This window comes from Poecile atricapillus, chromosome 28 (genome assembly GCF_030490865.1).
Source record: "Poecile atricapillus isolate bPoeAtr1 chromosome 28, bPoeAtr1.hap1, whole genome shotgun sequence".
NCBI classification, from domain to species: domain Eukaryota; kingdom Metazoa; phylum Chordata; class Aves; order Passeriformes; family Paridae; genus Poecile; species Poecile atricapillus.
In genome coordinates this window covers 2,539,264-2,605,263 of record NC_081276.1, presented here as the reverse complement: position 1 = coordinate 2,605,263, position 66,000 = coordinate 2,539,264, and the positions used below count along the sequence as shown (strand labels likewise).

The window sequence follows — 66,000 nt, the reverse complement described above, 5'->3', positions numbered from 1 at the left end:
CTCCGTGTGCTGGAGGCACAGCGGGACCTCGGGCGTGGCGGCTCAGACTCGCTCGTGCCGGGGTGGATCGGTGTATTTTGATCCTTTTTCTTGCCAGTGTTATTTTAATCCGCTTTTCTCTCACATCAAACTCCTCTTTCTGCAGAACACAGAGAGCCATCGGGTTTGTGCCCTTTGTGATCGGTAGCAAAGGGCTGCCATAGCGCGTTTTTTCCTTTAGAACCGGAGGTTTTATCCCTGTGATAACTTTAGCTTCGCCACTCTCATCATTTGGGCTTCTCAACTGGCTGGGATGAGTGCAGGGAAAACGCTTCCCACATTTGTCAGACCAAGAGAGGGCTGGGTGTTCTTGGGAAGGTTCCCACTCCTGTCACCCAGGAGTTACCTGCTGGCTCAGGTGGGTTTGGAAAGCAGCTGGCTCCAAACCAAAATCACCTTCTGCCTCCATCTGAGGTGGGCTGTGGCTTTATCTGACCTCGGGTCCAGGTGTTGTTTGGCAGCACTTCCAGGGGAGATGATCACCAGGAGCAGCCTGGCTTTCCTGGGAGCTGCACGGTCAGAGGGAGCCCTTTCCCTCCAAAGCCTGTGTTTCCCACATAGAAAATAACACGTAGGGAATGTTTTTTTTCAAATGAAGGAAGGATTAAGGCACAGCAAGAGCTGATTTGCCAAAGGGCAGCCGGGGAAGCGGTGATGGATCAGAGATGGAAGTGGAATCCTCGGCTCAGCCCGCGCCTGCCTCACCACCCTTTTCCTTCCCTGCTCCCTGGCTGCCCAGGTCTTCTGGGATAACCAGGACTTGGATTTCCATCCTCTTAAAAGAGGCAATTTAAGGAGCTTTCCAGGGGAGCAGAGCTGCAGGTCACCTCCTCGCCGCTGAAGATGTTTTTCTCCCCCTTTCTCCATCCTCGTGCTCCTTCAGAGCCTCATTGCTCTCCTCCTTTCCCAGCGCTCAGAGCCATTTTCCCAGCTTCAAAAGGTTTCCTAATTACCCTAATGAGGTCAGGAGAGACCAAACGCTTCTGTGACTTAAAGTAGGGGTGGGAAGGGCTTGGGAGGGGGGAAATATCCCGACTGGTGCCTGAACGAGGTGTCACGGGAAGGCGGCGTCTCCCCCTCCACGCGTTCCCCCACCTTCCCATCTCCAGCAGAAAAAAAAAAATATAAAGAAAAAAAGGGAAATGTGGACAGAAGGTCTCAAATGTATCAAACAGCTTTTAAAAAGAAATTCCTTTTGCCTGTCAAAAGAACAAACAGATACACCAAAAACTGTCAGAATTAGTGTTGGAGTAATTGCAGCAGCTCTCCAAGGTTAATGCTCCATTAACGAGCAGCTCTCACGCAGCTAAAAGCCAGGACGAGACAGGTTGTCAAAGGCTTCCAGGAGATTAAAGCGCTGCGTTCCCAGCCAAACTCTCCCGTGGATGTTGTTTGGAAGGGAGGGAAGGGGGGTGTTTGTGGGTGGAAGCATCACCAGCCCTGGCGTTGGCGGAGAAGCGCGACCCGGAGCCCAGGGATGGTTTCCAGGCCTTGCTGAGGTCGCTGCCCCTGGGGCCTCACTGGGTTTTAAACACTCCAGGAATTTTTCAGCACCTTTAGGCTGAGGTTTAAATGTGTCCTGAGGGCAGCCCCGGGTCTGTTCTGGTTGCCAAGAGGAGAGGGGCCAGGGGGGGTGGGATGCTGGGGGCTCTGACACCTCAGGAATTAATCCTGCCTGGGTTTCAGCCAAACCAGGGATTCCTTGTGATCCCAGAATAATTTGGAATGGGATTGTGGCCTGATTTCATCTTCAGGCCAGTGTAACACTCATTTAAATAGAACTGACCTTGACTGTTCTTTTATAGAAGAAAAGAAAACCATTCCAAACTTCCAGTGAGGAAGCATCAGCTGGGGGTGAGTGATCCAGCAGTGACAGAGCTGGGGCAGCAGCTTTGGGATCACCTTCCTGGGGGGATCTGGGTGTTCAGCACCTTCCAGCAGCAGTGGCTGCTCCTGTGGATGTGGCTCTGAGCTCAGGCTTTTGGAAAGCAGAGCTTTACAAAACAGGAGCGTTGTGTCCTGGCAAAAGGTGGGATTTTGGGATTGTGGGAGGGCTGGGAGTTGGACATTATGATCCCTGTGGATCCCTTCCAACTCAGGATCTTCCTGTGATTCTGAGGTGCCTTTTTAGTAGGAAGAGGCAATTACATTCCACAGCCTTGGAACTGTGGTGCTGAGCCACCCTGAGCTGTTTCCATCCCAACTCCCTGTGGGTGAGCAATCCTCGCTCAGAAGGTGCCGGTGGCCTCCTGCTGCTCCTGTGACCCCGTGTCCAGCTGTGGCTGGTCACACCTTCACCCTGGGGTGTGTTGGAGATCCCTGCCAGGACCAGGACTTTGCTCCATGGGGATGTGGGAGCCATTCCCACGCCCCAGTGCAGCCGCCTGGGCTGAGAAGGCTGGTGAGGGAATGGAAAAGGAGAGGAAAATGATCCAAATGGTGAGGCTGAGCCTTGTTAAAGGGCTGGTGGAGAGCAGGGGGGTCCCACAGTGCCAGACCCAGCTGGGGTGACACTTTGGAGATGTGGCTCCAGCAGCAGGGACACAAGGTCCCCTCGGAGCCCTGGAAGCAGCTGCACCCCCATAATGTGGGACTGGGGATCCTCGCTGGGATCTGCAGGGTAATGGGCCCGTTTTGGGCAGCAAATGGCTGAGATTTGACTCAAGGGAGGTGTGAGAGGCCTTTGGAAGGAGCAGCCACAGGCAGGGGAGATGAACAATGCCATAATTCGGGAATTAAACCTTTCCTGTGCTTCTCTTTTCCCACCCCAAAATAATTTTTAACCACCAGACCTGGGGTGCAGCAGGACCAGACGGGGTGAGTCGTCTGTACAAGAGCAAAACAAGCTCCTGCCCAGCCCCTGCCTCTTCATTAAGTCGATTTGCATTCCTAATCTCCATTTGCCGTTATTATTTTCCCCCTTGTGCCGAGTGCGGGAGATTTGCATAAAGTTCCTTTTTTCTTGTTTTTATTCACGCTCAAGGTCAGAGACTCGGTGAGACACTGACGAAAACAATCCCCTCCTCACCCTCCTTTAATTCTTTGCAGAAACATGTCCTGGGGATTTTAACATAACAATTGCTGGGGAGGGAAGGGGGGACCCCGCACGGAGCCCTTGGTGGGGGGAACCTGAACGGAGCCCTTGGAGGGAGGAGACCCCAGCAGAGCCTTTTCTGTGCTGCCCAAAGGAGAGAGATGCAAATCCAAGACGAGAAGGGAAGGGGGAGAGGGTTCTGGGAGCAGCACCAGTTGTGCCTCATCCTGCTGGAATGGGAGAGCTGCTCCAGCTCCCTCGGAGCCTCTGTCAAACCCTCTCTGAGCTGGGAGCACCAACAGCACACCCAGGTCCTGTGTCCTGGCCAGGGCACCTGCTCCTTTCCTCCCCCTCCGAGTGCCCACAGGGAATGAGGCAGTTCTCCAGTTCATCCCATTTCTCATCTGGAATCCTTGGAGTTGGGGGATGCCCCATTTGGGGGTGCTTGGGGCACCCTGGGCCCTTGCAGTAGTGGGAGTGGGAGCTCTGGGATTGATTTCTGAGCTTGGGAAGGGATGGGCTCTCAGAGGGAGCCCCAAATCCTCTCGTTCCAGCTGTGATCCTGCACCGTGTGAATCCCACCCTCTGTTCCTCACGGTTCCCACTGGGAACAGGGCTGGGTGATGGGGCTCAGGCATCGCTCCCCACTCCAGGCATTGGGACAAAGACAGCAGCCCCTTTCAAGGACTTCAGTTTCCCTGTGGCTGGTTAAAGGAAAAGGGAAAAACTCTCAGCCAGCTGCTGAGGGGCTTGTGTGGAGCAGCCCTTTCCCCTCCATGGAGCAGTCAGGTTTCTGATTTCCAGATTTTTCCTGATTTTCCCAGATCTGGTGCTGCATTCAGAGCCTGGGATGGGGCACACCTGGGATATCTGAGCTCTGTGTGTGCCCAGTGGGTTCTGAACCCCTTAAAAGGGGGAAAATCCCTTTTTAACCCTGGGCTGTTTGCAGGGTTCTGCTGGGTTTGGGAAGGAGGGAGTGAGGAATCGGTTCCTTCTCACATGCTCAAGCTGTGATGGTTTTAACGCGTCCAAATCATGTGAATCCCGGGTTTTGGGCATGTCTGAGGTATCCTGGGGGGCTGGGGAGTGACTGAATGGTGGCAGATGGTGGCTTGTGGGGGTGGTGGCCCTGCTGCTCCCGAGTGACCTGGATGGGAATGGGGAGGGATTGACTTTAGGAGCAGTGGAATGTCGGACGGTCGGGCTGCTGATGGGGCTGGCAAGAGAGGAGAGATGGGTTTTGTCTGGTGCTGTGAGCACAGAAATATGTCTTATTTCCCAGAACTGGGAGGTGCTTTTTTCCCGAGGATGCTCCAGGGCTCTCAGCTCCCGTGATGTGAGTGTTTTCATGCCCCTTTAATGCTTCACTAAACAGTTTGAGCTGCCGCCTCTTAATGCCCCAGCAAAGCACGGAACTCTCCGGAGCGGAAAGAGCAGCGAGGAAGGAGGGTGATGGAAAAGAGAAGAAAAGAGGCTGTGAGGAGACACAAAACCAGGGAGAAGTCACCTTTTCCCTTTCACATTCCTGCTCCTTGCTGGTGTGAAGGCAGCTGGATGCTGAGGGTCCCCCCAGCTGCTGCTGCCCCTCCAGGGAAGAGCTGGGCTCTGCTCGCCCTCTCCCTGCCCTTCCTGGGCTCTGTCCCGCACCAGTGGGCACATTTGGGGGCATGGAGGTGGTCCCTGGGTCACTGGAGGGGACACAGAGGGGCAGATATTTGGGGCCTGTCAGGATTCTCCTGACCTCTGGCTCCCCTGGTGCCCAAATCCATCGGATTTGTGCCCTGCATCCCACGCTGGTGATCCCAGCCTGCTGTCTTCACCGGGTGTGCGCTTCCCAAAGCTTGGGAGAGGCCAAGGACAGGAGGAAAACCAAAAAAATTTCGAGTTTTAACCCACCCAGGAGAAGTTTGGCCTCCTCCCGCCCCGCTCCGAGGGGAGCCGCCGGCTCTCCTGCTCTTTAATTCAAGTCATTGCATTCCCTGCACTCTGCGTCCCCTCCCCGGCACCGCTTGCCCCGCAGTTTGATCCGTGAGTACCAAAGGTACCGCCTCGGGCTGCGACATCGGCATCCTCGGTCGCCATAGGAACGGGAGCTGGGGGTGCCCCTCGCCCGCTCCCCCGGGGCCCAGCTCCGGGGGCTGAGCTCCGGAGAGCCTCTGAAGCCGGGCTGCCCGAGGCCGGGGGGAGCGGGCTCCGCCAGCCCGGGAGGGAGCGGCAGCCGAGCCCCGCAGCACAAAGACAGAGGTTATTGGTGTCAAAGAACTCGAGGCTCCAGCCGCTCTCAGCAGAGGGGAGTGAAAACCGGGAGGAGGGAAGGGGAGAGCTGGGAGACGGAGCCAATTATTGCCAGGGGGGTGGGAGGAAGAGGAGGAAGGTGATGGAGATGTCAGCGGTGGGGAGGGCGGGGGGGAGGATGAGGCTCAGGGCTCGGTTCATCACTGATCATGCAATCATTGAATATCCTGGGTGGGGGGAAGGGATCCACAAGGATGGTGGAGCCCAGATCCTGGGGATGTGTTGTAGGACCTGTTGCGATAGGACAGGGATGATGGTTTTAAACTAAAATAGGGTGGATTTAGATGAGGTCTAAGGAAGAAATCTGTCCCTGTGAGGGTGGGGAGGCCCTGGCACAGGCTGCCCCGTCCCTGGAAACGCCCAAGGCCAGGTTGGATGGGGCTTGGAGCAACCTGGGATAGTGGGAGATGTCCCTGCCCACGCCCCAAGGGGATGGGACTGGGTGATCTTCAAGGCCCTTCCATTCCAAACCATCCTGGGATTTCACCACTCATAGAATCATTCAGGTTGGAGAAGACCCTTAAGATCTGTGTCCCTGCCCACACAGCTGCTACCCCCGGTGTTTGGGAATTCAAGCAGCCCTGGGGGTTTGACCCTTGGCTGTGGGTGAGCCGGGAGCAAAGGCAGCTCTGCCCTGAGGGGACCCAGCCCCGGGCCCGCTGCCGGCGGTCCCCACTCCCCACCCCCGGTGAGTGACGCGCGGAGCCGCCCGACTCCCCCGAACCACCTCCACTTCCTAATTGCTGACAGTTATTTACTGTAAAGACAGGAGCACACGCACCACCGCCTCTGACAACTCGTGTCAAAGCCCCGCCAGAAACTATCGCTTTACAGCTTTATTTATTGCCCTTTTTTTTCTATTTTTTTTTTCCCCCAAACAGATCTATTCCCTCTCCCCTCCGGGCGCTGCGCTCCTGCCGGCGGCCGCGCTGCGCCGTGGGGCTCCATCCCAGGAGCCCCCCTTCCCTCTCCATGCCTGGCTGGGCACTGACGGACGGGTGCAAACGGAGGCTGGCGGAGCCCCCCGCACGCTGCCGTGTTTATTTGCTGTCTCTCAGCCCCTCCGTGTTCAAACATAATTGGTTCTGCTCGGCGCAGTAAACACCGATGTGTCGCATCAGCGAGCCGGAAGGGCACCTACACGCAATTAAAATAATTGGGCGCGTACCTGGTGCTGATCCCCGCCCCTCCCCGGCGCTGTTCTCCCTTCATCTCCTCCTCTCCATCCTTTGTTCAGTCCTGGCAGCCCATCCCACCCCTCTGCCAGTGTGGGGTGAGGGGGTGCCCCGTGCCCTGGGAGGTGTCCCATGGAGAGAAGAATCCGGCCCTGCTGGCCTTGGCCTTGGCACAAGTGCAGGATGAGTTCTCCGATGAGGGAGATGATATTCCAGCCCAGACCCATGAAATATAATGAAGGCCCGAGGGACTGTACCAGCTCCTCAGTTAAAAATGATGCTGTTATATTTAGACAAGGTAACTGGAGGCCCCTCCGGACAGCGCTGAGTACAATTTTTTGTTTAATGATTCCATAATCTGATATAATATCGGGCCTGTAAGACATAATGAAGACCTGGGGGAGTTTACATCTTCGCAGCTTTAAAGGGTCCCTGCTCGGGGACGTGGCCAGGTGGAGGTTTGAACTTTGATGCAGTCAAACGTGTTTTTCTCTGGGTTTGTTTGACATGATTGAGGGAATCCAGCATCCACGGGGAGAGGGAATGGAGCAAGTGCAGCTGAGCTCACACCAACCCCACAGCCGGTGCTTCTGCCAAGGGGGGGGTGATTTGGAGGGAATTTGGGGGTCCAGCAGGGTTGTGCTGGGATCTGCACAGAGGTGGGTCACTTGGTGGGGGCTTTGGGAGATCATGGTGGTCTTTGGGAGGCTGTGGTGGTCTTTGAGAGGTTGTGGTGGTCTTTGGGAGTTTGTGGTGGTCTTTGGGAGTTTGTGGTGGTCTTTGGGAGTCTGTGGTGGTCTTTAGGAGTCTGTGGTGGTCTTTAGGGGCAGTGATGCCTCCAGAGTGGAGCAGCCACGCCCTGCTCTGGGCAGGGCAGAGTGAGGGTGATCCCACCCCAACTCAACCTCTACTTTTTCCACCCCCTGAGTTGGAGCTTTTGGTGCTTTTGGCCCAGCCTGGGGATTCCTGCTCCTGCAGCAGCTCACGGTGGGTCCTCCTGGGAGCAGCACCGGCAGTGCCAGGCTGGGCACAGCAATGCTCCCTCTGGCTTCTCCCGCCTCTCCCGGGGCACAGCCCAGCTCAGCCCTGCTCCCTGTGCCGTGATCCAGACCTGAGAGTGGCATCGGAGCTGCTGGCACCAAAAATGGGAGAACGGGGCTGGCAGAGCCTGTGCCACGCTGTGCTGAGCAGCTGATGGCAGGCTGAGGGTCAGGATTAGGGTGAGGGTCAGGATTAGGGTGAGGGTCAGGATTAGGGTGAGGGTCCTTTGCTGGTGGCCACACAATGGAGCGACTTTTTCCCCAAAACACACAGTGACACCAAACATCCCAAATAAATCTGGCCATGACCACTTGGGAGCAGATCCTCTACAGATCCTCACCTGGAGGAGCCGCTGGTGATGCCTCCCTCGTGTCTGCTGAGTCCCGCCAGTGCCGGGCTGGATGCTCCGGGACGGTTCCTGGTGTTCTCTTGTCTGGGTATCCGTGCCGGGAGATAACCTAATCCCATTTAGCCTTGGAGAGAGCCGGCAGATCCCTCCCCTGGGAGCCAGCCCGCGGCGGGGGGTGGTCTGTAATGAATTCCCATCATTCCAGCACAAAGGGAGCTTACAGGAGTGCTCGCCGCAGAAAATATGAGGGTCGCTGCCCTATCATCCCTCCGAGACATCCGTCGTAGTTCAGTGATTCCCGGCTGCTGACAGGCAGCGGCCCTGGGAGGCAGAGCCGGGCCTCGCCTTCCCGGCTTTTTCCTGCCTGGAAAATGCCTTTTTCTAACCAAAGGAAGGGATTTAACGCCCTGCCCGGGGCTGTGCTCGCCCGTCACCCAGCCGAGCAGGTGTGTGGTCCTGTGGGACCACGGTGCCCATTCTCCTTCACCCCGGTTTGTTTTGGATCTGTATTCCAGCGGCTCCTCGGGATCCCGGTGGGAAAACCGTGCCCCAAGTCCTGTGGGAGCTGAGAGGTGCCTCAGCCTCTGGCTGGGAGCTGGGGGACGATGCTGTGGTGGTCACCGGGGGATTGTGCCTGCAGAGCCCAGGGTCAGGTTTGGGGGTGCTTGAGGAGCCACCCGGGGGTCCCTGTGACAGGGAGGCTCCAGGGAACCATTCCCCCTGCCAGGGCCTGTTCCAGCTCCCTGCTCTCCCTTCCTTCTCACCTTTATTTATTTAATTTACTTTTTTCTTTCTCCCCCATCACGGAAAACCACACGGTGGAACCTGCCCCCTCCGAGCCGGGTTTTCCTGCGGCTCCGTGGCTCGGCCGGGATGTCTCACCTCGGGAGCTGCCAATCCGTCTCTGTCAAGCTGTCAGCCCGGAGCGCGGGCTGGAGCCGCTGCAATTCAAAGTGGATTAACTCCTCGGGCTGCCCTCCCTCCCCCCGCCCCTCCCCATTCCACTTGGGTGGGTTTTGGCCGAACAGAAAACGCTTTTCCCCTGCGCTTTCCATATTCAAAAGCTCCCGGAGCGCAGCCGGATGGCGGCGGGGGCGGCGGGGCCGGGGGCTTCGGGAGAGGGACACGGTGGCCACGGGAGAGGAACACGGTGGCCACGGGAGAAGGACACGGTGGCCACGGGAGAGGGACACGGTGGCCACGGGAGAAGGACACGGTGGCCACGGGAGAGGGACACGGTGGCCACGGGAGAGGGACACGGTGGCCGTGGCCCTGTGCTCTGCCCCTTTAGCGCCGTTAATGGGGTTCTGGGAATGCTCTGTGCAGGGATGGGGATTCTCCAGAGTGGTGAGGGGCTGCAGAGCCCCCCCAAAACTCGCTGCTGTTCGGCTGCTTGTCCCCACAGGGCTGTGGGGCTGTGGGGTACAGGGCTGTGGGGTACAGGACTGGGGGGATGCCGGACGGGAAGGGCTGGAGGCTGCGGGGTTATGGGCTTGGGGGTTACAGGATTAGGCGGATACAAGACTGGGGGGGCTATGGAGTTGTGACCTGTGGGATTCCCGGGAGATCAATTCCCCCAAACCGAGCAGGGGCCGGGGCTGTGTCGCATTAGCGGCGACCCGAACGCTCGGTGACAGCCCCGGGGGGCCGCGAGGGGCACCGGCACTAGAGGGGGGTATTGCCTAAGCAATGCGGTGCTGCCGCTCCGCCGCCGCCGCCGCCGCCTCTGCTTTGGGGCGAAACCGCAGGATTTTGGCCCTTGGCGGTTTCCTGGTGCCATCCTCCACCTCTCCTCTTCGCCAGCGGGCTGTGGGTTCATTCATGGCTGGAAATTGTTTTGAGGACGCTGCTGCGAGCCAGCGCTCCGGTGCCACCGCCCCCGATGGCCGAGGGACAGCGGTCACCAAATGCCACCGAGCCCAGGGGAGCCGCGCTCTCTCGTGGCAGCAGCAGGGCTCCGGCGTGGGAAGGATTTATCCGTAGCTGGATTTTGGGGCTGGATGTTTTAACGAGCGTCGGACGAGGCGGAAGAACGCGCTCGGTGCTGCTGGGGGAAGGTGTGAGCGGCCCCGGGCGAGGCGTGTCCGTGCCCGGGCTGCGGGAGGGGTTCGGGTGTGCCCGGGCTCCGGGTCCCCACCCTGAGCCGCCGGCTGTGGCTCCCTCCCACCCCACTGGAGGGGAGACACTGCCCGGGGTCCCGGGGGGCCACACAGGAGCTTCGGGTGCGGCCACGTTTGGGGTACGATTGTGGGTTTTGCAGTTTTGCACGCCTGTGGCAGCTTGCTCGATGTTCCTGAACGAACTGGGAGCTCAGGGAACCTGGGAGGCTCCAGGGAGCAAATCCTGGGAGCTGGAGCTGTGCCATGGTCTGGCCACATTGGTGGGTGTCCCCAGCACTGTCCCCCAGCCCTGCCAGCCTGGGGATCCTGAGGGATGGGCCCCCTCCCCGACCTTTGGGGGGGATTGGAGCCCCAGGATGGGGTCAGAGCCCATGGATGGGGTCAGAGCCCATGGATGGAGTCAGAGCCCACGGATGGAGCCAGAGCCCATGGATGGAGTCAGAGCCCATGGATGGGGTCAGAGTCCAAGGGGGTCAGAGCCCATGGATGGGGTCAGAGCCCATGGATGGGGTCAGAGCCCATGGATGGGGTCAGAGCCCAAGGATGAGATCAGAGCCCAAGGATGGGGTCAGAGCCCAAGGATGGGGTCAGAGTCCATGGATGGGGTCAGAGCCCATGGATGGATGGGAGCTGGTGCCACACAATGCCAAGGATCCCTTGGCTGGGGGTATCAGCACCATCCTCTTGCCTCCATGCCAGGCCTCTGGATCCTGCTGCCAGCTGGGATTTCCCATCACACCAATCCCTGCCAGTTTGGGAAGCTCCAAGGGACCCACCCGGGCCCCTTTTCTTCCTGTTGCAGCTCCATTCCCAGCAGCCTGGCTCTGCTCTGCGCCGGCGCTTCCCAGCCCTTTCCCTGTGACTCCTCACCTTTTTAGTGGGAAGGGTTTTTCTGTCAGTAGCAAATATTTTCCATAATTTCCTGGCCGATCCAATTAATGCAGAGGAAGGCGGGTGTGAATTATCCCTCCCTGCATCCAGCCTTGCCCCCTGCATGGAGCTGGGGGCTGGAAATTGCAGGATTTGCAGTAATTAAGGCAAATAGTTGGTTTTGTTTGGTTAGAAAAACAACCCAGTGCTGTTTGGAGAAGCCAGAAAAATCCTGGAAAAGGTTTTCCTTCCCGTTACCAGGAGTGGTGAAGGAGAAGTCGTTCCATGCAAAGCAGGGCTGGGCCCCCCCTCGCCTGGGGCAGGGACGTGTTGGGACCGATCCTGGCTGGGAAGGAACGCAGCGGAGCCGGTGTGGGGCTGCTCCTGCCTGATCCCAACAGATCTCCCCATTTCCCAGGGAATTTCATCTGGGATCCCCCACAGCTCCAGTAGAACTGAGCTGGGATGAACTGGATTGGACTGGGATGTGCTGGGATATACTGGGCCAGGCTGGGATGCACAGGGATGCACTGAGCTGGGATGTACTGGGTTGAACTGGGATGCCCTGGGATGTACTGGGCTGAGCTGGGATACACTGGGTCAAGCTGGGATGCACTGGGCCGAGCTGGGTTATACTGGGTTGAACTGGGATGTACTGGGTTGAACTGGGATGTACTGGGTTGAACTGGGATGCCCTGGGTTGAACTGGGATGTACTGAGTTGAACTGGGATGCCCTGGGCTGAGCTGGGATGAACTGGGAATCTCCAGCCAGTGAGTGCCCATTGATGACCTGGCACCACAAGCCATGGCCGAGCCCTGTGCCAGCACGGTGCCCTTTGGATCATCCCCATTCCCCAACCCACAAACACCAATGGGATTGCTCTGTGCCGTGGCAGCTCTGGATCCCTGTCCCTGGAGCTGCTCCTGGGGTGCCTCTGGAGCTGCCTCTGGATCCCTGCTCCTGGAGCTGCTCCTGGAGCTGTCCCTGGAGCTGATCCTGGAACTGCCCCTGGAGCTGCTCCTGGAGCTGATCCTGGAGCTGCCCATGGAGCTGTTCCTGGAGCTGCCCCTGGAGCTGCCTCTGGAGCTGATCCTGGAGCTGCCTCTGGATCCCTGCCCCTGGAGCTGCCCCTGGAGCTGCCCCTGGAGCTGCCTCTGGAGCTGATCCTGGAGCTGCCCCTGGAGCTGCCTCTGGATCCCTGCCCCTGGAGCTGTCCCTGGAGCTGCCCCTGGAGCTGTCCCTGGAGCTGCCCCTGGAGCTGCCTCTGGATCCCTGCCCCTGGAGCTGTCCCTGGAGCTGTCCCTGGAGCTGTCCCTGGAGCTGCCCCTGGAGCTGCCCCTGGAGCTGATCCTGGAGCTGCCCCTGGAGCTGCCCCTGGAGCTGATCCTGGAGCTGCCCCTGGAGCTGCCCCTGGAGCTGCTCCTGGAGCTGCCCCTGGAGCTGCCTCTGGAGCTGCCCCTGGAGCTGCCCCTGGAGCTGCCCCTGGAGCTGCTCCTGGAGCTGCCTCTGGAATGTGGCTCTGCCAGCGCTCCCAGCGCTGTCCCCGAGCCGGGAGGAAGCGTGGCCAGGCATCCCGGAGAGCCCGGAAAGGCTTTTAGTGGCTTGGCTGGAGAAATGGAAACAAATGAAGTTGACAGACAAGTGTCCGGGTTTATGGCAGCGTCCGCTGACAGGAGGGAGATTGGCTGTCGGGGGCTTGATGGAGACGGCTCCTGATGGGAGCGGGATGAGGAGATGGATAACCTTGATGGAGCTGCCACGCAGGAGGATGCTCCGGCGGCATTATTCCAAAATAATTTGGTTTTTATTTGTTTTCCTTCGGGGCGGAGGGAGGGATGCAGAGCCCCACAGTCCGTGGAGTTTTTCCTAAACAGATTTGCTAAATAAATAATGAGGAGGATCCATATTTTATTTATATCCCACCTCTCTGTGTGGCGCTTGGAGGTGTTTTACACTGGGCCGCTCCCTCCTTTTTAGCACGGACAAACTCCGAAGAGCTGGTGAGACGGATTTACAGGGATATTTGGATGCTGAGCAGAAGGACGGGCAGCGGGATGTGCTGGAACTGCTCCTCCTGATGGACTTAATGGGCACCTTGGTGCTTTGTGAATCCAACTGGAAGCGTCTTGGCATCTGAAGGCACCTGAGGAATTCAGCTCTGGCTCCGAGGGGCTCAGGGGGGACCTAAACACCCACGAGGACACTCCAGGATGCCCAGAGGGACATCCCATGGTCCCTGGGGAGCAGGGTCTGGAATCCATCCTGTGTTCACTCATCCTTCTGAAACACTTTTTGAAACTTGGGGGGAATTAGGGAGAGGTCTGAGAGCAGAGCACGTCCTGTCCAGCGAGGACCAGCCCTTCTGGACAGCCCAAGAGGAGCATCCTTGCTCAGGGATGTGATTCCAGGGCTGTGGGGTGTCCTGGCTTGGGGACGTGGCTCTGGCACCATGGGGTGTCCTTGTTCAGGGACGTGGCTGGGTGGCACACCTGTGACCAAAAATTCCACTGGACTTTCCCTGTTCTCCCCAAGCTCTGTCCTCCCCAGAGCTGGACATGGCCCCACAGCAGCTCTGTGTTATTCCCATCGCTGTTTTCCAAGATTTCGACAGAGCAGAGTGATCCCTTAACACGAATTATTGTTTAATTTATCCTTACATCAGAGGTGAAAACAATGTCCCTGCAGAAGGGGGGACTCTCCCTGTCACCATCTGTCTGTCTGTCTTTCCTTGGCGTCTGTGAGTCGCAGGACATGTCCCTGTCCCCATCCCTCTCCCTGTCCCCATCCCCATCCCTGGCTGCCCCTTCCTAACATTTCCCCCCTATCGCCCCCCTGGCACCCCAAAACCCCCCATCAACCCTTCCCTTCCTCAAGGTAACGGACCCCCAAACCTCCCTCCTGCTTCCGAAGCCCCCCACCCCACCCATGTGACCCCCCCTTCCAAAATCCCAATCCTTTACCAGTGAACCCCTCCCCTTTCCAAACCCCCCCCGCTTTGCCCGTGCGACCCCCCCCCTTCCACAGCCCCCCCCGCCGGTCTCACCCCGCTTTCCAAAGCCCCCCCAGCGCCCCCCCCTCTCTTTCCACAGCCCCTCAGCCCACCCTGTGCGACCCCCGCCCTTTCCAAAGCCCCCGGTCGCTGTGACCCCCCCCGTTCCCATGCAGATCCGGCGGTACCGATTCGTTCCCCCCCCCCCCCCGCCGGTGGGACCCCCCCTCATTCCCCCCCCCCCATCAGGGGCGTGGCCGCGGGGGCGCGCGGGAGCCCCGCCCTGGGAGCGCGCCGGGCGCGCGCGCGGCCGCCGGTGGCAACAATGTGTGGGGGGCGGGGCGGGGCGGGGCGGGGGCGGGGCGGGCGGAGGGGGCGGGGCCGGCGCGGGGGCGGTCCCGGGCGGGGGGCGCGGGGGGCGCGGGCGGCGGGCGCAGCATGGCGCGGCGGCACTGAGCGAGCGGCGGCCTCCCGGCCCGGCCTTTGTCTCTCCCGGTGTCCCCGGGGCGGAGCAGCCCGCGGCGGGGCCCGGGGCTGAGCCCGCAGGTGCGGCGGCAGCACCGGGGGCTCGGCACCGGGCGGCGGCGGCGGCGCCGCGGGGCTCGGAGGAACTTGGCCGAAGTTGGGCGCGGGAGGTGGTGGTGGTGGTGGTGTGTGTGTGTGGGGGGGAAGGTTCCCGGTACCGGGGCGATCCCGGGGCGCCGCGGGAAGCGGGTCGGTCCCCGCCGCCCGAGCGCGGGATGCGGCTGCCCCGGCGCCGCCGCACCGCGGCCGCCCCCGAGTCCCCCCGCTGACGGCGCCCGGGGCCGCGGGCGATGGTGAGGGCTGGGCGCCCGCCCGCCGCCGCCGCCGCCCGCCGCCCGCCCGCCGTCCCCGGCCGGCCCCAGGGCCCCGCCGCCCCGTGAAGCGGCCGGAGCCGCGCCCGCCGCCCGCCCGGACGATGGTGCGCTGCGGGGCGGCCGCGCTGCTCGCCGCGCTCCTCGGCGTCTGCGTCTGGACCGACGAGACCGGGAAAGTTATCTCGGACCGGTTCGCCGTCTACTGGAATCGGAGCAATCCCAGGTGAGGCGGGGGGCGGCGGGGGCGGCCTCGGCGCCCGAGTAGCGGTCGGTGTTTCCCCCCCGCACACACACCCGCTCAGCGCCCGCTGACAGCGGCCGCCGCCGCCCGGCTCGGCTCGGGTCCCCCTCGAACCCCCGGTGGGCTCCGGTGAACGGGCTGGGCGGCCCCGGGAGGGGGGTGGTTGGTCCCCGGGGCTCCCTCCCCCGAAAGTTCCCGCGGGGCCCCGGGCGGATCGTCCCCGGGGGCTGCGGCAGCGCCGGGAGCATCGCGGGGCGCGGGGCGCGTTCCCGGGGGCGGCGGCGGCTGCGGCTCGGCCCCCCCGGCCCCTCCGCGCCCAACTTCGGGGAAGTTCGAGTTCCTCCCCCCTCCACGCTGTCCCCCCCGGTCCCTCTCCCGGGATGAGGAATCTGTGGAAAAACCCCCGAAATCCGCCCAAAGCGGCGGCTGCGGCTGCGGGGGGAGTCGGAAGGAACGATTTGGGGACGAAATGGTAAAACGGGCCGGAGGGGGGCACGGGGGGTGCGGAGTTGGAGATGGCCGGCCCTGCTGCTCCCGGATCATTCCCATCCTGGAAGCGCAATCCCCACAGTTGGCTTCGTTTTCTGACTCCAGTTGGAATTTCGATTTTTCCGTGTGTGTTTTTTCCCCACCAAGTGTTTTTTCTTTGGGGGCAAGAGTTTCGTTTCTGTCGTATTTCTTTGTTCATGATTTTGAGGAACCAAAAACTGTTGGTGAGTTGGAAGCAGGAGGAATTCTGCTCTGGGAATGCTCAGGTGGTTGGGACTCTCGGGACCCCCCACCCTCCCTGTTGGGGACACCCTTTGGGGTCTGAACAGGCCCGTTTGTAGGGATTCCTGCAAAAAACAAAAACCAGCCATCAAACCCCCATTTCCCCCAAAATTCCTCAAAGTTCTCCCAAGCCTGGCAGTGTCTGTGGGTGGTGAGGAGTGAGCTCGGTGGGCGCAGCCCCTGTGGCCCCCGGCTTTGGGCTGTCCCCGTTTTCTGGGTCAAACGGGGGGTTCTTTGTCCCCCTCGGTCCCTGCGTGACGAGCAGCCTCGTGGGGCACACCGTGGCCTGGTCCTCGTCCCCAGGGCTGCCAGCGATGTGAGGAGGCTCCTCCAGCTCCTGGTGGCTCATCCCCTGCTGCCATCCATGAGGGGACCCTCGGTGCCGCCTTCTCTCCCTCGATGACACCAGCGCAGTTGGGTAAAGTTCCTGGCGGTGTTTTGGGACGTGCGCGGGGCCGAGGAGCCTCAGCAACGCCTGGTGTCCATCCGACCTCCACACGTCCCTTTGGGGGGGACCCACCCGAGCCCCTCTCGCCGCCCCAAAATTGGGGCGAACCCGTCCCTTTGTGCCTTGGTGGCGGTGCCTTGGCGGTGGTGCCTGCGCCGCGGGCCGCCCGTGGTGCATATGGATTTTATTATCTCCCTCACATTTTTGTGGGGGATTGTAAGAGCCAGGGAATTATATTTTTTTTCCTTAATTTTTTTCTTTTTTTTTTTTTTTTATTATATTTTTTCTTCTTCTTTTTTTTTTTTTTTGCCCATTGCGAAGTTTTTGGTTTCGGCTCCTGGTGCTCCCCCCTCGAGCTCCCACACTTTGGGCTCTTTTCTTTTGTTCTCCAAAATGCCAAACATGTGTCAGGGGCCCCCCCATCCCAGTCCAACTCCGACATCCCAGAGATGAGGGTGCTTGGGGCGGTGGCTGGGATTTGGCACCCAAGGCTTCCGCTGGCTGGGATTTGGCGCCCAAAGATTCTGACGATTTGGGATTTGGCGCCCAAGGGTTCCTGGGGCTGGGATTTGGCACCCAAGGCTTCCAACGGTGGAGCCAACAGCCAAAAGCAGCCCCTTGGCCACTGGGGACGGGCGTCCCGGGACCCAGCACCGCTGATGGCGTCGGCTCCATCCCCTTCGCCCCCTCGTAGAAGCCGCCGAGAATTTCTCCGCGAAAAATCCACGGTGGATCGTTATCCCGTATATATTTATATATTTATACATTTCTAAATCTGCTGTTGGCAGGGAAAATATTTTCGAGGAGGAGGGGGGGAAATAAAATGGAGCGGAGGGAAGCGCGAGGGGCTGGCAGGGAAGAGCAGACAATGGCTGGTGGGTTCAGCAGGCACGTCCGCAGTGCCTGGCTCCGGGATGTGACCCAAATTTCCCCAATGTGGGAGCGCCCCGTGTCACCAGCGCTCCCCGCCTGCGCCTTCGGCTCTCGGAATTCGAGGCAATTTATTAGGGGTTGCAAAGATTGAAATTGCCATTGAGTTTCCTGCTTATTCCCTTTTTGAACCCAGCGGTGGGTTTATTTTTGCTCTGGAGTTACTACAAGACCGTCTCGTTCTTAGAAATGAAGAAAAAACGTATTTATGTGTTTTCTGGTCCCTCGTTTTCCTTCTCTTTTTTTCCCCCCACCAACACCTCATTTAGTAAGGAGGAAATAAAAAGGGGTTTAAAAAAAAAAGGGGAAAAGACCCAAGGTTAAAATGTCCTGTTTGAACCCACAGACCTTCTCTGCCGCTAAATATTTTTCCTCAGGTTTACACAGCAATCTATATTTTATAAAAGACAGGAATAAATCTCATGGTCGATATGATTTGCCCAGATTAGAATAATTCTATATTTCATAATTGGGGCTAAATTAAAAATAAGTGGTACCTCGGGATGCTGCAATTTCCCTGTTCTGGGGAGAGATTTAACCACTCGCTGTGGATTTACAAGGTTTATTTTTATTTTTAAATGGTTTTGCGAGGATGCGCTGGGAAAACGTTTGGCTGGATGGAGCTCCTGGGTTATCCAGGAAAAAAATGAAGGATGATGAAGGTAGAATTATATAATAACAGGCAGTTTTGGTACCGTGTGGAAGTGTGGATTTTTGCTCCGTGGCACATACGGGCGCTGCCGATGGTCGCTCTCCGGGTGTGGATCCGTTGGCCGTGGCCGGGCCGGTTGCGGGTGGATCCATTGGTCGTGTCCAGGGTGATGCACCCCTGGATGGGACCTTGGGGCTCCTCCCTGGTCTGGCACTGCGGGCAGGGGTCCAGCACTGCGGGCAGGGGTCCGGCACAACACCCAGGGCTCTTCCCGCCGTCATTCCGTGTTTCCTGGCTGGAGGTGCGGGAGCTGCTCGCCCGTAGGATTCCAGGGTGGATTTGTCTTGGGAGCCAACCAGGTCGATTTGGGTGTGCTGGAGTGTCCAGCATCACCAGCGGGTTGGGGGGTCCAGTTTTGGCCCCCGTTGCCCCCCACACCACGGCGGGTTTAGGGTGGATGTCTCGGCACGCGGCGCCGTGCGGCAGAAAAATCTGGGATGTGGGAAAACCTCCGTGATATGGGGGAAAAAGTCTGTGGGAAGGAGTGACCTGTCCTCAGAAGGTCCCCAGTCCTGTGATCCTGACCCGTGGCCTCGTGGCCCTGCTGGAAACCCCTGGAAGGCCAAGGAAGGACGGAGGGTTTGGGATTTGTTGCCGTCCCCAGCTCTGCCGACAGCCGGGTGACGGGCAGGGAATCGTCATTCCCGAATGCTGGTCGGTGTTCCTGCAGCAATCCCGCGGTCACTGCCGTGTGCCTGGATCCACATCGGGAATGTGCAGAATCCCTCTGTTCACGGCACAGATCCCTGGGACCGGGCGGGATCGTGCCCGTGGCCTGGTTTAACGCCGGGGTCACGGCGCTGCCTCCGAACGGTTCTTTTGCTGATTTCTGTATTATTTTTCGGTGTGGTTTGTGAGCACAGCTGGGATTTCTGTTCTGCTCCTCTGCACTCCCCAATCCCGGGGTCGGGAAGCGGAGAAATGGTTTCTGGCAGGGGGATTTACGGAGCCAGGTGATGCTCAGGGCCGGCGCTGATGGCAGAGCGGGACTTTGGGGGGAAAGGGGTGGTGGGGTCGGGGTGAATGGGGCACGCCTTGGAGGGGATTTAGATCATGTTCCCAATCCCATTGGATTTTGTGCCCCTTTTTCCTGCATTCCCATCTCCTGGAGCTGTAGCCCCGGTGCCTGCTGATTGCTGGTGCTTTGTCCGAGAGCCTGGAGCCCGGTGGCCGTGGCCAGGAGAGCCGTGGCCGTGACCCACTGACCACCCAAGCCAGGGCCAGCTTGCCCACCTGTGTGTCATGAGGGGCTGTGGCCAGGCCGCTGGTGGCTGCGTGTGCCACCTCTCCATCAGGGCAGCGGAGACGATGCCACATCTGTTTTATCCAGGGGAATTTGGTGCTGCAGAGAGATGGCCAAGCAAGAGGGCTCAGCTTGGAGGATCCCACCCATGTCTTCATGTTGGAGTGGGGCTGGATCCCAAAACCTCTGTGTCCAGGCTCTGGCTGGGACTTTTGGGGTCACAGCCATTGCTACGTGTCCCCAGTTCTCTGTGTCCCCACTCCCTGCTCCCCCGGGCATCGTACTGGGGCCCACATCAGCCTCTGAAAGAACCATGCCCTGATACCCCTTGGAGTGATTTGAATGTGAATTTTAACCCTGGCACTGGGCTTGTTCCTGTGTCACCATCAGGCTGAGTCCCCTCTCGGGGTGCCAGAGCAGTGCTGGGTGTTTGGGTGTGCCAGCGCTCCGCCTGGTCCTGTGCAATTCCTGCTCTTTTAGTTTTCCTCCGTCTGTTCTCCCTTTGTGCCGAGATCACTCCCAGCCCTTCCCACCCCTCTTTTCCAGCCCGTTAAGCCGTGTTAGCAATTCCTCACCAGCCCAGGGCTGCGGCGAGTGGTTAATGGAGAGCAGACACCACCGGGCCGGCGTCGCTGACAGGATTCTCTCTCCGTGCCCGTCTCCGTCTCCGCCTGTCCCTTTCCAGGGACCGCAATTACATTCCCTGCTGGTTGCACATTTGGTATCCAAATGCCGGCCATGCGCCGCATCCTAATGCGAGGATGGGCTGGGGGCGTGCGGAGCTGCCGGAGGGTCATCGGTCCCTAGGACCCCCCCTGGATCCTGGGGTGTCCTGGTGGGAAGGGGCACACACCAGGTGGGCAGTGGGAACAGTCCAGGGGGTGAGAGATGCCCTCAGGTAGCTTGGAAAGTGCTGCTGTATAAAGAAAAACATGTATTTATATACATATAGATTTCTATGTATTTACATACAAATATATTTATATCTGTTATATAAATTAGAAATTTATTTACATATGTGGGTGTTTATTCACCCACCCTCCCCCCACATAAACACACTTTACACACACAAATAATCCAATGCCAAAAACGCCCCTGTCTGGCAATGCTGTGCCACCCCTGTGTGACATTCCCCTGGAATTCCTACCTGGGGGCTCTGGGATGTACCTGGCTGTGGGTTTACCTGGCTCCAGCGCTGTCCGGCTGTGTCCATCCCAGTGCCACATCAGGAGCCGGCTGGAGCGTACCTGCCTGTGCCTGACAAGGTTCAGCTGCTGGGTTGGCTGGAAAATTGCAGCAATTGTTCCTTAAATAGCTCCTCGTTCCTGATGGTGACAATTTCGGTTCTTTTGTGTTAGATATTAATCATGATTTCTGAGGCTCCGTTTTGATCCGAGCTGGTTTTCCCCACTTGGGGCAGAGATCCTGCCCCGCTTCGTTGGATTTAATGGGATTTATGGAAGGTGAGCAGCTTGGAGTGCTGTTACCTGCAGCCCCTAAGAGGTGTTTAAATTCCTTTTCCCTCTTCGCCATGACCCGGTGCTCATCCCGATGTCCGGCTGCTTCCCTCTGCTTGGAGATCCATCCCAAAACCAGGACCAGGCCCTGTTTGGTCTCTGCAAGTGCAGAGGAAGCACCGAGGGTCCAGGCTGGATCATTTCCTGGAATCAATGATCTTGGAGCTCTTTCCCAACCCAGGTGATTCCATGATTCTCCAGAGCTGGAGAAATGTTGGGGTGAGCCAGTGGCTGCTTTGGCCTTTGCCAGATGAATTCCAGAGGCATTTTTGAAGCCCCCTGCCAAGCCAGGGCTATGTTTGGGGTGTCTGTGGGTCCAGACTCTTTGCCACCAGCCCTTCTGGATTTGGGGATCCCATGGCTGTTCCCACAGGCTGGCTGGGAGCAGTGTCAGGGACACGGTGCCCATGGGGTTTTTTGGGTGCGGGATGCGCCAGGGCTGGTTTGATCCCGGCAGGAAAAGCGGGAAGGGACGAGGCTGAGAGCAGGGCAGTGGGACGGAGCCGTGTCCCTGCTCCATCCTGGCTTGTTCCCGGGTGGTCACAGTGTTGTTATTTATTTATTTCTCCTCCCTCGCTCCCCCTTGGCTTGTTGCTGCCGCTGTGCCTGGGCTGCTAAAGAGCTTCCCATTGTTCCGGAGCTAATTACCTCCTAATGAGGCTCCCGGCTCAAAAGCCGAGCGGAGCGGGGGCTGTGGGGGGATGTGAGGGGGCTGTGCTGGGAGGGGATGAGGGCAGGGCTGGGGTCAGCAGCGGGGTCAGCAGCGGGGTCACCCGATGGCTTCAGCTGTGCTGCCCGGCCGTGTGAACTGGGCTTGGCGGTGGGGAGATCCATGGAGCTGCCAGCCTGGAGCTTCATCCTAAAGGGCGGCTGGGAAGTGGTTTTGCCAAAATTATCTTGTTGAGCCCCAAACCCGTGGAGAAATCAAAGCCCTGTGGATTTTGGCGAGGCGGGGCTGGTGTCTGGAGTCTGGGAGCATTCCCGGTGTTTTCCTTGGTGTGACCCCTCCCTGCCAGCCCCATCTGGGACAGGAGTCACCTTTAGGGCACATCCTTCATTTTGGAAGGGGTGCTCGAACTAGGGGTCCTCAAAGCTTAACTCCTTGTGCTGGACAAATCCTGCTCCACTTCTCTCTTGGCCTTATCCCATTCTAACCTTATCCCATCCCTCGGCAAGAAACGGGGATGAGCGCTGATCCTGATGGGATTCACCGCTTTGGCTGGAGGGAGCCAGGCAGTGTCCAGGAGTGTCCTCGTCCCCGCCGGGATGCGGAGCAGAACTTTGGGCTCTCCATCCCAGATCCTGCTCTGCCCCTGGAATATTCCCCGCGTCCCTCGGGGTCGCGGCGGCTCCCGGGGCTCCTCTGTGTGCCGCAGATGTGATGGGGGAAAAGAGGATCCTTCTCCAAAGGGGTTGGGAAAGCCCCCACCTCCGCCCCGCTCCGATTGAAGCCGGGCTCTGTGCCCCCGCACGGGGTGGGGGGTCCTGAACTTCAGAGGGGGATGAGGCGCTCAAAGCAACACCAGTGGGGGAAAATATTCCAAGGGAGGGAAATTTACTCCCTGGAATAATAATGAAGGTGGGGGAATGAGTTCCCCTTCCCTGTGCCCTTGATGAAGGGTGCCCAAGGCAGTGAGGGGTCCAGGGTGAGCCCTTCCAAGGGGATGGAGGTGCTGGCAGTTTTGGGATCAGCCCATCTGGCCCAGCTTGCTCGTGGATCCATCTCCAGCTGCAGCACAAAGCCTGGGATCGATGGCGCTCGGCTCTGGCGAAACCAGTCAGCGCCGGGGCGGCGAGATCCGCGCTCCCATTCCAGCCCCGCTCGCATCCGTTCGACATTTTCCTTTCGGTCATTAATGAAGGGAGAGGCATGCGGAAACAGGGATTTAGCCTATTTTTTTTTTTTTATTTCCTCCCCTGTTAAATTTTTTCCCCTCTTCCCGTGTTTGCTTCCCAAGGCTCAGCGGAGCAGCGAGCAATGCCGCTGCCGGGAGAGGAACAGCCACGGGGCCCAGCCATGTCCTGGTGGGGCTGTGCCATGGTGGGATCCCGTGGGATACACCTGGGCCGTGGTGGTGGGATCCTTTGGGATACACCTTTGCCATGGTGGGATCCCATGGGATAAACTCGTGACCTGGTGGGATCCTGTGGGATACATCCCTACGCTCCCTCAGCACATCACCTCCTCCCGACCTCCCAGTTTTCCGCTTTCCTTGTTGTTTCCAGCTGCTCCGGCCTTGTTTTGTGGGATTTTCCCATTTTTCCTGCAGCTGTGACATCCATGTGTCCTGCAAATGTCGGAGCTGCCCGTGCCAGGTCGGTTCCATTAAACACCGTCCCAGTGCTAGACCCGGAGCTGCCGCTCCCTGTGGATACCGGTACCGGTATTCCCACCACGGTATTCCCATCATGGTATTCCCACCACAATATTCCCACCACAATATTCCCACCACGGTATTCCCACCATGTTATTCCCACCACGGTATTCCCATCGTGGTATTCCCACCACAATATTCCCACCACAATATTCCCACCACAATATTCCCACCACCAGCATTCCCACCACAATATTCCCACCACGGTATTCCCACCACGGTATTCCCACCACAATATTCTCACCACAATATTCCCACCACAATATTCCCACCACTGTATTCCCACCATTGGTATTCCCACCACAATATTCCCACCACGGTATTCCCACCACAATATTCCCACCACAATATTCCCACCACAATATTCCCACCACGGTATTCCCACCATTGGTATTCCCACCACAATATTCCCACCACGGTATTCCCGCCGCGCTGCTGAAGCGTTCCCAGGATCCGCAGAATTTTACACCATCTCTCAATACCTTTTTTTGTTCAACTCCTGGAATGGACTTTTTGTTTCAGCTCCTTCACCACCAGCCCCGAAATCCCCCAGGAATCCAAGTCTGGATTTTGGATCTTTTGTGCCAAACCCAAACCTCTTTCGTTTTCGATTCCCAGCGCCGCTGACTTTGGGGAAAAAAGGGGAATAAATGGCAATGAGGGTTTTTAACGGCTGGGAATGGGGAAGCCCCATTCCATCCCCAGCGTCCTCCTCCCAATCACCTCCTCCATCTATTTCCTTGGCGTTCCGCCGAATTTCCCTGGATATATTTTGCCGTTTCCCCCAGTGCAACCAAGTTTTGTCGGATTTTTCTTTTCCCCCTGCAGAAGAGGAGGAATTATCCGTCTCGGTTTATTTTTCCTTGAACATTACACGGGAGCAAAACTCACCCATGTGCTGGGAAAGAGATAAAGTGTTTAGACAGCAAATACAAATATTCCAGAGCACTCAGCCCGGCTACAGCTATTCCTGCCAGGATTCCGGATTCCGTGCCGTGTCTTCCAGGGGGGTTTTATTTAGACTGTCTTATTTTTTTTTTATTATTATTTATCAAAAACCCTATTTATATTTGCAGTAAAATAAAATCAGCCTGACCCTGTAGAGAACTCGAAAAATCCCAATTCTTTCCTTTTCCAATCCTGTTTCCACTGAGGAAAAAAAGCCCCTGGACCTCGTGCCCTGCACAAAATCCAACCGCGACGGGATTATTTCGGCGGCTGAGCTTCTCCACAGGCGCTGGGACGGCGCTGGCTCCGTGTGTCCCCCCCTAAAATCGGGATGCAGGGAAGCTCCTGCACAGCTGGGGATGGAGCTGGGGCCCTTGGGGTCTTCCCATGGGATTTTGGGGGCACGGTCTCCCTTGTGCCGCAGGTTCCGACTGTGCGTGGAGCACTCAGAAAGGGGGTTATTAATTTGATTTTATTTTAATATTCAATGATGGATGGGCTTCTGCTGCTCCTCAGGAGCATCCCAGTCTCCTGCCAACGTCCCAGCCCCGCTGGGGACCCTGCGGGTGTCATTGTCACCCCGGTGCCGGGCGCTGGTGCCATCAGGAGCTGAGGAAGCTCTTTCCCAGCCAGCTCGATAATCCCAATTATTATCTGGATTCTCGATCAGGGTTGCTTATTAAACTTGGCACCGCTGGCTTTGCCGTTCCGGCCGCCTGCCTCGGCAGAGGGATTTATCTCCTGCCGACGCGGGAAGGAAATTGAGTGGAAAAACGCGGGGCAGAGCCCCCCGGGACGGCGGGGGGGGCCGGGGGTACCCGGCTTCCGAAGGGTTTGGAGATGCTGGCACAGCCCCAGCGCTGGAGCTGCCCGGGCCGTGTCCGTGTGTCCGTTCCCATCCCTCCATCCCCACCCTGTTCTGGGATGGGCGTTTTCATTCCAAGGTTATTTTGGAATGGTTGGTGCTTTCACACAATAAAACTAGCCGTTATTTTCCCTTTTCCCTGAAATCTAAAGGAGGTTTTGTCAGCCTCTCTCCCCCTTCACCTCAGGAATATCAGCTTTTTCCAAATCCAGGCCTTTCCACTGGAATTCCCAGCTTCCCATCCCACAAACCTTCTTGGTTTGCTCACTGACCCCTTCTTATCACATTGTGTCCACAAACTGTGTTTTATCTTTGCCTGACACTGCGCTGGAACTGCCCGAGCCAGGGCCGATGTGCCGACCCTTCCAAAGGGGCTTTTCCCAAATTTCACCCAATTCCCAGCACCGACTGAGCAGAGCATCCAGGGGAGTGGGGTGGGAGGTGGGAGAGATGCTACTGGGAAAAGATGCTCTCCCAGAGGGTTTCCCTCCCTCCTGGTGTTTGGATGTTTCAATTTTCCCGTTGCTCTGCTCCGCTTTTTCCTGCCTTTTCCACCATTTCTCTGCATTTTAAAAGACCCGTACAAACCCTGTAACTGGAATTTCCTTTTCTTTGTGTGTCTGGCCGCTCTCTCACCCCTGGGTGAGCTCCTGGGATCCCCATTTTAGGGTGGGGGCTCTCCCCTGTCCCCTCCCCATGCTGCTGCCGGGGGATTCGGGTGAGGAATGGGTCGGCTCAAAAATCCTTTATTTGGGAAATAAATGCTCGCGCTCCAGGGCTTGGTGTCCACCTCGGCCACGCTCCAGGCTCTCTCCTGGGCTTTTTCAAGATCCTTCATGCTGGGTGGTTGGGAGAACCTGCTGGCTCTGGCTGAGGGACTCGGGATGGAGCCACCACCCTGCCGGGCTGTGCCTGTGAGTTCCCAGTGACCGTCCCGTTGTTGTAGAACCACCGTCGGATACGGCGCTGGCACACGGGAATTCCGGCTGTAAATGCTGGTCAAAATGGTGTTCCTGTGTGATTTCCAACAGAGAACCCAAGCCTGGCTGGAACAGAAATGGCTTCTGGCTCCAGGTTCTGTCCACGTCTCCGTTGGATCACCACGGGCTCGCGGGGATTGGTTTGGCCGGAGCCGCGTGGGTGCTGAGTCCTGTGGAAAACCCAGATCATGGCCCTACCACGGCCCTGGCATTGCTCCTGACCCTTTGAGGTGGGATTTAAGGCTAAATTGGCAGAGTTGGAAGCAGGTTTGGGAACAGGGATTGCCTTTGCAGAGGATGTGTGCTCTGGGGGCAGCGTCCAGTGCCGGCCTTCCTAACGCTCATTGCCGCGAGTGTCCTTCAGTCCGAGCAGCTCCCGGCTTTCCCTCCCTGCTCTTCCTGGCATTCCCAGCTTTCCCCTCTCCATGATGGTTCCTGGGGTCAGTGGATCTCAGTTCCAGCCACCCAACAGCTGCCTCTCCCGGCTCATCCCATCGCCATCTGCAGTTTTCCATTGTTCCTTGGCTCTTCCCAGCGTTGGGATGTGGAGCGCTGGCAGTGAGGGAATGTCCGGGGCTCAATGTCGCAGCCCGGATCTGGACTCCAGGAAAATCTGGACTCCATTTCAAAGCTGATTAATGAGAATCATAAATCATAATGTTGTCTTTTATGATAGAAAGCTTTGGATGGGGAGCAGGGACTCTCATCCTGGAAGCTGGGGGTGATCCTGGATCCGGCTTCCAGCTCATTACCCGGAGACAAATGGCTTCTCCCTCCCCCAGCCTCAGTTTCTCTGTGGGTAAGGTGAGGATCGCTGCCAGCGGCTAAATTAGGGAATTAATGTTGGTGGAGTGATTGAGAGATGGAGAAGGACATGGCTCTCACAGCGCCATGTCCCACTGCACAGCGCGCCCGCCCGCTCCGGAGCCCCATGTGGGAATTCCAGCTGGGAGCACGGATTGGGGTGCCCGCAGTGAAGTCCCTTGTTTGTGTCCAGAGGGCACCATGAGGAGGGACTGGAGGCCTCCAGCACCTTCCACACTGGTTTGGGATCTCTGTGGGGACACGGTGGCTCAGATTCTTGGCTGATTCCGATGTACATCCCGCATCCAGCTGGTTTGGCAGCGCCGGAGCCCAATTCAACACGGCCTCTTCCCAGCGTATCCCTCACTGCCCCAAAATCCCTGTGTCACCAAGACCCCTCTCCCACGGGAGGGGAATCCAGCTGGATGGATTTTTGTGACTTTCTTGTATTTTTCCTTAAACGCTGTAATATTTATTCCACTTTATAAATCACTTCCTTGCTCCGGGTGGAGGGAGGATTTATGGGCGCAGGTGGGAGGAAGGCGGCTCTCGGGACTGACCTGCTGGAATGGTTTTGTGATGATGGTCACAGCAGCAATTCCGGCCAGGGGAGAGGGCTCCAGCTGGGAATCCTGCCTGGGATGTGATGGGAGCAGGGATGGACCCAGCTGGGATGGTCTGAGGTTGGCACATCTCTGGTGCCGCTCAGGGTTTTCTCTGTGCTGGAAAGCAGCACCAAGGTTGGACCTCAAACCATTTTCTGCTGTGGGAACACCAGAAAAGGGATTCCAAAGCCTTTTCCAAAGCCTTGCTTTCCCACTGCAGCCATCAGTGTCACGCTGGGGCCATGGGAATGTCACTGGGGACGCGGGAATGTCGATAGGAGGTTGCTGATGATGGAGACCCCAGGGTGAGGGGGCCGGGGGGTGTCGGGGTTTGAGGTGAGGGTGTGGATGCTCAACCCTGGGGAGACCCAGCCGGGTCTCTCCCTGCTCCCTGGGGGCCAGGCCAGCTCCACGGGGAATTTTCCCTGCACCGGCGCTGCCCGCAGCAGCACAAACGAACCAAGTAATTGGCAACATGGAAATATTTTGTGCTCATTAAGCAGTGGGAAGCGGCGGGTGAGGCAGCGGCGGGTGAGGAATCCGGGTTCTGTGGCGGGGTTCTGGCGGTGTCCTCCGGAGCCGTGTTCTCCAGTGGCTCTCCCGGTGACCCAGGGCAGGGAGCACGGAGTGGGGACACCCTGGGATGGGGGGCTGGAGGTGGGAAGGAGGTGAAGGAGCCAGATCCTGACGCTGCCCAGCCAAGGGCTCCACATGTTGGGGACAAGGACAAACCAGGGGAGCAGAGGGATCCTGGCTGCTGTACGGGGACATTTGCAGGACCCCCCCATTTCTCCCAATTCCCATCAATCCCACGGATTAAAACTTGAAGCATCAGATCTCAGCAGCCGCCGTGGAGCTCCCCAGCCCCAGCACCGCCGATTCCCAGGAGTGACACCAAGGGGAGCCCCGGCGGGTCCCACATTCCCTCCTCTCCCAGCAATGGAAGCGGGGAGCGATCCCTGAGGATCCTGTCCCTGTTCAGGGGGTCCCAGAGGGGTCCCCCCGGCATCCTCAGCCCCGAGCACGTGGCGGTGGTGCCGGGGCCCCGACGCTGTCCCTGGCGCGACGCGGGGAGCCCAGCGGTGCTGCAGGCGGGGGAAGCTTTATGGCTGTAGTTAAAGTGACTTTATGATATTGTATCTGAACAATTGCCGGCTATTATCCGGATCGATGCCGCGGGATTGAGACGCCGGTTGATAACCCAGGCAGGGCTCTAATCGCTTTTAAACCGCGCAGGGTCGGTGGGGCTTTCCATAAAACCCCTCGGTGGTTTCTGCTTGAGCTCCCTGCCCCTGGCTCTGGTGGGTTTTTTCCCCGGGACGTCCCTTCGTGGATGCGGGTCCTGGTTTGTTCCTCTCCACCCTGGGTGGGGATCAGGATGCTTGGGATGCCGGAATCCAGCATTCCTGGGCTCCAGGGTGCCCTGCACTGCTGGGTTCTGCCCTGCTGAGGAGCGAGGGGCAGATTTTGGGATCCCGTTCCCACCTTTGCCTGGCTCTCAGCGACCTTGGGCGAGTCACGTCACCTCCGCGCGCTTCGTTTTCCGCAGCTGTGAAACGAGGACAATGATACCTTTCCCACCTCACAGAGGGGTTGGGAGGCTTAATTAGTTAATGTTCGTAAAGTGCTTTGAGGATTAATTAATATTGTGACTCTAATTTTTTCCGATGGTGAAACGCCACTTAAATATCTCTGCGCTGGTTCCTTCCTCCCTGACCCTGTAAAGCAAATCCACCCAGGAATGTCACTGGTCTCTGCAGGAGCCATGTGGCCGTGTCCCTGCTGGGTGCCACCTCCCCAGTGCTGAACTGGGAGGCACTGGGGGCACTGGTACAGGGGTGTCCCAGGGCGTGGGGTGCAGCTCTGGGCTCCCCGGCGTGTCCACCTGGGTCTGATCCTCCGTGGCCAGGCTTTCTCTGCTGGAGCCATTCCCATGGGAGTCAATCCACTGTCACCTCCCTGTGACACTGCCCATCCCTGCCCAGCCTCCTCGGGCACCTCTGGAAATCCTGATCTGCTTCGGTGGGAAACTGCCCCCAGCCAATCCCACATCCCGTGTCTGATCCCACCCGGCATTTCGGGGGCTGCGGGGCCTGGCTGGGGGGTGGCCGGTGCCTGGTGGGTTGGGGACACTGTGCAAAGCTCTGGGCAGCCATTGGGGGCACAATCCCGGCGTTCCCGGTGGGAAATGGGATCACACCTGGCTGGGACACGGCTGGCGGGGGCGGGAGGGCAGTGCCACTGTCCCTGTCCCCGTTCCCGTTAGCGGGGTCGCTGATGGGCACCTCTGGTTTCCTCCAAGGTGATTCCTCAGCAGTGGCTCTGCTCCGCTGTGCTCTCCTGCTCCGTGTGAGCACGGAGGGGACAGCAGAGGGTCCCTGTGATGGCACTACCATCCCCCAGCCCCTTGGGGTGTGAAACCCAGGACTGGCTCAGCTCCGATGCTGGGAAAGTCTTGGGTCAGCACCTGTGGGAAGTTTCCTGCTGGGAGCAGCCAAGGGAAGAGCTGGGTGTGTGTCCCAGCTCTGGGTGATCCCAGCCTCTGGCTCTGGCACAAACCAGGGGTGTTTGGCTCTGTTGGAGATGTGGGAATTCCTGGAGGGGCTGACGGGGGCACGGTCCCAGGTGGGATGGGCCGGTGGGACACGATGGAGCCCCGGGACTGGAGAATCAGGGACAGCAGGAGAATTCCCAGGAGCACTGGAGGGAACTGGAACCCACCAGGGAGAGAGGAAGACAAGGAGGGAGGTCTGGAGGGAGCCACAATTCTCTTTCCTGGAGCTGCTGGGTGGAGCTGGAGGAGAAGGAGCATCTGGGCTGGGAGAGGATGAGCCAGGAGGGTCCAGCCCTGGTCGATGGCTCCTGGCCCTGTCCCTGATCATTGTTCCTGTCCCTGGTTGTCACCAAGCTCTGTTGGTGGGAGGAGAGGCACACACAGGGTCTCAACCCACGGGATTTGGGACAGGACACTCCAACATCAGCGTCCCCATGCCCGGACCCTGCTCCGTGCCGTTAATGACATCCCTGCAATTAAACTGGAACTAATGCAACGATAAAAATAACCCGCTGTCCTTCCGCAGCGCCGCATCCCACAAGCTCAGAGGTGTTTAAAAACCCATTTAACACCGGATCCTGGGCGTGGGGTGGCACCGGGATCTGCGTGGCCACGACTGGGTTTTCCAGCCCTGACCCATTCCCAGCCTTCTGCAAGGTGTGAGCACCCCCAGTTCCCTCCAGTGCAGAGACTGGTTTACCAACTGCTGCGTTTTAAATAATCTAAATTACATGAATATTTTATTTTTCTTCTTTCTAGAGTTGTGGAATTCCCAGGGGTTGGTTTTCAGGCTTTTCTCCGTAATGGAGGAGCAGGAACGCATTCTTTTAATGGTAATTGAGATTCTTGCATCATTGCAGGACTTGGGAGCTGGATGGGCTTTAAATAACGGGAAAGGGGGGGAGGAATTTGGGTTCTGGCTCCTCAAATGAGTTTTTGAGGTTTTTAGGTGGTTTTCCTCACTCTTGTGGCAGGGCCAGAAAGCTGCATCCCCATCCCACTGCCCTGGGAGCATCCCCCAAAGCAGGAGATGACTTGAGGTGGTGACAGGGCCCTGTGGGTGTGGTGACCTCTCGGGAATGGTGCTGGGGGTGACCTGTGTCATGCACCCCATGGCTGGAGCCGCCTGTCAGCCCTTCCCCAATCCAGATATCACCCAGATATCAGAGCTGGGCCCTCCTGTGCTGAGGTTTGGGGATTTTTATGGCTTTGTTGCCTTCTGACTGGCACCAATCCAGAGGACACCCATCCTGGGGGCACCCATCCCTTGTTCTGCTGCAGGGATGCTCGTGGAGCGTGGGAGGGGTTTCTGTCCCCCCTTCGCCGTGCACGAGAGCGGGGTGGATTTGGAAGGGAATGAGCAGGATGAGGATGAGCAGGGTGTGGAGCGTGGCTGTGCCAGCCCGGGGGTCCTGTCACTGTGAGTACCCAAACGCCAAGTGCAGGAGCAGCAGGGCAGAGCTGGCACTGCCACCCCCGTCCCCTCCCGAGCTGCTCCCTCTGCCGTGCAGGGCTGGATCCCGGCCCCGTCAGCATCACTTGTGCTGGCCAGGGCTGGTCCCCACCACGGCCTTGTGGGGCGGTGGAAGAGGCTGCCGAGCACTTTTGGGATGGGGGGAGGCGGCTTCCGGCTGCTGGGGAAAACATCTGGATCCAATTCCCGCTCCACGTGCAGCCGGCCGGGCTGGACCCGCTCCTGCCAGCGTGACAGGAGTGGCTTTGCTGTGGAGGGACACAGAGGGTCCCTGTCCAGGCCTTGGGAGCCCCATGGAGAGACCCCTTCCCAGTGGGAGCCCCAGCACGGCATCCCCATCCCAGTGAGAGCCCCAGCACGGCATCCCCATCCCAGTGAGAGCCCCAGAATGGCATCCCCATCCCACTGGGAACCCCCAGCACAGCATCCCCATCCCACTGGGAGCTCCACTACTGCACCCTGATCCCGCTGGGAGCTCCACCACTGCACCCTGATCAAACTGGGAACCCCCAGCACTGCACCCTGATCCCACTGGGAACCCCAGCACTGCACCCTGATCCCACTGGGAGCCCCAGCACTGCACCCTGATCAAACTGGGAGCTCCACCACTGCATCCCCATCCCAGCAGGAGCTCCACCACTGCATCCCCATCCCCGTGGGACCTCTGCCATCCTGCCCTGGAGCTCCCCTTGTCCCGGTGCCATCTCCCGGGGCTCCTGGTGCCCGTCCCCCGTGCGCTGCCGCCCCGGGCGGGGGCGGGGGGAGCCGCTGCCCGCCGTGCCTTTTGTCAGCCTCGGAGAAGTTGACCTTGAAGCGCGCTGGCAGAGCCCTGCAGCTTAATCGTGTTAGAGGTGTCTGACTGCGGCTCGCGCGGCTCTACCTGAGCGGCATCAGCAAGGGGGACGCGGCGGGCTCGCCGCCCTGGCTCAATAATTGATGCGTTTTTCTCAGCTCCCCCTTCCGTGAAAGGAAACCCAAGTGCTGGGAGGATGGCAGGGCCGGGAGGATGGCAGGGATAGGAGGATGGTGGGATTGGGAGGATGGTGGGATTGGGAGGATGGCAGGGATAGGAGGATGGTGGGATTGGGAGGATGGTGGGATTGGGAGGATGGTGGGATTGGGAGGATGATGGGATTGGGAGGATGGCAGGGCTGGGAGGATGGCAGGGATAGGAGGATGGTGGGACTGGGAGGATGGTGGGATTGGGAGGATGGTGGGATTGGGAGGATGGCAGGGCTGGGAGGATGGCAGGGATAGGAGGATGGTGGGATTGGGAGGATGGTGGGATAGGAGGATGGTGGGATTGGGAGGATGGTGGGATTGGGAGGATGGTGGGATTGGGAGGATGGCAGGGCCAGGAGGGTGGCAGGGATTGGGATGGAGGATGGAGGATTGGGATAGGAGGATGACAGGACCGGGAATGGCAGTGCTGAGAGGATGGCAGGCCTGGGAGGATGGCAGGGACAGGAGGATGGCAGGGGTAGGACGATGGCAGGGACAGGACGATGGCAGGGCCAGGGTCAGGATGATTGCAGGGCCAGGGCCAGGAGGATGGCAGTGGCAGGGACGGGAGGATGGCAGGGACAGGAGGATGGCAGGGACAGGAGGATGGCAGGGATAGGACGATGGCAGGGCCAGGGCCAGGAGGATGGCAGTGGCAGGGACGGGAGGATGGCAGGGACAGGAGGATGGCAGTGGCAGGGACGGGAGGATGGCAGGGACAGGGACACGGGATGGGAATGGGAATGGTGAGGGGCTGGGTTCCATGGGGAAGCTCCGGGATGCCATCCTGGGGTCACCCCGCTGTGGATGGGGATGTGCCGAGGGTACCCCGTGGTCATGGGGAGACACGTGGAGGTGGGAGCAGCCCCTCCTGCTCTGCCCAGCTTCCTCCCCACGTGAAGCCTCCAGGCACCACATTTCCAGCCGCTTTTCTTGGGAATCTGCAGAAACCCTCAAACCCTGTATTCACATGGAAGCACCGAGCATCTCCCCATTCCCAGGGAGAATCCTGTGCCTCCGGGCCTGGCACAGCCCCCTTAGTGCCCTCACCACAGCCCCCTGGGTCTCCCCTGCTCCCACCTGGATCCTCATCACCCTCGGTGACCCTGGACCCCACGTTGGGGGCGCTGGCCCCGGGTGCCCCCCGGCTCAGCCCCTTTACACCGGGCAGAGTTGTTTTGCCTGCATACAACCCTTCCTCCCTGCCTCCCCCCTTTTCCCCCCTTTCCCCTCTTAGCCAAGCGCACAGGGAAGGGGAGAGATTTTAACCTTCTGCCTGGAACCAATTAAAAAGGTCTTTCCACAGAGACGAAAGTGCTCGTGCACCTTTGTGTGCTGCGAGCGGGGGGAAGAAAGCAGAGGCGGCCTTTGAAGGGGGGATGAGGTCCCTCCGCTGGGACCCCTCCGGGCTTTCAAAGCCTGCGTTATTTCTTTATTTTTAAATAGCCAAATTAAAGTGCCTCCCGCTTCCTCCCCTCCCCGTTCGCGCGGCAGCACGTGGCCCCCGCCAGCTGCGAGGGGGGATGCGGGCACGGCTGGTCCCGTTCAGGGTGTTCTGGGCACCGGGAGGGCTCAGGGCATAGCCCAAAAAACCCAGCTGGGACCCCTCTGCCATGGGGCAGAGCATCCCTCCCTCGTGCTGGGATTGCCGAGGCGCTGGCAGGGTGGTGTTGAGGGGGTTCCAAGGGGAGCACACTGGCCAGGGCAGCCCCCCTGCTTGCCTCAGGGCAGCCCCCCACCCACCCAGGGCAGCCCCCCACCCACCCAGGGCAGCCCCTGCCTCACCCCAGCACAGCCCCGTGACCAGGGCAGCCAGAACAGACCCCCACTCACCCCAGTGCAGCCCCCCAGGGCAGCCCCCACTCACCCCAGCACAGCCCCCCAGGGCAGCCCCCACTCACCCAGCACAGCCCCCCGGCCAGGGCAGCCCCCTCTCACCCACCCCAGCCCCCCTCTCACCCACCCCAGCCCCCCTCTCACCCATCCCAGCCCCCCCCTCACCCACCCCAGCCCCCCTCTCACCCACCCCAGCCCCCTCTCACCCACCCCAGCCCCCCTCTCACCCACCCCAGCCCCCCCCTCACCCACCCCAGCCCCCCTCGCCCCCCACCCGCCGCCCCTTGAACTCAACCAGCCGAACGCATGAGTGGGTTTCTTCAAAGCGCCCCCACCCCACGGCCTGTGCCCCCCCTCCCCGCCGCCCCCTGCCCAGCCCCGTAAGCCCCCGCTGAAAGGGCCGCAGAACAAAGCACAGGAAGGGATTCCGGTGGTTTCCGCACGGACCTGAATGTGGAGCCGCTCAATGGAAGAGGAGCCACGACGCGCCGGCGCTTTTCATCCCCGCATCCCTCCCCGGCCGCGAACCCAGCGCTGCCTCTCCCCGCGCCCCTCGCTCCTTTCTCCTTTATTTTTTTTTGTTTTGTTTTGTTTTAATTTTTTTTTTATTTTTTTTTTTTTAATATAGTAGTCTCAGATTTATTTTTCCACAGTGTAATTCTGAAAGACAGCGGGGATGAATTATTCATTCCCCCTCTCCGCCTTTGCATACAATCCCTGCCGGGGAGGGGGCCGTGGCGAATGCGTTTGTGTGCAGGGCTGGGCCGAGGGGAATGGGAATCGATGGTTGATGTTTAGGTGGGGGGCACTGGGTGATTTTTTTGGGGCTGGAGTACTTGGGATGAGGCCAGGAAGTTTCTAGAGGGGAATTGTTCCTTTCCTCTGTGGAGTGGAGGGTCCCGGGGTGTGGGGTGACCCCAATCTCTGGGTGTTGGGTCTGGGTCTTGTGTGCACCTGGGGGCTCCAGGGTGGGCACCGTGGTCCTGGCTTCACCCCTCACCCACTCACGATTCTGGGTGAAAAGAGGGGGGAAAAGTAAAAAAAAAAAATACCCTTTTTTACTAATTTTCTCCCAAATTAAATGCTCTTTGAGCTCAGCTTGGGATGTGAGGAGGAGGAGGAGGAGGGATTCTTCAAAGAGCAGGATGGCTTTGGGGACCTGTGGCTGGTGCTGCCTTCATCCCTGTCCTGCCACCCTCTTCATCCCTGTCCTGCCACTGCCTTCATCCCTGTCCTGCCACCCTCTTCATCCCTGTCCTGCCACTGCCTTCATCCCTGTCCTGCCACCCTCTTCATCCCTGTCCTGCCACTGCCTTCATCCCTGTCTCACCCCATCATTCCAGAAGGATGTTCCCCCCTGTGCCCCCCAGAACCCCCCACTCTGTGCCCTTCCCTGGGGACACAGGGACAGCCGGTGCCACCCCTGACCCCTGGCGTGGCCATGCCCAGACCTTGGAGTTGGCTGCCAAAACCTGACGGGGGAAAAAGGGGGTGAAACGAGGCGAGGGGGGATAAGGGGGTGAATGTGTGCGAGGGGAGGCAGCACCCCGGGCAGGGCTTTAATCTGATTAACCTTGGAGTGAATGGATGAAGTGAAAAGGCTTAAACCCCAGTGAAAGGAGAGGGGAGGAGGGGGGCACCGAGAAGTGAAGACCCCGGCCGGTTGCGCCAAATTAGGTCAAATTTGGCCGGTGGGACACAAGGGGAAGGAAAAAGGGCGGGGGGAAGAGTCAGGCGAGGAAATCAGCGTGGATCTGCTGGCGCTGTGACCTCACCGGCACCGCTGGGCTCTGTGCCTCAGTTTACCCCTTCCCTTCTCGAGGCACCGCGACCCTCCGGCCTGGCCCTGTGGCGGGGGGGTGCCCGGGAGGAGCCCCCCTCGCTGCTGGCCGTGCCCCGTGTCACCTGGAATGGCCACAAGGAGCCTCCTCGTGTCCCCCCCCGGAGCCTCCGGGTGCAGGGGGAGCTCCTGGAGCATGCGGTGCCCCGGGGCTGAAGCAAAGCGCTGCCGGGGGGTGGCCGCCCTCCCCTCCATCCCCTCTGCACCCGATCGATCCTTGCCCCGATCGATGGGCGCTTCCCTGCGGGCGAGGGGCGGTGCTGCCCGGCCGGGCAGGAGAAATGGCTTTTCGCAGAGCCTGGAGCGGGATCCAGCATCGATCTCTGGTGCCTCGTCAGAGATCAATTAGGCCGGTCATTAGCCGTGCCCAGAGCGCAGCGGGAGCTGCGAGGGGAGCAGGGAAATGCCAGGCTGGCAGAGGATGCCCGCGGGATGCTCGGGAGCTGCTCAGCTCACACATCCCACCCTGCACGCGCACAGATCCCTGCCTCAGTTTCCCAGCTCAGAGCTGGGGTAGAGGCTGTTCCAGCAGGGCTGAGAGCCCGGTGATTGTCCCGGGGCTGTGAGAGCCTCGTGGCTGTTCCTGTCTCATCCTCCTGATGGGAATGTTTGTTTGTCCGTCCCTTCAGAGCCGTCGGCATGGCCGGAGCTGTCCAAGGAGCGGGAAGGGGCCGGGAGGAGCGCGGCTGTGCCGGGGGACTGACAACTGACCGGGACGTGTGTCCGTCCCACCCGGGAGTGTGTCTGTCCCACCCGGCCGTGTGTCCATCCCACCCGGCCGTGTGTCTGTCCCACCCGGCCGTGTGTCCATCCCACCCGGCCGTGTGTCTGTCCCACCCGGGACGTGTGTCTGTCCCACCCGGCCGTGTGTCCATCCCACCCGGGAGTGTGTCTGTCCCACCCGGGAGTGTGTCCGTCCCACCCGGGAGTGTGTCTGTCCCACCCGGGAGTGTGTCCATCCCACCCGGGAGTGTGTCCATCCCACCCGGCCGTGTGTCTGTCCCACCCGGCCGTGTGTCTGTCCCACCCGGCCGTGTGTCTGTCCCACCCGGGAGTGTGTCCCACCCGGGAGTGTCCATCCCACCCGGGAGTGTGTCTGTCCCACCCGGGAGTGTGTCCATCCCACCCGGGAGTGTGTCTGTCCCACCCGGGAGTGTGTCTGTCCCACCCGGGAGTGTGTCCGTCCCACCCGGGAGTGTGTCTGTCCCACCCGGCCGTGTGTCTGTCCCACCCGGGAGTGTCCATCCCACCCGGGAGTGTGTCCATCCCACTCGGGAGTGTGTCTGTCCCACCCGGGAGTGTGTCCATCCCACCCGGGAGTGTGACTGTCCCACCCGGGAGTGTGACTGTCCCACCCGGGAGTGTGTCCATCCCACCCTGCCGTGTGTCCGTCCCACCCGGCCGTGTGTCTGTCCCGTCTTAGGGGAAGCAGCGCGGGGGAGCAGGACAGGGACCGGGTCATTGTCCTGCTGGGAGGCCACGAGGGGTGGTTGAGACCACCCAGGCACTCATGAGGGGACTGGACAGGACGCCCCGGACAGGAGAGCACGGGCGGGGATCCCCAGGGCAGCCCTGGCTGGGAGAGAGCCACAGGCGCTCCGTGTGGGAAACAGGAACGCCTGGAGGGGTGGGGAAGGGAGCAGGGCTGACATCATCTCTCGGGTGTGAGTTTTTAAGGCCGTGAAGGATCTGCAGGTTGTCGGCATCTGTGTAGGGACATGTTGTGAGCAACCTCTGTGTCCCCCTGACCTGGCATCCTCCCAGCCTGGCATCTTCCTGACCTGGCATCCCCCTGACTCAGCATCCTCCATCCCCGCCATCCCCCAGCCTCATCCTGTGCCCATTTTCCCCCCTGGCTCAGGGTTTGTGCCCATCCAGGTGTGCTCCTGGCAGCAGAGGATGGCAGCAACAGCCACCATGGCACAGCATTTGGCATCCACCCTCTGTGCCACTGCCCTGACATCCTCCCCTCAGCCAAAACCCAGCTGGAGAGCGGAGCTGAGCAGAGCAAACCCTCGGCTTTGGGGAGGGTGACCTGGGGCAGGTACCGCCTGCAGCAGCCGCCTCTGCCCGCGAGCTGCAGCTTCTAAGAAACAGAAAATAAGGAGAGTTTCAAAAAGAAGGGGGAAAAAAAAATAAAAAAAAAAAATTGAAAAGTTCCCCGATTACATCTGGTGAAGTGACAAATCTGCCAGGCAGGTGATTATTCTGGGTACGGACGTGCCGAACACAGATGCCGATAGGATTAAAGGGGAAGAGGGGGGGAGCTCGCCCTGTTAAACCAACACCTGATAAAAGAATAAACCAGCCCGAGGAATAAATTCCCAGCTCTGCCAAGGTCGTGCGGCGCCAGGCCCGCTGCCACTGCCGTGGGGAAGGGACAGCATCCGAGCTCCGGGGTGACCCCTCCGGCGCTGCAGCCCCCCACAGCCGGGCACCCCGGCAGTGCCGCAGCCCCCGCTCCCGGGAGCGCCCGTACCCGGCATGCCCTCGGCTGCCTGGTTGCTTTCCAGGCACGTCCCGGGCATCCCCTTGGGATGGCGCAGAAAATTAACAGCAGTTCAGATCTGAGGAACTTTATGACACGTGTATGATAGGACTGAACCAGGGCGTAATTGAATGACGGATGAGCTTCCAAGAGCCACATTTCCAGGGAGTAATGAAAAATAGAAGTGCTATTGACTAAAGGAGCTTTCGGCGGCCGGGCGGCACGGCGCGGGATGAGCCGCTGCCGGCGGGGGGAATGCATCAATACGGCGAGTAATAGCTCAGTTATTATAACTCTGGAAATGTCATTCAGGCCTAACCAGAGAACACTGGCTATTAACTAGCCTTAAACAGAACGCGCCGGGCGGGAGCCCGAGCCGCCAGTGCCCGATAATTATTTTACTTCTTTTCATGGCTCTGTCGCCTTTCCCACCGCGGGGAGCCCGGCCTGAGTGCCTGCAGCCCCGGGGGTCCCTGTTCCAGGCCAGGCTCCTTGGGAGCTGCTCCAGGGCAAGGCCCCATCACACCCCAGTTTGTCCCTGTGCCTCGCAGGGATTGCTGGCGTTGCTCTTGTCACCTGCAGCTACAAGCTCAGGGCTGCAGGCTTTGTGCACAAGCCTCGCTGTGTCCCTTCCCGCATCACTTCCCATGCACGTCCCTCCGTGCATCCCTTCCTGCATCCCTCCCTGAATCCCTTCCTGCATCACTCCCCATGCACTTCCCTTTCTACATCCCTTCCTGCATCCCTCCCTGCATCACTCCCCATGCACATCCCTTCCTGCATCCCTCCTGAATCCCTTCCTGCATCACTCCCCATGCACATCCCTTCCTGCATCCCTCCTGAATCCCTTCCTGCATCACTCCCCATGCACTTCCCTTTCTACATCCCTTCCTGCATCCCTCCCTGCATCATTTCCCATGCATGTGCCTCCTTGCATCACTCCCCATGCACATCCCTTCCTGCATCCCTCCCTGCATCCCCCCCATATCCCTTCCTGCATCCCTTTCCATGCATATCCCTTGCTACATCTCTTCCTGCATCCCTCCCTGCATCCCTTCCCATGCACATCCCTTCCTTCATCCTTTCCTGCATCATTTCCCATGCATGTTCCTTCCTTCATCCCTTCCTGCATCCCTCCCTGAATCCCTGCATCACTTCCCATGCACATTCCTTCTTGCATCCCTCCCTGAATCCCTTCCTGCATGTCTTCCTGCATCCCCTCCTGCATCCCTTCCTGCATCCCTTCCCTCATCCCTCCCCACTGTTCTTCCCCTCACCCCTCCACACACCCGAGACACGCAGCCGGCAGCGATGGGATCAGGGCTGGCAGAGGCCGGCTCAGGGCCCGGTGCCCTGCGGAGCCCCGAGGTGTAATGAAAGCCCAGGGGAAGAGTATCGAGTGATCCTAAATGGATTTTCTCCATTAGCTCAGCCCCATCAGCCGGTTATCCGCTCCTGGAGCGCTCCGGGACTGCCGCCACTGGCACTCAGAGTGCTGCCAGCACCTGCTGCCGCAGCACAGCGCAGCACCCACCTGCTGGCACCGCCAGAGGGGCACCCATCCTGCCGGCCCAGCACCATCCTCCCGCTTTTGGGGCGCCCTTTCTGGCGGGAGAAGGATGGTGAGATGCAGGGGGGTCCCGCAGCCCAGCCTTATCCCTGGGTACCCCAACATCCCACCCTGCCGTGGGGGAGGTGGTGGGGAGGGGGCTCGGCGGGGTGAGGAAGGGCTGGCTCCTTCCCGCACGCAGCCTCTCCCTGCTTGGCAAGTCGGAGTTCATCATTAGCCAGGAAATAATTAATTGTTGGGCAGACAAAAAGCATCGCTCGGCCCCCCCGGAGACCCCGTCAAAGGGAGCTGTCAGGGCCGGGCGTGATGAATTACGGCTCCGCAGCCCCGCACTGCCGGGACGGGGGGACAGAGGGGTCCTTTGGCTGGGGGTCCCCGCGGATCTGGAGCCTGGGAATGCCAGGGTGGCACTGAACAGGGGGCTGCGGGGTGCCAGGACTGCGGTCCGTCCTTCTGAGCCGTGTCCCCGTGGCCGCCCGGCCCCGCCGTGATGTCCCGCTGGGCAGCGGCGGCCGATTTCCACCGCGTCGGCGTTTTCCCGGTGATTGCGGGGCCAGCGCTCGCCCGGCTCCCGCCGATCAAATTACCGCCCCGAATTCCCTGCCATTCCAAGTGTTCCAAGGTTAAAGAGTCAGCGGTGCTCCCGCCGACCGCCGTCCTGCCGCCTCCCGTCCCTCCACTGCCCGGAATTCAGCCGCCAGCCGAAAATAGAGTGGGCAGCGAGTGAAATAATGCACCCATCCGTGTTTATCCGTGTTCATTTGTGTGTCTTTAGCCACCTGGGATGGGGAATGTGCTCCTTGTTTGTCGCTGCTGCTGGACTGTGCCGTGCAGGAAGATCCAGCCCCGGGGCAGGGAAACTGAGGCACGGGAGCAGCGGATACCGCGCTGGTGTCACGGAAGGACGGTGCCGTGTCCCGGTTGTGGCTCTGGGATGAGACCAAAGGAGCAGCTCTGGGGAGCACCAGGACAGCGGCTGGTTTGGCCCAGAGGCTGGAGTGTGACACTGATCCATCTCCTCAGTGCCTTTTCCTGCTGCCACCCGGCCCCTCACAGCACCGGGGACACCCAAAATCCCCCTCCAGCCTGGTGCCACTGGCAGGGTGGGTGCCCCACGAAGGGCTGTCCCTCACTCCCAGGACAGCGGGGAGGTGACAGCAGACGGGACAAGAAGCTGGCACCGCCATCCTACCGCAGACGACCCCACATCCTGAGGCTCTGCCTGCAGCGTGCCCGGCCCAGCCACAACCACGCTGGGGCTCGGCCGTGCTAATGAGGTCACCCCTGGGGGGCTTTTTACCCCATCCCCCGCCAGAGACCCCCAAAGGGCGCCTTGATCCGGCTGTCCCAGCGGGCTGCGGCGGGGGGCCCGGCTGTCACCGGCTGATAACCCCCGGCAGCTCCGTCCCGTGCCCGTTATCAGCGCCCGCCCGCATGGCCAGACGCGGTAATTAGGGCGCTCAGCGTGAGCCGCCGGAGCACGGATGAGCACGCGTGGTCCCGTGCGCGCCTGCACGTGCCTGGGGTCCGGCTGCGAGAGACGTGCGGCGCCCGACGGCCGTGGGGACGTGAGCGGGGCTGGTGTGCACAGGGCTGAGTGAGCACGGGGACACAAGTGCCAGGCCAGTGTCTATGGGGACACGAGTGCCAGGCCAGTGTCTATGGGGACACGAGTGCCAGGCCAGTGTCCATGGGGACACGAGTGCCAGGCCGGTGTCCATGGGGACATGAGTGCCAGGCCGGTGTCCATGGGGACACGAGTGCCAGGCCGGTGTCCATGGGGACATGAGTGCCAGGCCGGTGTCCATGGGGACACGAGTGCCAGGCCGGTGTCTGTGGGGACACGAGTGCCAGGTCGGTGTCCGTGGGGACACATGTTCCAGCCTGGTGTCTGTGCAGACATGTGTGTCAAGCTGGTGTCCATGGCGACACGAGTGCCAGGCCAGTGTCCATGGGGACATGTGTGTCAGGCAGTGTCTATGGGGACACATGTTCCAGCCTAGTGTCCATGGGGACATGTGTGTCAAGCTGGTGTCCGTGGGGACACAAGTGCCAGGTCGGTGTCTGTGGGGTCACATCTGCCAGGCCGGTGTCCGTGGGGACACGAGTGCCAGGCCGGTGTCCATGGGGACATGTGTGTCAGCCCGGTGTCTGTGGGGACATGTGTGTCAGGCCAGTGTCTGTGGGGACATGTGTGTCAGGCTGGGGTCCATGGGGACATGTGTGTCAGGCCAGTGTCTGTGGGGACACGAGTGCCAGGCCGGTGTCCATGGAGACACGAGTGCCAGGCCGGTGTCCGTGGGGACACGTGTGTCAGGCCAGTGTCTGTGGGGACATGTGTGTCAGGCCAGTGTCCATGGGGACATGTGTGTCAAGCTGGTGTCCGTGGGGACACAAGTGCCAGGTCGGTGTCTGTGGGGTCACATCTGCCAGGTCGGTGTCCATGGAGACACGAGTGCCAGGCCGGTGTCCATGGGGACACGTGTGTCAGCCCGGTGTCTGTGGGGACACGTGTGCTGGCTGGTGGCGCACAGTGATTTGGGAATGAATCACCTCCCTCCAGATCTTGGTGTCCGTGTCACCTTTGCTGTCAGCTGTTGCTGTGACCCCTCCTGCCACCTGGCTCTGCCCCTTCTGTCACTGTCTGGGTCTGCTGGACCTTCACCGTGATCCCTCTTGGACCCTCGGTCCTGCCACCGGGCCTGACGGATCTGGGTGTCCAGTGAGCTCCTGTGCCGGCATTGCCGTGCCCATCCCATCATGGCCATGCTGTGGTGGCCACCTTTGTGTGCCCATTGCTCTGTGCCACCCTGCCATGCCCACCTCTCCATGCCCACCCTACCATGCCCACCTCTCCATGCCCACCCTGCCATCCCCACCTCACCATGCCCACCCTGCCGTGCCCACCCTGCCGTGCCCACCCTGCCGTGCCCCCCGGCTCCCGGATCAGCCATGGCGCTGCCGGCTCTAACACAATTACCGTGACACTTTCCAGCCCTCGTCTCTCCGACAGTTGAGTTTCTGCTCTGATTCGATTTGTGCGGATCCAGCCCCGGGCCCGGCTGGCTGCCGCCATCCCCGGAGCCGCTGGAGCTCCCTGGAGGGGCGGCCGTGGCCGGAGACCCCCCCGGTGCCATCCCACCGCAGTGGGCACCGTGTCACCGAGGGCTGGCAGCAAGGGATGTCACATCCACGGTGTCACATTCCTCATCTGAGCGGTTCCTGGTGCCTCGCCAGCCGGGAGCTGCTCCGTGGCGATGGCAGAGCTGTGCTGGGGCGTGAGGACGCTGCCAGCTCCCAAAAATGTGTTGGGAGGGACGTGGGGCAGCAGGCCCCGCTCTGGATGGGGTGCCAAGGGGAGGAGATGGCGATGATGGAGTCTGGGGTGCCATGAACACGCAGCGGGCACAGAGGAGCAGCAGGGTGGGGTCTCAGGGTGGCCTGGCACGGTGCAGTGAGGCTCCTGGGGTCACTCACCCAGGGCTCACGGTGTCTCCTCAGTCCCCAGCCCAGGGGCTCGTGGCCGGCACCGCTTGGTGGCCGCAGGTCCGGCCGGAGCAGCCGGGGCTGGGCTGAGGGAGAAGGAGCTGGAGCGGGACCTCTGCGCCGCCCCACTTTATTATTGAATTTAACCTACAGTCTTCCTTACATGCCACAGTGCCCGTAACTAGTGCAGAGGCTGCTTTTATGTGCAAATGAGGCTTTTTTTTTTTTAATCTTTGACAGAGAATGTGCTGTGTTTACATAACAGAGGGCCCTGGTACTCTGGAGAGGGCCACTGACAGTGCTGGCAGGAGATGTTAAGAAAGATCTAACATTTCTGATCTCTGTTTAGCCAGAGGCGCTGCGAGGCGGCGGGAGCAGCAGGGGAGGGTGGCTCTGGGGTGCCCGGGAGAGCGGCTGGGCTGTGCCTGCCCGGGGCTCCAGGGCAGGGAACCTGGGGCAGAAGGGATGGAGCAGCTGCAGGAATGGGGTGGCACCAGAAGGTCACGATCTGGGTGTCCCCATGCTGCGATGGAGACCCCAGAGCCCTGCCCAGGGTCTCTGAGCCCATGGCTCGGGACAGGGCTGCCCTTCCCCTGTGCTGATGGTGCTCCCTGAGGTTTGGGAGCATCCAACAACCTTGGGATGACCAAAAAGTGGTGGTGAACCCAAAGCTGGCGGTGAACCAGCAGCCAGGAGCTGTCGGGATGAACTGTCCCAGCTTCCCTCTATCATCCACTGCCACCAGGAAAGGGAAAAACTCCTCCTGCCAGGTTAAGTGGAAAAATGACCAATATCCCAGGGCCTGCCAGGTTCAAGCGCATTAATTCCGGGGAGTCGGTTAATGGCAGTATTGATTAGTCTCAGCGCTGGGCTAACGAGCATCCATGCTAATGAGGGGTGAGTGGTGGGAATTGCAGCAGCTGGAGCGGTTCCAGGGAGCTTTGGTTGCGGTGTGAGGGTAGAGGTCCCCAAAAAGAGGCTCCACCTGCCTGGGGAGTGAGGTTCATCCCCCTGGATAGTCTGTGGCGAGTGGAAAATGGAATATTTGTGCGCCAAAACCACAATTTCCAGCTGACACCTGTGGTTTTTTCTGGACAAGAAGGTGATGTCATGAGTCCGAGGGAAAAACCTGTCTGATCCATGCTTGGCATCGTGGCAGGATCCATCCACCCGGCGTGTCCCTGTCGAGCTGGGTCATGTGAAAATCCCAGTTCTTGGTGCTTCCATGGGGTCGTGGCTCTGGTTGGGTTTATCCCAGGCACTGGGAGCTCCAGGGTCCTGCTCAGGGAGGTTTGTGGGAAGGAATCTCCCGATCCCAATCCCAGTGGGGCTGAGGATGAAGCCGCCCTGGCTCTTCCCTGCAAAGCTGCTCAGTTTTTGAACTCTTTGCTTTTTTCTCTCTTTCTTTTTTCACTCCAAGTGCTTGAAAGGCCCCGTTCCTCCCCCTGCTGTCCCCAGTAGCCCCCCCAGCCCTGTCTCAGCGCAGTCTGGGGATGGAGATGGGGGGGTGACACCCCAAGTTTGGTTTTTTCCTTTGTGCAGCTTGGCAAAAAGCAGGATGGGGAGGGAGAATGAACTCGGAGTTTGGAGAACCAAGAGCAGGTTTTGCTTTGGGGTGCCAGGAGTGTCCTTGCAGTGGGGTGCCAGCCCTGGAATGGGGTACAGCATCCAATATTGGGGTGTCAGCCCCACAGAGGGGTACCAGGGGTGCAGTGAGGTGCCAGCCCCACAATGGGGTGCCAGCCCCACGGTGTGATCCCAGCACCAGCTGCCAGCGAGGATCAGTTCCCATTATTCCATGAGTATGAGGAGGCTGAGCAGCTTCCGCGGCGTTTTCGGCACGGCTTTGGTGGGAATCCTCCTCTCCCAGGTACCACGTGCCCAGCCCCGCCAGGCTGGCGCTTGCATTTAAACAAATTTTATTTTCTCCTGTGCGCTAAAGCCTCCCCACAGCCTGCGGGATCGGGCTCGGCTCTGCTTCGGGATCCTCAATCAGGCTGAAATAACAGCTCCGGGGGTCCCCATTTATCTCCGCGCCTCTCTCCTCGTGCATCCCATCTCATCCCGCTCTGTCACCCCATCCTGTAATATCTCAGCATCTCCCTAAAGCAAAAGATGACAATAAAGTGTAAATGGGGAGTGTTGGCTCTGGAGCATAATGATGGCAATTTAGATGCCAGCCGTCATTTCCCCGCCGTTGCCCCAGGTAACAGGAGCCGCTGAATCCTGTGGGAACGCGGCCGAGGCGGGACGAGGTTACCTCGGAGGCTGATGGCTGTCCTGGGATTTTCTGTCATTTGCCTTAAAAGGAGGGAAAGGGAGATATCCGTCAGTGGAGGTGTGAGCTGTGGCAGAGCCAGGCCGAGCCGGGCTGGGGGTGCTGCTCCCCTGCTCCAGCTGGGGCAGTGCTGGTCCCTGGGCAGCTCCGGGGATGGCAGGGCTGGGGAAGTGATCCCTGCTCCTGCATGGAATTTGTTCTCACTACCCACAATGTCTGCGCCAGTCCCCATCCCTGTGCCCATCTCCATCCCTATCGTTGTTCCTGTCTGTATCCCTATTCCATCCCCACTCCATGCCTGTCTCTATCACCGTTCCCATCCTCATCCCTGTACCAGTTTTTATCTCCATCTCCATCCCCATCTATCCCCCCTGCCATGCCAATGCCTGTCCCCATCCCTGTCTCTGTCCCCACTCCCATCCCTGTCCCCATCCCTGTCTCTATCCACGTTATCTTCATCCCTATCCTTGTCCCTGTCTCCATTCTGTGCCTGTCCTGTGTCTATACCCGTTCACATCCCTGTCCCATCCCTGTCCCACCCCTGTCCCACCCCTGTCCCACCCCTGTCCCCACCCCTGTCCCACCCCTGTCCCATCCCTGTCCCCACTCCTGTCCCACCCCTGTCCCCACCCCTGTCCCAACCCTGTCCCACCCCTGTCCCATCCCTGTCCCCATCCCTGTCCCACCCCTGTCCCCACCCCTGTCCCACCCCTGTCCCACCCCTGTCCCATCCCTGTCCCACCCCTGTCCCACCCCTGTCCCATCCCTGTCCCATCCCTGTCCCATCCCTGTCCCACCCCTGTCCCACCCCTGTCCCCATCCCTGTCCCATACCTGTCCCCACCCCTGTCCCATCCTTGTCCCACCCCTGTCCCACCCCTGTCCCCGACCGGAGCAGCCCCAGGGCTTTCAGCAGATGTTAAACCCAATCCCAGCTGCCACGGGCGGGAGCCGTCACCGTCATTCCCGATCGCGGTGATGGAGCCGGGCTCGGAGGTTTGGAGCGGAGATAAATATCGGCATTAAAGCTGTCAGGGCCGGCGCCGCAGCGCTCCCACCGCTCCCGCGGTGTCACCGCCCGGGTCACCCATGGTGCCACCGCTGGAACCGGCCGCTTCCGCTGGCCACGGCTCCCGGTGACAGCCCTGGGGGGTTTCATCCCATCCCGCTGCTCCCAAAAGAGGGAATTGTTTCCCACAGCACCAGGAGGACCAGCAGCCCCAGCCCTGCCCGTGGTTTGGTTCCCAGGGCATTTCCCAGGGACGTGGTGGCAGCTGGGACCAGCGTGTTCCTGGAATTCCCCGGCTGGAAAGCTCCAGGAAAGGGGAAAGGGAAAGGGAGAGAGAAAAGGGACAGGAAACTGAAAAGGAAAGGGAAACTGAAAGAGAAAGGGAGGGGAAGAGAAAGGGAAAGAACATAAACATGACAGGCATTCCTAAAGCCCCTCCACTGCCTGGCTGGGCCCTGGGGAGCCCCGGTGCCCCCCACCCAGTGCCCCCCACCCCGTGCCCACCTCCCCGTGCCCCCCACCCCTGCCCGTGCCCGTCCCGCCCCACACGCTCCCGCTCGCCCCCTCTTTATTTTTTTAATCAGCGGCGTCGCTTTCTGGCGCCGAAGCATTTCCCAGCCCCGCACTCAGGAAACCTCATTAACACAGATCAAAAGGAGCTTTTAATGATTTATAAAGGTGCAGCAGTTTGGAGAAATTAAATAATTTAGGTGCTGTGTGTACGGCGGGGTCCCTCCGGACCGCATTACCGACGCTCCGTGAGCCACGGCGCCGTCCCCGCTCTGTCCCACCGAGGCACCGGGGACAACGCCGGAGCCTCCGGGGACCGCCACTCGTCACTGCCACCATCCCGGGGGGTGGGGTCGGTGGGGATGGGGCGTCCCCTGAATGTCATCTCATCCCTGCCAGCGCCAGGGCTTGGCCGTGGTGGGATGCTGGGAACATCCTGGAGGGAGTTTGGGAGGTGCCGGTGCATGGGACGCTCACTGTCCGACATGGAAAATATTGTGAAACACGGTTAAAATCACCTTGGTGGGGCGGTGGGAGGGGGCAGTGGGATGGCGTGGACCAAAACTGGCTGGACAAAGGTGTCCAGGTGCATCCGGCTCCATCCCCTTCCAGCTCCGTCGGTGGCTTTTGCCTCTTGAGCAGGGAACGGGGATCACCCTGTGGACCCTGGGACCAGCACATGGCCCAAATTCCCCCCGATGGGCGCGTCCGGCTCCTGCCCAGCTCTGGGCATCCCGTGGGACGGCGCTGGGCTCGGCAGCGATTCTGGCTGCCCAAGGAGAAGGAGAAACAGATGGAAAACCGGCTTAAATGTTCCCGGCGTGAAGTCCATTGCCGGCCACGGACGTGCCAGGAGCCAGCCGAGCAACAGGATTAATGCAGAAAGGAGCTGCTGGAAGGGGTCGGTGGGCGCCTGCACCCCAGGGACCCTTCCCTGCCACCCCCCGGCTCCGGGAGCCGCTTTGTCCCCATTTCCTGAGGTGGGGGGGACACCTTGCAGGGCTGGGGGAGCTGGGGGGGGTTGACATTGGCTGCTCTGCAGCTGAATTTCCATCGGGTTGTGTTTAATAGCCCCAAAGAGGGCTGGGGGGGCTGGTTTGGGGGGGCGGGGGGGGGGGAGCTGCTGTGTTTTATTTTGCTCTGTAATAGGCTTATTACTCCTGATCACGCTGTGACTATTTGAATGAAGGAGATTTCGGGAGATGAAAGCGGAAGGGAGATTTTAAGTCTCTCAGTGCCTGGCCCTGCAAGGACGGGTGCCCTTGGAGCGGGGGGGGGGACCCCATAGCTGGCCCCCCTGCCCCAATCCCCCCCTCACCCCTCTGCCCCTGTGAGCCCTGACCGGCCCCCAGTGGTTCCAAACCTCCTAATTTCCAGCCTCAATTTATTCATGGCCGGTTTATACCCATTTGTTTATGTGCCAACACCATTCCTCAGCTTAAATAGCTCTTTTCCATCCATAATATCTCCCCCCCTCCCCGTATTCCAGCGGGTGCAATCATATCTCTTTTCAAGCTGTTCAGGAAAGAAAAATCTGAATTATTTAACCCTTGGGACACTGGCTGGTCTCGCAGGGTGTAGAGAGACAAATCCGCTTTGTTCCCGTGCTGGGTCGCTGCCCGAATTTGGGGATTTTGGGAGGATGCTGCTGCAGCTCAGAGGGGAAACTGAGGCACTGGCTGTGGTTGGGGGAGCAGGGCCAGGGTTTGGGTGTGGGATTTGCTCTCCTGGTTGGCTCTGCCCTGCAGGGTCCAGGGGGGCTCCATCTGTCTCTTCCCAGAAGGGTTTTTCCCCTCCACAGTGAATATCTGAGAGGTAAAAGCTTGGGACGTCACTGTGTTTGCAGCAGGGAAACCTGCCCGGCATGGTGCAGGGCTGCAGGGGCTGGGTGCTGCCAAAGGGGCTTCACCAGCTCCCAGATTTTAATTCTGGACAGTTTCCCTGGGATGGATTCTTGCTCCTGTCGTGGAAGGGGCAGGGGTGTCACGGTGCTGTCGATTGAAGCCCAACCTGATGGAGCCAGGCTCCGTGGGTGGGAGCATGGAGCTCCAGAGCCGGGGTGTCCATGGAGTGTGTGCTGCCAGGATCTCCCAGGGTTCGTCCCTGGGGATGGGATCATCCCCATTCTACCCATCCCACGGCATCATCCCCATCCCACAGCATCATCCCCATCCCACCCATCCCACAGCATCATCCCCATCCCACAGCATCATCCCCATCCCACCCATCCCACGGCATCGTCCCCATCCCATGGCATTGTCCCCATCCCCTGGCATCATCCCCATCCCATGGCATCATCCCCATCCCACCCATCCCATGGCATCATCCCCATCCCATGGCATTGTCCCCATCCCCTGGCATCATCCTCATCCCACCCATCCCACGGCATCATCCCCATCCCACCCATCCCATGGCATCATTCTCATCCCATGGCATCATCCCCATCCCCTGCCATCATCCCCATCCCATGGCATCATTCTCATCCCATGGCATCATCCCCATCCCATGGCATCATCCCCATCCCATGGCATTGTCCCCATCCCATGGCATTGTCCCCATCCCATGGCATTGTCCCCATCCCCTGGCATCATCCCCACTGATGGAATTATTCTCATCCCATGGTGTCATCTCTGATGATGGGATCAGTAACATCATTCCCATCCCATGGCATCATTCCCATCCCATGGCATCATTCCCGTCCCATGGCATTGGCTCTGGTGCTGGGATCAGCCCCATCCCACGGTGTTATCCAGGTGCCAGCATCATCCCAGTCCTGTGACATCATCCCAATCCTGTGGCATCATCCCAGTCCTGTGACATCATCCCAATCCTGTGACATCATCCCAGTCCTGCGGCATCATCCCAATCCTGTGGCACCATCCCAATCCTGTGACATCACCCCAATCCTGTGGCATCATCCCAATCCTGTGGCATCACCCCAATCCTGTGACATCATCCCAGTCCTGCGGCATCATCCCAATCCTGTGGCATCACCCCAATCCTGTGGCATCACCCCAATCCTGTGACATCATCCCAGTCCTGTGGCATCATCCCAATCCTGTGACATCATCCCAGTCCTGTGGCATCATCCCAATCCTGTGACATCATCCCAATCCTGTGGCATCATCCCAATCCTGTGGCACCATCCCAATCCTGTGACATCACCCCAATCCTGTGGCATCATCCCAATCCTGTGGCATCATCCCAATCCTGTGATATCATCCCAATCCTGTGGCATCACCCCAATCCTGTGGCATCATCCCAATCCTGTGGCATCACCCCAATCCTGTGGCATCATCCCAATCCTGTGATATCATCCCAATCCTGTGGCATCACCCCAATCCTGTGGCATCATCCCAATCCTGTGGCATCACCCCAATCCTGTGGCATCATCCCAATCCTGTGGCATCATCCCAATCCTGTGGCATCATCCCAATCCCATGGCTCTGGTGCTGGCATCATCCCCATCCCCATTCTCTGACTGGGATGCACTGGGAGAGCCCAGGACCCCATGCAGAGTGGGGTGCACCATGCTGGGGGTCCCCACAGACCCCCTCACCCAAAGGAGGGTGACCCCTCCCCACAGCCCCCAAAAGGAGGGTGACCCCCCTCCCTGCAGCCCCCTTGCACCCATCTCTGTCTGGGCCATTAATCAGCTTTAATTCAGCAATTTGAAGTGAGTTTTTCCCAAAAAATTTATTATTATTATTATTATTATTATTATTATTATTATTATTATTATTATTATTATTATTATTATTATTATTATTATCATTATTATTCCCCTGATACATGGGCGCCCCCCCCCCCCCGCCTTTTCTTGGGCTTTAGTAACGATCATTAAAATAAATAATTTTTTTAAATAAAAGGCAGCCAGAAGAAGGTTTTTTTGTTGGTTTTCTCTTTAAATATTTTTTATTGTTCTCCTCGCGTTTGAAAATTGTTTCCCAGTAAATTCCAGCCCTTTGTATTAATTTTACATTTTCCAATGTTACCTTGCCAGGGGCAGGGTTGGCACAACTGGCTCGGGAAAGGAGAGGGAAGGAGAGGGAGAAACCCTGCTCCTTAATTAGCGCGTTCGCTGTGTGATCAGAGAGCTTATGAGGCAGGTAATGAGCTGGAGGGGGGCTGCAGGACCCCCCCCTCTCCCCACACCTCCTCCTTTCGTGCCCCCCTTCCCTTTTTGGGGTCACTCTCAGCAGCTGCCGCAGCCTCGGGGGGTTTTAGGGAGCCTCGAGATGCTGATTTGGGAATTTGAGGGGTTTGTGGTCGCTGTCCGGCCCAGCAGGGCTGTGCTGGCCCCTCCATCCGCTGGCCAAGCCCTGGAGATGTGGGGTGCTGAGGTTTTGGGGGGCTTCCTGATGGGGGGGACCTTAAATTGATGAGGAAAAACTCGCTCAGCGAGGAGGGGAAGCTGAATTTCCCCTGAATTTCTCCACCGGCTGTGATGCCAGGGGGGGTCTGGAATTTGGGGAGGGGGTCACAGGGGCAGCCCCCAGGAGCTGGAGGGGGGTTGTTGGCACGTGCCACGAGCTCTCCAGTGCTGCTAATCCCTTAATCTCTCAGATAATTGGTGCCAAGAACACCAATGACACCGGGATTGCGGCGCTGAGCTGTGGGGATGTGGGAATAATCATTTCTGTGTGATTTCTTACCAAATGGCGCCGGTTTGTTGGCACGAAACAGAGGATGTGGATTAATCTGGAGAGGTTAATGGGGATTTTGGGGTTGGATCAAGCCTTGGATGATGGAGAGGTGAGGCCCTGGGGAAGGGTGGCCAGAGAAACCGTGGTTCCCCCATCCCTGGGAGTTTCCAAGGCCAGGCTGGACAGGGTTTGGAGCACCCTGGGATGGTGGAAGAGGGTCCCTGCCCATGGCAGGGGGGACTGGATGGGCTTTGAGGTCCTTCCCACCCAAACCATCCTGGGATTCCACGGTCCTGTGGTCGCCTGCACCTCTTTACTCACATCTGATAGTCCAGGATCAGCTGGAGGCAGCACTCCATCTCCTGGGAATGGTTCTCCTTGGCTCATTCCCACAAAACAAGAACCTCTTCAATCCCAAAAAGAGCGGCTTTGGCCCAGCTCCAGCCCAGGACACCAAGCAGGGCACAGAAACAGAACATCCATAAGGGCTGGATGAGCTCTGAGGTGCCTTCCAACCCAGTTCCCTGACCCCAGAGTGCCTGTGAAAGTAAAAGATTTTAAAATCATAGAAAATTTGGGGAGTTAGAAAGAAAGTTAGGCTTGGTAAGCCCTGGGAAAAGTGTTAAAAGTAGGCCCTGGGAAATGTTAGGCCTTGTGCTTGCTGAGATCATGTAAAACTGCACCTGTGTAGTCAGTATATGATAAATGATATAAATGCTAGATGTGATTAATTATTGTTTAAAGAATAATGAAAAACTATGTTAGGGGTTTGGGGGGATCACAAGAAATCCACGCTTGGGTAAAATCAATGCATCTACAATAGAACAATGTAAGTTTAATAATTAACATGAAAGTTCTATAACGATGGAGTATAAAACCACCTTCAACTCAAAAGCAAGGGGGGTCAGATTTGGGTCTGTGCACCCCTGACACCCAAATAAAGCACCTTCATATTGATGATGATGATGATGATGATGATGATGATGATGATGATGATGATGATAATCATCATTCTGTGATTGTGTGTTCCCCCAATGCTAACGAGGGTGAGTTGCTGACCCTCTGACCCAACTTCTCCTCAGGTTCCACCGCGGGGACTACACGGTGGAGGTGAGCATCAACGACTACCTGGACATCTACTGCCCGCACTACGAGGAGCCGCTGCCGGAGCGGATGGAGAGGTACATCCTCTACATGGTCAACTACGAGGGCCACGCGTCCTGCGACCACCGGCAGCGCGGCTTCAAGCGCTGGGAGTGCAACCGCCCCGACTCCCCCAACGGGCCCCTCAAGTTCTCCGAGAAGTTCCAGCTCTTCACGCCCTTCTCGCTGGGCTTCGAGTTCCGACCCGGCCACGAGTACTACTACATCTGTGAGTGGTGCTGGGCATGGGGTGGGAGTGTCCCAGGGGTGTGCTGGTGGCTGGGTTTTTGAGCTAAAAATTTTGGCCGGAAGTTTTGGCTCAAAATGTTGCGGATTCATCCCAAACCCGCAGGGTTTCCAGCTCAGGGCAAACATCCCGTGGAAACTTTTGTTTGGGCATGAAGAGTGACCAAGGCACTCTCCAGAGGCACTGACTGGTCTCATCCCAGTGGGAATGGCACTGGGAATGGCCCCAGCGTTCCCAGGATCTCCTGTGTATTCCTGTGCTCTCAAAAATATTTCTGTGCTCTCCCATGTGATTCCCATCCTCTCACTTGTATTCCCATGCTCTCACATGGAATTCCTATCCTCTCCCATCTATTCCCACATTCTCCTATGTATTTCTGTGCTCTCCCATGTAATTCCTGTGCTCTCCCATGTAATTCCTGTCCTCTCCCATGTAATTCCTGTCCTCTCCCATGTAATTCCTGTCCTCTCCCATGTGATTCCCATCCTCTCACTTATATTTCCATGCTCTCACATGGAATTCCTATCCTCTCCCATCTATTCCCACATTCTCCTATGTATTTCCATGCTCTTGTGTAATTCCTGTCCTCTCCCATGTAATTCCTGTCCTCTCCCATGTAATTCCTGTGCTCTTGTGTGTAATTCCCATCCTCTCATTTATATTTCCATGCTCTCACATGGAATTCCTATGTTCTCCCATGTGATTCCCATGCTCTCCTATGTATTTCCATGCTCTTGTGTAATTCCCATGCTCTCCCATGTGATTCCCATGTTCTCCCATGTATTTCTGTGCTCTCTCATATAATTCCATGCTCTCCCGGGTAATTCCTGTGCTCTCCCATGTATCCCTGTGCTCTCCCATGTAATTCCATGTTCTCCCATGTGATTCCTGTGCTCTCCCATGTAATTCCTGTGCTCTCCCATGTATCCCTGTGCTCTCCCATGTAATTCCTGTGCTCTCCCATATAATTCCATGTTCTCCCATGTGATTCCTGTGCTCTCCCATGTAATTCCATGTTCTCCCATGTAATTCCATGTTCTCCCATGTATCCCTGTGCTCTCCCATGTAATTCCATGCTCTCCCATGTGATTCCCATGCTCTCCCGTGTATCCCTGTGCTCTCCCAAGTCTGAGCTCCCTTTCTCACCCAAACCTGACCCCTGAACCCCCTGGCCTGCTCTGGAGGAAGCTGCTGCTGCCTGCAGGGCCCTGGCAGGGAATTTCCAGCTCCAGAGCATCCGCAGGGGCAGGAGGGTGAGTGGAACCCACTGGAAAAATAATCCAGCAGTGCTGGGAGCAGGTGCTGGGGTAAAACCCAAACCCAAACCAGGCAGCACGACCCCGACCCCAGAGCCAGGGCCCTGCTCCTCCACCTTATCATTCCTCCTCTTTTTCCTAAAGCAGCTGTTTTCAGCCCACTTAATTTGTTCCTTTTATCTATATTAAATTACCATTTCCCCCCTCTCTCTTCCCCCCCCCGTAAAATGTCACCGGCGCAATAACTGCGGCCACAACTCTCTCTCTCTCTCTCTTTCCCCCCACCGGCCCTCCCCTCTTGTATTTTATTTTATTTTATTTTATTTTTTTATTTTTTAATGTCGTTAGGGAGAGATTACACAGGAGTAAATGGGAAGCTGATCATTGCTAACCCGGTTAGAATTCCCGTCATGCGGAACATTAGAAATTATGCCTCTTTGAGGAACCGTATTTAGCAGACATGAAAGAAAAGAAATTACCTCCTCCTCGAGCCCACGGATTGGAATCCATTAACCCGCCGGCACCGGGACACGCTCGTGCCTCTGGAGAGGGTCAAGGGCACGGGCTGGCCCTGGGGATGGAGATGGGATGCAGCAGGATGGGATGGGATTCTGTGGGGTGGGATTCTGTGGGATGGGATGGAATTCTGTGGGATGGGATTCTGTGGGGTGGGATTCTGTGGGATGGGATTCTGTGGGGTGGGATTCTGTGGGATGCAATTCCATGGGATGCAATTCCATGGGATGCGATTCCATGGGATGGGATTCTGTGGGGTGGGATTCTGTGGGCTGGGATTCTGTGGGATGGGATTCTGTGGGATGGGATGGGATTCTGTGGGGTGGGATTCTGTGGGGTGGGATTCTGTGGGATGCAATTCCATGGGATGCGATTCCATGGGATGGGATTCTGTGGGGTGGGATTCTGTGGGGTGGGATTCTGTGGGATGATATTCTGTAGGATGGGATTCTGTGGGATGGGATTCTGTGGGATGGGATTCTGTGGGATGGGATGGGATTCTGTGGGGTGGGATTCTGTGGGGTGGGATCCTGTGGGGTGGGATTCTGTGGGATGATATTCTGTAGGATGGGATTCTGTGGGATGGGATTCTGTGGGATGGGATTCTGTGGGATGGGATGGGATTCTGTGGGGTGGGATGGGATTCTGTGGGATGGGATGGGATTCTGTGGGATGGGATGGGATTCTGTGGGGTGTGATGGGATGGGATTTTATGGGTTGGGATTCCGTGGGATGAGATTCTGTGGGGTGAGATTGGATTCTGTGGGATGCGATTCCATGGGATGCAATTCCATGAGATGGGATTCCGTGGGATGGGATTCTGTGGGGTGGGATTTTGTGGGATGGGATTCTGTGGGATGATATTCTGTAGGATGGGATTCTGTGGGTTGGGATTCCGTGGGATGAGATTCTGTGGGGTGGGATTGGATTCTGTGGGATGCGATTCCGTGGGATGCAATTCCATGGGATGCGATTCCATGGGATGGGATTCTGTGTGTTGGGAGGCTATGGGATGTGATTCTGTGGGATGGAATTCTGTGGGATGGGATTCTGTGGGGTGGGATGGGACAGGATTTTGTAGGATGGGATTCTGTGGGATTGAATTCCGTGGGATGGGATTCTGTGGGATTGAATTCCGTGGGATGGGATTCTGTGGGATGGGATTCTGTGGGATTGAATTCCGTGGGATGGGATTCTGTGGGATTGAATTCCGTGGGATGGGATTCTGTGGGATGCCCGTGGTGCTGCTCAGCTCAGCACTTTCTCCTTCCCCCTGTTGGGTGCAGCTTCAAAAAGGAAAATGGGAGGGTAAATAAAGCCCATCCCCATGGAAGGATGGCAACAGCCCTGGAGGAGTTGGGATGGAGCAGGGATGGAGCAGGGATGGAGTTGGGATGGAGCAGGGATGGAGCAGGGATGGAGTTGGGATGGAGTTGGGATGGAGCTGGGATGGAGTTGGGATGGAGCAGGGATGGAGCAGGGATGGAGCTGGGATGGAGTTGGGATGGAGCAGGGATGGAGCAGGGATGGAGCAGGGATGGAGTTGGGATGGAACCAGGATGGAGTTGGGATGGAGCAGGGATGGAGCAGGGATGGAGCCGAGGATGGAGCAGGGATGGAGCTGGGATGGAGTTGGGATGGAGCAGGGATGGAGCTGGGATGGAGCAGGGATGGAGCTGGGATGGAGCAGGGATGGAGCCGGGGATGGAGCCGGGATGGAGCCGGGATGGAGCTGGGATGGAGTTGGGATGGAGCAGGGATGGAGCTGGGATGGAGCAGGGATGGAGCTGGGATGGAGCAGGGATGGAGCCGGGGATGGGGCCGGGGATGGAGCCGGGATGGAGCTGGGATGGAGTTGGGATGGAGCAGGGATGGAGCTGGGATGGAGCAGGGATGGAGCTGGGATGGAGCAGGGATGGAGTTGGGATGGAACCAGGATGGAGTTGGGATGGAGCAGGGATGGAGCTGGGATGGAGCAGGGATGGAGCTGGGATGGAGTTGGGATGGAGTTGGGATGGAGCTGGGATGGAACAGGGATGGAGCTGGGATGGAGTTGGGATGGAGTTGGGATGGAGTTGGGATGGAGTTGGGATGGAGTTGGGATGGAGCTGGGATGGAGTTGGGATGGAGTTGGGATGGAGTTGGGATGGAGCTGGGATGGAACAGGGATGGAGCTGGGATGGAGTTGGGATGGAGTTGGGATGGGGCGGGGATGGAGCTGGGATGGAGCAGGGATGGAGTTGGGATGGAGGAGTTGGGATGCTCATGGTCCTCCTCTGCTCAGCACCTTCTTCTTCCCCCCCATTGGTTGAAATGCCAAAACAGAAAAGAAAAGGGAAAAAACCCCCACCTGCTTTAATTAAAAAAAAAAAGAAAATTAAATTAAAATTAAATCTCTTTTTATATATATAAAATAAAATTAGCTCTTTATATATATATATATATATATATATATATAAAATAATCCCATTTTCCCATCCTGAGAGGAAGTATCACTCCAATAACTACTGTGATTCCTCCCTTTCCCCCAATGTTTATTATTTTAACAATGTTTATTATTTTTATTGAGTGCCTTGACCCTCGTTTTTGGCTGTCCCCAAAACCCACCCCCTTTGTCCCCTTTTCCTCCTGCAGCCGCGTCCCCCCCGAACACGGTGGACAGGCCCTGCCTGAAGCTGAAGGTTTATGTTCGGCCAACAAGTAAGTGAGAGCTTTGGGGGATCCCTGGGGGGGTCCCCAGGTCCTACCAGGCTTGGGGACAAGTGGTGGCCTTTGGATGGTGACAGGGATGGGGACAGGGCCCCTCAGCACTGTCCAGACAGAGAGAGAGGGATTTAAAAAAAAAAAAAAACAGAATAAAAATAATCATCCCTGCTCGGTGGCTACTTTTCTGACTCGCATAAATCAGCCATTTAAAAAAACAAATTAATAATTTTCTTCTGCTGTTAACGTGTAATTAGCAAATGGCAGCGGCTCTCCCCGGGGACAGCGGAATGTCACCGGGTAACCGATGGCTCTCGCCTCCCTTCCTTTGGTGGCTTTCAAATAAAACCCAGCAGAACGGAGCCATCTGTAAAAACTCATCACGTTCCGTTCGGGGTTGGGCTGGGCGGGGAAATCTCCCGATATTATTTTTTAGTGTTTTAATAATATCGGGATTTTGTTCCGTCTTGTGGAGAGGAAGGGAAGGGGGAGAGAGGCTGGGCCTGGGGGGTCCCTGAGGGGGCACCCCTTGACTGGGTCTGGCCCTGGGATGGGTCTGGAAGCTTCTCCCGGGCACGAGGGACGCGCTGGGATTGGGGGGCCGGGGGGGACCAGGCGGGAGCTGACTCTGCTTTTCCTGCCGCCAGCTCCGTAAAAATCCAAAATCCGGTGACAAACTGGAGAGAGCTGAGCCGGGGGAGGGGCCACGTGGGGTCCCGTGTGTGTCCGTGTGTCCCGGTGTGTCCCCGTGTGTCCCCCGTGTGTCCCTGTGTGTCACCTGTCTGTCCCTGGTGTGTCCCGGTGTGTCCCCGTGTGTCCCCGGTGTGTCCCCGGTGTGTCCCGGTGTGTCCCGGTGTGTCCCCGAGTGTCCCGGTGTGTCCCCGTGTGTCCCCGGTGTGTCCCGCTGTGTCCCGGTGTGTCCCCATGTGTCCCCGGTGTGTCCCCGAGTGTCCCGGTGTGTCCCCGGTGTGTCCCGGTGTGTCCCCGGTGTGTCCCCGAGTGTCCCGGTGTGTCCCCGTGTATCCCGGTGTGTCCCGGTGTGTCCCCGTGTGTCCCCCGTGTGTCCCTCATGTGTCCCCCGTGTGTCCGTGTGTCCCCCGTGTATCCCGGTGTGTCCCCGTGTGTCCCGGTGTGTCCCCGTGTGTCCCTCTGTGTCACCTGTCTGTCCCTGGTGTGTCCCGGTGTGTCCCCGTGTGTCCCCGTGTGTCCCCGTGTATCCCGGTGTGTCCCGGTGTGTCCCGGTGTGTTCCCGTGTGTCCCCCGTGTGTCCCCGGTGTGTCCCGGTGCATCCCCTGTATGTCCCAGTGTGTCCCGGTGTGTCCCCGTGTGTCCCGGTGTGTCCCGGTGTGTCCCCGTGTGTCCCCGGTGTGTCCCCGTGTGTCCCCGTGTTCCCCCGTGTGTTCCCCGTGTGTTCCCCGTGTGTCCCCCGTGTGTCCCTGTGTGTCACCTGTCCGTCCCTGGTGTATCCCGGTGTGTCCCGGTGTGTCCCCATCTGCTCCGGGCTGCCCTCCCGGGACCCCCAGGCTGTGGGCAGGGTGTGACCCTGTCCCGAGCGGCTCCATCCCGGTGTGACCCCGGACAATGTCACCTGGCCCAGGGCAGGGCCACGAGGCTGCGGAGCCCCGGGCACAGGGCAGGAACCGGAGCGCCCTCGGCATCGCCACGCTGCCCATCCCGGTGGCCACAGCCACGCTCGGCTGTCCCCGTGTCGGGTCCCGGGGGTGGCAGCTGCGCTTTTGGGGAGGCTGGGATTTGGGGAGGCTGGAATTTGGGGAAGCTGGGGTTTGGGGAAGCTGGGATTTGGGGAAGCTGGGATTTGGGGAGGCTGGGATTTGGGGAAGCTGGGATTTGGGGAGGGCTCTGTGCCCAGCTCATCACCTCCCCAGCGCTGCCACCTCTCAACCCCGGGGTGCCGAGCATCGCCTCCCGTTCCATCCCGGCCCGCAGCCATCCCCCGGCTCACCCTCCCTCTGTCCCTTCCTTTTCCGCAGACGATTCCCTCTACGAATCCCCGGAGCCCATTTTCACCAGCAACAACTCCTGCTGCAGCCTCAGGGTGCCGCCGGCAGCGCTGGCGGTGGTGCCGCTCGTCTGGACGCTCCTGGTCTCGTAGCACCGACACCGACGGGAGCGGCCCGGGCCCGGATCCCGCAAGCCCCGGGTGGTGCCCGGGGAGGGTCGGTGCTGCCAGCGAGGATCTTGTCGCCGCCTGAAGTCCCCGCCGTGGCACGGCCGTCCCGCCGGGAGCGGTGCCCGGCTGTTCCCGGGGATGGATCCCGATTTCCATCCCTGCCCTGCAGCTCGGGCTGTCCCGGCGGGGCGTTGCTTTTTACATTTCTAGACCAAATACAGAGTCCTCGTCCGTCTGGCTTTTTTGGTTTTTGTTTTTTCTTTTTCCTTTGTTTTTTTTTTCTTCTTGTTTTGTTTTGTTGGTTTTTTTTAAAAAAAAAGAAAAAATATTTTTATTTTTATTTGTTGTTCCCGTCGGGTCCCCCTTGGTGCCAGACTGACCTGCACGGGCCGGGCTCAGGTCCCTGCTGAGCCCCCACTGTCCCCACCGCGGGCAGAGCCACCGGGACCCCCGGACACAGCGATGGTGCCAGCGGCTCCGTGGGCACGGACTCCTTCCCAGGACGTCACGGAGCCGGACCCGCCACCCTCGGCCACCCCCTGCCCCAGGCACGGGGGGCCTGGACGGACACAGCCCCCTCTGAGCGCTCGGGGGTTCACCCTGTCCCCTCCGCTCGTGTCACAGACGCCACCACCGTCCCCGTGGGACACCGGGCTGGCTCCGTGAGCAGCAGAGGAAACTGGATGCAGCCAAGGAGAGCACTGGGGACACCCGGCATGGGGACACCGGGATGGCCGGCATGGGGACACCAGGAATGGTCAGCAGAGACAGGGAGCACTGGGATGGCCGGCATGGGGACACCAGGAATGGTCAGCAGAGACAGGGAGCACTGGGATGACCGGCCTGGAGAGCACGGGGGATGCGTGGCCACCGAGGACGGCCGGCACTGGGCGAGCAAGCAGTGGCCAGCGTGGAGAGCACCAGGGACGCCTGGCACGGGAGCAGCAGGACCGGCCAGCACCGGGAGCACCGAGTGGCCACCGGCACGGGGAGCACCGGGAACGGCTGGTGCTGAGGACGAGCGGAACTGGGAGCGCTGGGAAGGGCTGGCGCTGCGAATGGCCGGCACTGGGAAGGCCGGGAATGGCACGGGGAGCACCGCCGGGCGCTGGGAGCCGGCAGGCCGGGCTCGCCCAGCCGTGCCCATCGCTCTGAGGGCGTTGGGGTGTGTGTTTGTGCCGTGGATTTTCCTCCTCCACCCTGCTCCGTGTCCCCCCGATGCCTTTGGGGTACAGGAGCCCCCATGGAGGGGCCGGCGGCCACGTGTGGGACCTTCCTGGTGCTCCCCCATTGTCCCCCGACATTCCAGGGCTGGGCTTGGGGATTTTTCCCTTTTCCTTTGCGTTAATTAGTGAACCCCCCCCACCCCAAACCCCCGACCCGAGGTTGGCCCTGACCCCAGGGGTGGCAGATCCCCAGGGAGGGGTCACCCCGCAGCCCCGGGGTCTGACCCCTCCTCGCCTTAAATCTGGGGCTGTCCCACCTTGGGGGGGTCTTGTGCCCATCCTGCAGAACCCCCCCAGTTCCCAGGGGGGTCGGTGGTCCCGGGGGACGCTGGAGATGGGCTCAGACCTGCCCGGAGCCGCCCCATTCCGAGCGGATCCCGGCTCCGTCCCTGTACATAAAGCGCTATACTGTGAGCGGTTTTTTTTATGTATTGTTGAGAATGGATTTTATGGAAGGGTTTATCTTATTTTTATTTTATTTTTATTTTTTAGACTAGGAAGCTGGAATCTTGCAATAAGCTCATCTCGACCATCCAAAAAAAACAAACAAACAAACAAACAAAAAACCACAAAACACCGGAAAAAAAATTACAAAAAAAAGAAAATGACAAAAAAAAATTAAAAAAAAAATTAAAAATCGTAATTAAAAAAACAAAACAAAAACAAAATCGCATTCCCTGCCGTCCCTGTCCCTGTCCCGTGTGTCCAGACCAGGTCGTGGTTCCCGAAGGTGACAAAAGCATTGTGTTTATGGGGGGGGGGATGCGGGGGGCACCCGCCGGGCTCTGACACGGAGCCGGCAGCACCCGCCTGGCCTTCGGTCTGTGTTTTATATATATATAGATTATATATATAAATATCTATATTGTGTACAGCGACTGTGGGAGAGTGGAAGGACGGAGGCGGTGCTGGGGGAGGGCTGGGGGTCCCCTGGAGCAGCCCCCCCTGCCCTCGGCGCTGTCCCCCCAGCCCGTGCTGCTCCCTCGCTCCGTCCTTCCACATTTCCGCTCTCGTCCTCGACGTCGTGCTGATGGTAACCGGATCTCTCGCCCCCCATTTGGATTCTGTATTTTTTTATAATAAAATACAAATAAATGTCGTGTGAGGGCCTTGCTTTGAGGAATCACTTTTCCCTCCTCCGTGTGGCCCCTCCGGTTGTGTCCCCCGAGGGCTCCGGGGGCTCCATCCTTGCTCCCTGTGCAGCTCCTTTCCCTTGGCTCCACCAGGGCTCTGCAGCCAGACCTCTCTGCTGGGTGGTGCGTTAATTACGGGAAGGATTTAATTACCCTGTTAATTAATAGTAATGGATATTAAATTAATTAATATGCAATTGTTGATAGTATTTAATTATAGGAGGCTAGGCTGCCTGGTGGGTGGGCGCTCGGGGCTGGCAGCTCCCACAGCCCCGGCTCCTCACCTGCCGCTGCCTCAGTTTCCCCAGGAATGAGACACCAGCAGGTGACATCCTGGCAGGCCACCAAAGCCAGGCCAGGCCGCTCTGAGGCGGCACCACGAGCATCCTCATCTCTTTTTTTTCCCTCAAATCCTAAACTTTTTCGGAGCGGCCCGCACGCCTTCCTGGCGTTTTTATTCCAGCATAATTAGCAGCAATAGGAACAACCCGCTGGTAATTAATTGAGGCTCCCACAGCTGATCCGAGCTCTGAAGTTTTGCCACCAGAGGGTGAAAGACTAATTTGGCTTTTTAATAAGGGCCATATGTGTGCCAGGAGCGGGAGCGATGCCACCCACCGCTGGGGACGTGGGTGCCACCTCCAGCCCCGCCGGTGACGGCTCCGCCAGAGGGAACCACGGGTGAAAGAGCCTGGCAGGGATTGACCAAAAAGTGAATTTTTAGACCGTCTCAGGAGGTTTTCTGAGGCCCGGCTCATGATTTTTTTAACGCTGGGAGTTGGAAATAGGGAGGTAAAAATAGCGAATGGGCAGGCGTGAGGCTGAGACGGATCGTCGTTAGTAATTAATGAATGGAGTCGTGGGGCTTTATAGGGCCTGAATGGGATCATTTAGAGCCCGTCTCTCGTGCAGAAACACCGAGGTTTGATGTGAGGAGCGGCGGTGATGGAGAGCTGGGCTGGGCCTGGATGCTCCGTGTGCCGGATCCCGTTGGGCTGCGGGATCCCCATGGCAGCAATATCAGAGCAGGAGCGGAGCTGGGTCATTCCAGCTGAAAATTGGGGCTGATTCCGTGGAGTCAGGCTGGGAGGTGCCATCCTGCTGCCCACCTGCTCCAGAGGAAAGGCACCGGGACCCCCGGGGGTCCTGAGCCCCCGTGCACCGTTCTGAGGTCTCTGCTCCTGCTGCTCCTCGCTCCCTTTCAGCATTAATCGTTTTTATTTTTCATTTAATCCTCTGGAGGCAGTGGGTGCTCCGTGCTCTGCTGGCCCGTGGAATATCCCACCTGGAGGGACCTTCCAGCGGTGCAGATCCCCCAGTCCCGGTGTTGTGCTCCAGGTTTGCACCGTGAGGAGGCTCAGGATGGTCCCCAGTTCCCTCCCTGCCCTGGTCCTCATTCCAGGGGCGTTCAGCCAGGCAGGGCCGATCCCTGCTGGGCTTTCCAGAGGGATTTTCCCACTTTGTGCCGCAGAGGTGCCTGTTCCAGCACGGACATTGCCTGGGCTGGGGGCACCACCTGGGCTGGGGGCAACCACCTGGGCTGGGGGCAACCACCTGGGCTGGGGGCACCCTTGGCCACTGTGTGGTTCACAAGGCCGAGCCCTCCCCAGGGCTGCTCGAGGCAGAGCAGGGAGCTGGAAACACCCTGAGATAAAAATCAATTTTCCTCCTGCATCCAGCTTCAATTTGCTCCATTGAATTCCCAGTGGCCAGGCTGTCCCTTTGCCACCCTTCACAGGGGCTGGTGGGTGCTGCGAGGCTCAGGCTCAGGCTGGAGCCGGCACAGTGGCCACCGAGGCTGGCTCAGTGGCCACCGAGGCTGGCTCAGTGGCCACCGGCCCCCTCCGAGCACTGCAGCAGGGCTGGGGGCTCATCCCAGCGCCCCTGTGTCCCGTCCCGCGGAGGGGACCACGACACCCCGCAGCACCGTGTGCTCCCCGTGGGCTCACCGGCACCTCCCGGGCTCCGCCGCGTCCCTCCAGCAGCTCCGGCGGCGGCTCCTGCCCCTTGTCCAGCTCGCAGGGGGATGCGGGATGTCCCCCCCTTGGCCCTGTGTCCGCTCCGGCTGTCACCGCCGCCCCCTCCCCTCCCACCCTTATCTGCTGATAGGTACAAGCGCTACAAGCAGGAACGCTCCTGTAACAATCTGCCAGCTGCGGAGCACCTGGAGAATCCCAGAGCGGGGGATGATTTATGGAAACAGCGCGGGAGAGGAGAGCGGGGAGGCGAGGCGAGAGCTCCGGCTCCCAGCCGGCACCGCCGCTCCTTCCCGCAGGTTCGGGATGCGGGTCCGCTCCTTCCCGGCAGTTCGGGATGCGGGACCGCTCCTTCCCGCAGGTTCTGGATGCGGGACCGCTCCTTCCCGGCAGTTCGGGATGCAGGGCCACTCCTTCCCGCAGGTTCTGGATACGGGACCGCTCCTTCCCGCAGGTTCGGGATGCGGGACCGCTCCTTCCCGGCGGTTCGGGATGCGGGGCCGCTCCTTCCCGCAGGTTCGGGATGCGGGTCCGCTCCCTCCCGTCGGTTCGGGATGCGGGACCGCTCCTTCCCGGCGGTTCGGGATGCGGGACCGCTCCTTCCCGGCGGTTCGGGATGCGGGACCGCTCCTTCCCGGCAGTTCGGGATGCGGGGCCGCTCCTTCCCGGCAGTTCGGGATGCGTGTCCGCTCCTTCCCGCAGGTTCGGGATGCGGGGCCGCTCCCTCCAGGAGGATCAGGATGCGGGTCCGCTCCTTCCCGGCAGTTCGGGATGCGTGTCCGCTCCTTCCCGGCAGTTCGGGATGCGTGTCCGCTCCTTCCCGGTGGTTCGGGATGCGGGGCCGCTCCCGGCCAGGGGTTCGGGGGGCTGGTGGGGAAGGCAGGTGAAAGACCCCCGGCCCTTTGTGGCCGTGGATTTGCAGGAGCCGGCCCAGCCGGGTGTGTAACTGTGCTCGGCCCTGGCCGCTCGCTCCGGGGCAGGAAATGGAACTTTTCAGGCCTCTGGACATTGGGGTTTGTTCAGCTGTTAATTCCCCCCACCCCGGGGAGAGGAGGGGGCGTGGGGGGCGGAGGGAGGATGGTGAAGGGGTGGGAGGGGGCTGCTGCATCCCCCGTCCGTGGGGGATTCCTGGGAATCATCGAATCAGCAAATCCCACAGCGGTTTGGGTGGGAAAGGACATTAAATCCCATCTCATTCCACCCCTTCCATGAGCAGAGACCCCTTCCACCATCCCAGGCTGCTCCAAGCCCAGTCCAGCCTGGCCTTGGACACTTCCAGGGATCCAGGGGCAGCCACAACTGCTCTGGGAAACCCATTCCAGTGCCTCGCCACTTCACAGGGAGGGATTCCTCCCCAGAATCCCGGGGATGCCACGGGCGAGGGCACCTCAGGAGGTCACCGCGTCTCACCCACCCCCGGGCCACCTTCCTTTCTCCTTTCCCCCCGTTCCAAGCCCAGCCTGGCTGGCGGCAGACACGGCCCCGGTGCCGAGCATCGCCACCGCAGCCCCCGAGCTTTGCCGGGGAGCGATTTCTCCCCCAGGCGCGGAGCGCGCATCCATTCCCCTCGGAGCTCCTCTCTCGCAAGGTAACCGGCATTATATCCGGACCAATTGCTCCAGCATGATCCTCCTGAATGTTGCACAGCATGTACACGGCGTCTTATGGAAAATACATGCCCCTGGGTGAGCCTTTTAATAGCGCCGGCTCCTGCCCGGGGGGCGGGGGGGCCGCGCTCTGCCACGGCGCTGCCAAGGAATGATTGAAAAGTTGGGGCTCGCCGTA

General features: G+C 59.2%; 1 protein-coding gene across 1 annotated transcript; it reads left to right on the top strand.

The window, feature by feature from the left end:
* The first annotated feature begins 14,843 nt into the window (after window positions 1-14,843).
* On the top strand, window positions 14,844-60,151 carry EFNA2 (ephrin A2). Its single transcript, XM_058858460.1, has 4 exons — window positions 14,844-14,976; window positions 52,967-53,256; window positions 57,681-57,746; window positions 59,741-60,151. The coding sequence occupies exons 1-4, from the start codon at window positions 14,855-14,857 to the stop codon at window positions 59,860-59,862; spliced, it is 600 nt and encodes a 199-aa protein (XP_058714443.1). The 5' UTR covers window positions 14,844-14,854; the 3' UTR covers window positions 59,863-60,151.
* Window positions 60,152-66,000: the final 5,849 nt, after the last annotated feature.

Coding starts and splice junctions, on each gene's coding strand:
- EFNA2 (XM_058858460.1), top strand. CDS start 14,855: ATGGTGCGCTGCGGGGCGGCCGCGCTGCTCGCCGCGCTCCTCGGCGTC. Junction 14,977..52,966: donor TGGAATCGGAGCAATCCCAG/GTGAGGCGGGGG, acceptor ACTTCTCCTCAG/GTTCCACCGCGGGGACTACA. Junction 57,747..59,740: donor GGTTTATGTTCGGCCAACAA/GTAAGTGAGAGC, acceptor CCTTTTCCGCAG/ACGATTCCCTCTACGAATCC.